Source organism: Primulina eburnea, chromosome 2 (assembly GCF_022965805.1).
Source record: "Primulina eburnea isolate SZY01 chromosome 2, ASM2296580v1, whole genome shotgun sequence".
In the NCBI taxonomy this organism is placed as follows: domain Eukaryota; kingdom Viridiplantae; phylum Streptophyta; class Magnoliopsida; order Lamiales; family Gesneriaceae; genus Primulina; species Primulina eburnea.
Window position 1 is genome coordinate 41,188,132 of NC_133102.1, and position 72,089 is coordinate 41,260,220.

The 72,089-nt window shown below is 34.9% G+C and overlaps 6 protein-coding genes across 8 annotated transcripts; 3 read left to right on the plus strand and 3 right to left on the minus strand.

Moving 5' to 3' along the window:
- The first annotated feature begins 4,670 nt into the window (after positions 1–4,670).
- LOC140823217 (uncharacterized) lies at positions 4,671–8,838 on the plus strand. Its single transcript, XM_073184427.1, has 2 exons — positions 4,671–4,834; positions 6,720–8,838. The coding sequence occupies exon 2, from the start codon at positions 6,743–6,745 to the stop codon at positions 8,696–8,698; it is 1,956 nt and encodes a 651-aa protein (XP_073040528.1). The 5' UTR covers positions 4,671–4,834; positions 6,720–6,742; the 3' UTR covers positions 8,699–8,838.
- Positions 8,839–9,189: 351 nt separating this feature from the next.
- On the minus strand, positions 9,190–12,483 carry LOC140823218 (4-diphosphocytidyl-2-C-methyl-D-erythritol kinase, chloroplastic/chromoplastic). Its single transcript, XM_073184428.1, has 11 exons — positions 12,069–12,483; positions 11,823–11,918; positions 11,647–11,715; positions 11,432–11,536; positions 11,289–11,345; positions 10,993–11,193; positions 10,684–10,776; positions 10,504–10,603; positions 10,013–10,112; positions 9,712–9,797; positions 9,190–9,447 (listed from the first exon to the last, which is right to left on the minus strand). Exons 1-11 carry the CDS (start codon positions 12,282–12,284, stop codon positions 9,347–9,349), a joined length of 1,224 nt encoding a protein of 407 aa, XP_073040529.1. The 5' UTR covers positions 12,285–12,483; the 3' UTR covers positions 9,190–9,346.
- Positions 12,484–15,736: 3,253 nt separating this feature from the next.
- On the plus strand, positions 15,737–37,421 carry LOC140823220 (uncharacterized). Its single transcript, XM_073184429.1, has 14 exons — positions 15,737–16,148; positions 17,066–17,106; positions 17,550–17,642; positions 17,836–17,910; positions 18,122–18,171; positions 18,381–18,470; positions 33,728–33,784; positions 34,240–34,309; positions 35,681–35,782; positions 35,867–35,919; positions 36,018–36,168; positions 36,284–36,368; positions 36,478–36,606; positions 36,717–37,421. The coding sequence occupies exons 1-14, from the start codon at positions 15,857–15,859 to the stop codon at positions 36,902–36,904; spliced, it is 1,476 nt and encodes a 491-aa protein (XP_073040530.1). The 5' UTR covers positions 15,737–15,856; the 3' UTR covers positions 36,905–37,421.
- LOC140823221 (probable E3 ubiquitin-protein ligase RHC1A) lies at positions 37,123–39,240 on the minus strand. Of its 2 annotated transcripts, none has more exons than XM_073184430.1 (2): positions 39,108–39,240; positions 37,123–38,473 (listed from the first exon to the last, which is right to left on the minus strand). In XM_073184430.1, exon 2 carries the CDS (start codon positions 38,407–38,409, stop codon positions 37,438–37,440), a length of 972 nt encoding a protein of 323 aa, XP_073040531.1. In that variant the 5' UTR covers positions 38,410–38,473; positions 39,108–39,240; the 3' UTR covers positions 37,123–37,437. The 2 variants fall into 2 exon arrangements, with proteins under 2 accessions (XP_073040531.1, XP_073040532.1); XM_073184431.1 differs by having other exon boundaries at positions 37,123–38,463; positions 39,108–39,197.
- A 1,453-nt stretch (positions 39,241–40,693) lies between these two features.
- LOC140823222 (protein argonaute 4-like) lies at positions 40,694–47,338 on the minus strand. Of its 2 annotated transcripts, none has more exons than XM_073184433.1 (24): positions 47,202–47,338; positions 46,726–46,769; positions 45,851–46,116; positions 45,565–45,770; positions 45,262–45,486; positions 45,059–45,195; positions 44,834–44,931; positions 44,663–44,760; positions 44,361–44,529; positions 44,166–44,282; positions 43,973–44,080; positions 43,805–43,867; positions 43,605–43,718; positions 43,355–43,520; positions 43,154–43,266; positions 42,929–43,066; positions 42,586–42,713; positions 42,277–42,342; positions 41,942–42,005; positions 41,715–41,826; positions 41,563–41,636; positions 41,360–41,454; positions 41,182–41,213; positions 40,694–41,095 (listed from the first exon to the last, which is right to left on the minus strand). In XM_073184433.1, the coding sequence occupies exons 3-24, from the start codon at positions 46,079–46,081 to the stop codon at positions 40,920–40,922; spliced, it is 2,730 nt and encodes a 909-aa protein (XP_073040534.1). In that variant the 5' UTR covers positions 46,082–46,116; positions 46,726–46,769; positions 47,202–47,338; the 3' UTR covers positions 40,694–40,919. The 2 variants fall into 2 exon arrangements, with proteins under 2 accessions (XP_073040534.1, XP_073040535.1); XM_073184434.1 differs by having other exon boundaries at positions 47,221–47,336.
- Positions 47,339–56,694: 9,356 nt separating this feature from the next.
- Positions 56,695–59,237, plus strand: LOC140823223 (calmodulin-7). Its single transcript, XM_073184435.1, has 2 exons — positions 56,695–56,844; positions 58,536–59,237. The coding sequence occupies exons 1-2, from the start codon at positions 56,769–56,771 to the stop codon at positions 58,907–58,909; spliced, it is 450 nt and encodes a 149-aa protein (XP_073040536.1). The 5' UTR covers positions 56,695–56,768; the 3' UTR covers positions 58,910–59,237.
- Positions 59,238–72,089: the final 12,852 nt, after the last annotated feature.

Genomic DNA, 72,089 nt, shown 5'->3' on the forward strand with positions numbered 1-72,089 from the left:
CTTATATGAAATAGAAAGTTGAGATATTTTTTCAAAGGAAAACGACACGGGAGATTGAGGCAAACTAATGACGACTATTTTCAATGGTATGAGCGCATAACTGTCCGGTTTTTATCTCCTACAGTGCATGGGGTTCGTTTTCGATCGTATTCATGTCATGATGTTGCTGAACAACATAATATCTGACAAAATTTTAGTACATCTTCTCTTTATTCTCAAAAGTCATCATTAGGGTGGGGGAATAACTTGGTTAGGCCATCAAGTGGATTTACCACTATTGGTCGATCAACTGATTTTTTAATATTATTGTATGACCTTTTGTTGGATATGAGACTACAAGGTCATTGGGACCATTAGATGTTTTCAGTAATACAAGAGCACCAGTTCCCTCGGGTATTTTCGATAACATATGCTCATCTGGTCCCTCGGGCCCTTTCGATAGCATAGTCTCATCTGGTCCATCTGGTCTTTTGGTAATACATGGCCATCTGGTCCATCATGTGCTTTCCATAATTTACGGCCATATGGACCAACAAGTATTTTCGGTAATACAGAGTCATCTGATCCATCAGGTGTTGACCAACATTTGTTTGCGACTATGATTATCAAACTCTAATTTGGTCAAATATCTAAAGTTTTACAAATCTTATTAATGTTGGTCTACAACAACTTGTTCATGATATGTGATCCGGGTGAATGTTATTTCACCTGTTATTTTTACAGGTTATTCAAATGAGCAAAATGTTATTAATCAATATATTAGATTGCGTAGAGGGAAGAGAAAACATAATCTACCTGAGTGTGGAACTGGAAACCATCTGTATCTGATGATAATTATTTTGGTTGAAATTTATAATTGAGATTTTTCTAATTGAAACATGAAGATATTTGTATCATAGTATCAATTAAATTATTATATATTGCACTAAAATTTGATAATTAAGATTTATATATTTTAGAATTACATAAATATTGATTTAATTTTTAAAAAGTCAAATAAAGACTTTTTAATATTAACAAGGGCATAACAGTCATGTTTGTGGATATCATAATCTCATTCAAGTGTTGCAGAAGCAAGGAAAGACCTTTTAGGCCGAAGAAGGTGTACATGAGCAGCGACTAGCCAAGATAGACGCCTCAGCGGGGCTTTCTACCCGCCCCAACGCGCCTGGCCGATCTAGGCGCTCCCCAACGGGTCGTTTTGCTCGCCCTAGCGTGCCCTTTAGTGAGAGCAGCGCACCCTAGCGGGCTTTTCAACCTACCCCAGTGCACAAAAACACCCAAATTTAATATTCATTAAATTAACTTTAATCGACATTAATACAAAATGCATATTCATTTCTAAGAATTTAACTTTTTAAAACATTTTTACATATGCATAGTTCATTGTTGTCTTTCTCTAACTATTGTCATATTCATCTTATTTCGTAATCGAGTTGTTATGTCCCTACCGACTATTCTTATTTCACGTCTAACCGGATTGTGGTGCAACTCAAACATGGGTGGATTCCAGTATCTTTCATCTACAAGAGGTTGAAATCTTCCCTCATACGTTGCTAGATACTCAGACATGTTGTGCCACGACTGCACAGGTGTTTTGGGATCTAACGAGTACCATTTAGCGGTGCAAATAGCGTGGGAACATAGGATGCCAAAAATTATCTATTTACCACATGAACAATCGTTGGTTGATAATTTCACTACTTGCATATATTGGCCACGACTTGGCCTTCCTCTAGTCACGACTGAAGCAGTTTGCTCCCGAATATCATATTTGGCAACACGATATTCACTGATTTTCTCGTCCATTCCCCATATTTCCGAGATGCATAATTTGACCATAGTTGATTTTTCTGAATCATACAACTACCTCTTGTCACGGCAATGAAGTATTGTACGCATGTCAAAAGGGTCAAATGTACTATTGAAGATATAGGAAGTCCACGAGCTCCCTTTAACACACTGTTTAAACACTCAGACATATTGGTTGTCATCATCCCACGATGCAAACCGCCATCATGGTCCATACTCCATATCTCTGTAGAAATTCCCGCCAAAGTACCTATGCGCCAAAATGTTCTTGTCTTGATTGATTCAATTGTTGCTTCAAACTTACAAATTTGATGTCGTGTGTCTACATCCTAGCATAAATCTTTCAAATAAACATATTTGAATTTATAATTAAAATTTGAGCAGGCATGTCTCAAACAAAAACAATGCACACCATAAGGAGATCGAAAAATAGGGTAGATCATCAGCTGCTCGCACAGTTCTCTTATATATGTCAGAAATTAAACACACACTATTTGCATCACAAATAATATATTGACCGATATTCTCCAAGAAACATTTCCAGGAATCAGATGTTTTTCATCTACAATGGCTAATGCTAGCGGTAGAACCTGATTATTTACATCCAGAGTGACAAACATTTTATACTTGTATTTTGTGTATAAATATGTATCATCGACACTAATAATTTTTCGACAGGGGCGAAACCCATCTATTTACGACCCGAATGCTCAAAAAACATAGTTCAATATCTTCATCGTTTCAGTGTTTCCACTTCAAAATTGTTCCTTGATTATATTTGGACATGGCACACATATATTTTGGAAGTAGTTGCACCGGATTCTTCCATGTACCATAAGCAATTTCCACTGCACGTTTCAAACTTTGACATACTTTCGTATATGAGATTTGATTTCCATATTTATCTTTAACATTTTCTATGATATACTTAATCTCGTACGAAAGATCACATCGTACAACTCCCAATAGCGTTTGTGCCACCATATCATTGTTCAAGTTGTTATGATCTATACCGACATTGATAAGCATATATGTGTGAGACCCATCATATTTTGTTATTTTCTAATAACTTGTTTTCTACTTAAAAGAAGCTCGAAGACACCGTCGATATATGACCATAGAAGAATCATTTTTTCACCTTAATGTCCACAAAAATGAGTGTGTTATCCACGACACGATACTCACGTCTTGCAACTCTAACAGAATAATCCTTCACAGATGCAATCAAATATTTCTTATCCTTAAAAAGCATATTAATGCATAATTCTCCTCTCTGCGGATTATAGTAGCTTGTTCGCATTCCAGAAGATACACCAATAGAATCATGAGGCTTTTCCCCGAAAAATTTATTAAAAAATGATGGCATTTCAGAAGTGCTAGAAAGAAATGGTACGAATTGCCTCTTACAACGTTTCACGAGGTGATTGACAAGATGATGTCCCCTCATCAAGGTTATCATGCATATTCACATTTTCGTCCACATTCACTTTTTCTTCAGAATCACTATGTGACATCTCCGGTTCAATATCACTCCTACACACATCATCATTAATGGCCATATCCGGACAACGAGCTCCCGTATCTAAGCCATATCCGATTCAGACAGGCCGTTCATATATTGATCACACGATCCAGTTATTGCTCAATCATTCAGTCACATGTGCAACATATGCTTTTGGCTCGTGTGAAGCCCCAGATGTAGAAGTATCGGGCTGGTTATTGAACCTTAAATCTAACATGTATGGAACATATGATTCATGTTCACTAAAACCAACATGATGATCATTTGGATTTGTTTTCACGTATGAATGCAACATATGCATATTGGGATATTGCATTATAAACTCTAAAGCGTCATCATCAACAAGATTCACTTGAATTTCATACCAAAATGATCTCTCCATAAATGAATATTTTGTCGACAACTTCATAGTAATGATTGCTAGCATTTTATACACAACTTAATCAAACTCCAACAATGTAATGGATCGTAATACTCGTGTCGGCCTAATATAAAGAATACTATATTCGATCGATCCATTTTCGACAATAACAAGACCACCAAAATATAAAAGCACATCGATAATAGTCTTTTAAAAGAATAAAATTTTCAGATATAAGAAAAAATTTATTAAACTGGTGGATATAGGGAAAATTTCATATATAGGAAAATTTTAAATAAAGTGACAGAAACATTTTGGATTGAAGAAGTGTAAAAAAGAAAGAAATAGTAGGCAAATAATTTTAGAAATTGTGAAAGTTTTGATAACGGGAACTGAGCAGTGGACGTTGCCCATGCTGCCAAAGTAGAAGCACCTGCTGCTGTGTCCAAAGAACACTGCAAAATAATGAATGTCCGCTCTTAACTTTGACGTTTTAAGTAGTCTCAACTCAAATTATTTTTTAAAAAATTAATAATAAAAAAACTCACGTATCCAATTTACAATTAAAATCGTAGTTACTCATGTATAAAATCATTCATATTTGATTTGATTGATTAAATTTCTATTTGTTTCTTAATATGCTCTATAAGAATGTTTAGAAAATTAATTTGAAAGTCTTTAATGTTAGATGTGCAATTTACTAACGGATTATTTTTACAGATTTTCTTTATCTAAATTTAGTATATGTTATTATTTCGTATCAGTATATATATATATTATTTATTTTATTTATTTATTTATATTTATATTTTTCGATAATTGGTTATTCAAAAAATATTAATAAATTATTATTTTTCTAAGTTCCAAATTTAATAAAAAGTAAAATTGATAAACCGGATGAAATGAAAGTGCAAAAAAAAAAACCCTAATCCGGTCTGTTGAGTTTCCTTTATCAGCCTCGCATTGCCTATCACTCTCCTCTTTCTTTCAATATCCTGCGCTACGCACATTTCGCTATATATATATATATATATATATATTATATCTGTCTCGTTGATTTTCGCCAAAACAAATCCTCCATTCTTTTACAACGATCGAGCACGCGTCGCTCGAATTTTTCATCGATCGATTCGTTTCAGGTGACGCCCCCACACTTAGCTATCTAATTTTGTGATCGATGGGGAATGGCTAGGGTTGGGAGGGACGTGTATTCATTTCGTGCTTTTTCCTCTTGCGCTCGGTTATTGATTGCTGTATGGTAATTTATTGATCAAGTAATTGAATATTGGATTGACTGATCTGCGTTGGCATTGCCTATTGATTTACGTGGATTGGCGTGCTTTTGTTTGGTTGTGATCAAATTAATGTGATGAATTTGCTGATGCATTGAATTTGATGTGTTTATCAGTGGGTGGTAGTTTTCTTTGTGGTGTTTGGTGAATTTTGGTGTGTTTCTGGCTTTTTAAGGAATTTCGATTTGAATTTTGATTTTTGTATTGGGTTCTATTTTCATTTTTGGTTTGGACCTCAACGCTGAATTAATAGTTGTGATCATTTATTAGATGTGAAGTAATACAGTGGTTTGATGCTCTTTCACAGCATGACTTGGGAGCATGGAGATTGTGGGAGTAGATTTATATTATTATTATGTGATAAATATTTTAGCCAAGATGAATGAGGTGGGGTTAAGAGAAAATTATGAATGCGGTTTTTAAGTATGATATGTAGTGAGTTGTAAACACAGCATAAAGTCAATGTTGAGTTATTTAACAAAAGGATGATTTGTTGGATCACGTTGACAAAGATAGCGCGAGTAATCTCTTTTGGAATTACTATGATCCAGTATTAGTAAAACACTGATTCCTTCTGTGCAACGGGTTAATGATCTCAAAAACCTTGATACAACAAATCTGGACGTATTATTAAAGCCATTTTCTATTATCCAGTTTAGATGTATTTGCATCCATGTGAGGTGGATATTATACGAACATTCTAGGATTCAAGTTTTGATTTTTTTCCTTCATGCTATGATAAGATACGGAGATAGATCACAATGATAGGTTTCTAATGAGTATTTTAATGTGAGATAACATTTGAAGTAAAACATTTTGGACTTGCATGTTATGCATGAAGCTACCAAAGTCATGGCTAGGGTATTGTTCAGGACAATTTGGAGAAAGCCTACAAAAGATTGTCGAGATGTTTTTTCAAGTTTGCATTGAAATCAAGAAATATGTGGATAGTCAAATTTTATATTTATTTTATAATATAGAAAAATTGTTTGTAGAAAATGCCCAGGTATCACACAAATTGATGAAATGTGTATAAATTATACTGGATTAATTAGGTATGTCCAAAGTTAAATGATTAACTTAAATTGTCAATCTGGCCTTTGCTTTCTTTTCCTCTTAGTTTCTTAAAATTCGTTGGAACACCAGACCAGGTGGAAGCATTTGGATGCATAATGAACCATAAAACTTTTTTACATAACAGAGTTTTGTTAGGCTAAATTAGGTTATTATGATTGCAAATTAAGCTTACTAACTTGGTTAATGCTGTATGGTGAAAGTTGAATTTTTTTTCTAAAGTAATAATAATTTTGTTGTTAGTAAAGATAAGTTTCAAAGCCCTCCTAGGCACAGCAAGGTGTATGGCACCTCTTTAATGGCAAGACACAAGCATCCGATAAGGCATGCACATGGCTTCACCCTTCTCATTTTCTATCTTCTTACCAGAACTCTAAATATAGGTCTTGGCTCTCGTTCTAATTATATCTTTTTTGTTTCACGTTTTTGCTGAAGTTATTCATAGGATATCAAATGTATGGAACATGCTAAAAATTATTTATTTACTTGGAGTTTTGGATGGATAATCTGTATTTTGCATGCTGAAAATTGATTTTAATTTTATGACACTTTTTGAAATATGCGTGATTTTTACAAAATATGTAATGTGAGTGCTGAGATTATAATCTTGTCTGTTGATGGCTCACGGCTGATGCAACACTTGTCTCTATTGTGGCAGAATTAGAACTCGAAGTTGAGATCATGTCTCCAGCATCGAAATCCAAGTCTAAAGACAAAAAGGCTGGGAAGGAACCTCCGAAGGGTTCTTCTAAGCCTTCGGGCCATGTTAACACCAGTGGCGGGATATCTGCAACTAGATACAATCCTCTTTTGGGAGCATTCCAAACATTTGAGACAACACCAGGGACTTCTTCCAGTCCGTTTCATGTGAATGGTCGTTTCCGAAACATAGATGAAATGGATGATCATATTGGGAATTCATTTGGGACCGGCACCGAGTATGATTCTGTTTCCAATAATGGCAGCTGGTCCGGTGAGTCAGAAGACCATAAAGAAAAAGCACCTCAACCTGTACCTCGTCAGGAGTCGGTACCTGGAGGTGAAAATGACAAAAGAGAAAAAATACGGCAGAAGAATGAAAAAAAACATCAGCGTCAGAAGGAGAGACGAGCTCAAGAACTGCATGAGCGTTGCAGTGGCTATCTTATGTCGAGAAAACTAGAAGCACTTGCTCATCAGCTTGTTGCCATGGGTTTCTCTCAAGAACGAGCAACAATGGCTCTTATACTTAATGAAGGTAGAGTAGAGGAATCTGTAGCTTGGCTTTTTGAAGGAGGTGATGAAGACAAGCACAGAGAACATAATTTGGACGGTGGGGGTAATTTGAAAATTGACATATCCGAAGAGCTTGCTCGTATTTCGGACATGGAAATAAGGTACAAGGCGTCCAAGCAGGAGATTGAAAGAGCTGTAGTTTCCTCTGAGGGTGACCTTGATATGGCCGAAGAAACATTAAAAACGCAGAAGCAAGAGCCTCCAGCTACTCCTCCCCAGCCTGAAGCAATGGGTGATCCCCCTACTACAGCCAACGGTAAGATACCAATGACTCTTATACAGAATGCAGTCAGAGCGCAAGTGAGACCAACTTCATCTGGCATACAACAAAGGGATGAAAAGGATTTCAACTATACCAAAGTTGCAGTAGGAGCAGGCTCGTCAGTCGATCCTGGAAAAAGCACTCAGCCATTGAAAAAAATACCACCAAACTTGGAGTGGGCTAAACCGCAGCAGATTGTTGTCCCATCAGATAAAATGTGGGCTACTGCAGGATCTAATCCTTCTGTCTCCTATTCATTAGCATCATCATTACAGTCTTCTCCTCCTCTAGCCAAGACAGAAACCCATTATATGGCTGTTGGAAACGAGTTAAAGAGTTTGCAGCTTGGATCAGTGAGAGAGCCAGTCATTGTGATGCAACGACCCCAGTCCGTTAATCTGAAGCAGCCTCCTATCTCCAATGTTAACTCATCTCCTCCGAGTACAGCTATGGGTCGGTATCCTAAGAGTGTCGAAACAGGGAAGGCTATTGGGTTAGTGCCACCTGTTGCTGTCACCAGAAGTCTGAGCTCCAACGATGGTAGTTCAAATATGTACAACCCACTCCATTACCAATCTCAGCAGCAATTTATACCGGGCCGCAGTAGCTCAATAGATTCTCAAGGGATTACAAGGGGCAATGGCTCGTGGAGTAGAGGAGGGGCATCACCAACAATTGTTCCTGCCTCGTCCCTCGGACTCTTCTCTGGGCTTGGCATCAATGGCTCGTCTGGATCTTCATCCTCAGTGGACTGGACAACCGGAAACTCCATACCACAGTTTGATTACTCTAACATAGACTGGAGTTTGGATCGCGGGTTATTATCGTCTTCAAGGCCCAATGGATTACGGACTGCTCCAAACTATGCCATTCAAAACAATGCTCCTCGTAAATATGATTCATTTCCTTATAGTGCGGGTCTCAATTCTGCAACTAGACCAGTCCTACCCAATGAGAATGGTGCATCACATCCGGGGTTGCAGGAGAGGGTATCTTCCTCTGAACAAAACAATGGCGGCTCTCGGGAGTGGGCATCTCCTTTTGAAGAGAAAGATATTTTTAGTTTACCCCGACAGTTTGTTTCTTCCCCTTCTCATTGAGTTGAATGTCGAGGAGTTTGATGAATAAAGAAGAAAGAAAGAAAGACTAAAAACGTGTTCAATGTGGTGTTTATGTGCATTTCATCTCGTTGATGTTGCCTAATAGTCAATCCTAGTGGAAAAAAAGCGTTTTAAGTTCACTTATTTTGCTTCTATGTTTCCCCCCCAAAATTGCAACTTCCAAGTGCATATCTCGTTATAATCATCCACATTTTTTTACATGATAAGAAAATCAAATTTTTAATATAAATATTAATTGATAACATAAAATTTTCATTCTAACAGCTCACGTGGTCAAATATTGCATATAGCGATCATTTTTTCGTTTCGACCGGGAACGAAACTAGCTTTCGGCAATTGCTGGTAATTAAGAATAGTTGTGGTCGTCGCCACAAGTTGAAAGTCTCCATTTATTTTTTTCTATAATATATAAGTCTGTTACATCTTTAAGTTATAACTTGATCAAGAACAGTTATTTTCTGCTGTTATCATTCAATAATAAGTGTGTATATTATGTAAAAGACCAAATTGATTACAACAGGCAGCCTTCATAAACTGAAGCTTTATATCCCCCCTCTGAGACAGAAAATGAAATACTAGAAATCTAAAACAAGGTATACATCAATAATGTCACAATTTTCCTCGATTTTATTCAATGGACCGAGGAGACAGCGTTGGTGGGGGACAAGCATTGGTATAAAACGTTTCTGTGTACCACTGATTGGTCGATCGGGTGATGAAGCTGGCTTCTGCATTCATGGCATAGTTGTCAAAGTAAAAAAAAACATAAAATACTCATAAGAACATCAATGCCACAAGAATTCATATATTTTCGAGTCAAAGTCATGATTCACACTACGAAACGAAAGATCCATGTAGAGGATTCCAGGTAGTTTATGTTGTTTAGAAGTCTTTAGTTGTTCAAGTTTCCATGTGAAAAGTTGACTTTGAATTTGCCAACTTGATATGATTCGGGTGGTGTTTAGTATTTGATAAATGGACTAACAAATTACCTGATAAGAAGACATCCTTATACTCCTCGTCATCAAACACAAACTGAGGAGGGTCCGGAGAACCAACCCCCACAATAGTACTTCCACTGCATAACAATATGAAAATTTTAGTTGCCTACTTGTTTTCTCAAAATCTTGTAATGTCAGTACAAAATCCAATAATTTTGCCCTTCCAAACGTGGCAAAACAAATCGGATAACGCAAGTATCAAGCGGTAGCTTATTGACTAGTACTGTGAAAACTTTGCATCTAAAGCTAGGGACCTTGAATTTTCAGATGCCAATAGGTAACTGAAATATACCTCCCAGACATAAAAACTGCATCATACTGTCCTCGACCAGCTGTGATTATGCGCTGTTTTAATCTTTTTAGTGATGGAAGTACTTCAAAAGCCGGAGGTTCTGCAGCGATCGCACCACCAGATGTCAAACACCAACAAAACATGAAGTATAATACCCAATTTTAGGATGAAGCTCGTCCAAAACGTTTTAAATGATGTTGGGCATTACGGACACTTTTAAAACTATTATTAATTATTAGTAGAAAAAAGGAGTCGAAACCAGTGGCAAAATCAAAAATTTATTCAGAGGATGTTTCATTTATCTGGATTTGCAAAACACATTTTTTTAATGAAACTAATCACCTGATATTTTAAAATAATGCATTTGAGGGGACAACTGAATCTACTCGCTTTCCAAGAGGTTGTAATTCACATTGGAGCTTAACTAAACATGGGATGGCAAAACTTGAGAAAAAATAAGATGGAGATGTAAAAAGTTCTTGAATTCATACCAAGATCATTAACACAAACGTCCTGAGAAATCCCATTCCTCGAAATCTTCTCTAGCAAGGTCAAAGGATCGATCTTGCTGGTTTGATCAAGCCGGAGGTGCTGAGAAACAGACATGGTCGTAAGATTCGGACGGTAATAATGTTTCAATTTAATCTTAACTATCACGTCAACTTTAATACCTTGTAAACTTCAGCAGTTGAGCATGCCTCTTGCGGTTTAATGAGAACCATTGGAATGTCCAAAGGGATAGGTGGAGGAATATCTTCAACCACCTGGATGAGTGGGAAAATAGAAATAACTGATAGCTCTTACCCGGCATAAAAATAATAATGAAAAAAAAATATCTTGAAATGCAAACAAGGACATATTTATTAGCGAGATTGATATAAATTGACAATAATAATAGCCTACAGGAAAATGTACAGAAGTATATAGAAAAAGGCGAAAGATAAGAACTCATGGTGCTCATGTTCGTGCTCGAGACATACCTCACCTCTACCAGTACAATATGCAGCTCCATGCGAGAAAAAGAAAGGGATATCTGAGCCAATCTCACCAGACCACTCTTGTAGCTCCTTTTCAGTGGCAACCAGACCGCTAAACTGATTCGCTGCCCACAAAGCAGTAGCAGCATTGCTGCTGCCACCTCCAAGCCCTGCCCCGGTGGGCACCTTCTTATCAAGATGAATCTAGCAATAAGAATAAAAAACAAGCTTAAGCCCAGTCTATTTCATGACAACAATAATGCCCAACTAGATTTCATCTATAAAAAGTTGAAACTTACCCAAAAGTAATTGTTGCTCCCCGTCTTTTTCCTAAACAGATTAAGTGCCTTTATTATCTGCAAAATGGAGCAAAATCATAAATTTCCATGACTGAAATCATCCTAAAAAATGGATATAAAGAAAGAAAAAGGCCTTATTTTACCAAATTTCTATCATCAAGTGGAACTCCAGAAACATTGGTTGTCAACCGATCCTTCGACTTTGAAGGGGACAAAGAAAACTTTATTTTATCTCCTAGGCTGATTACCTGAACAACAGAAGGACTATCCCATGTCAGCATTATGAAAACGGGTAAACTTGCCATTAAACAAGAATTCCAAGCATGAATATTACAAGGACTAAAAAACAGGTACATACATGAAAAAGGGATGCCAAATCATGATAGCCGTCGGCCCTCTTACCGGTCATTCTTAAGAAAACATTAATCTGCAATCCGAATACAAAATATTTAACAAAGTTGAATAAATACCATGAAGAAGACAATCAATCCTTTGAGCTTTAAGATGACCACATATTTAAATAAATTTACTTACTTTACATGGAGAAAAAAGAGTGAGCCTTGTCATCCCAGCCTCCTTATCCACTTCATCTGCTAACTTATTCAACTTATCCTCAAGATCATACGACAACTAATAATCAAAATGAAAATTCCAGACACAATCAATCTTTTAAAAATATCGCCAATAATTTCTGTAAACATAATTTGCCCCCAAAATGCTAAAAGATCATGAAATCTAACAGTTGCTCCTTCACCATAAACAGGGGAAAGAAAACAATACCTCTACTTGTCTTATGTCATTTCTTGAATCAGAAACCATGGCTTTGATTAACGGGAACATCGAAACCCGATACTGCCTACAGAAATACGGTGTCCCATTTGGCTTGCACGAAGAAGGCGTAGAAAAAAGTCCTTTCTTGCAAGAATTGAACTGGGTTTTTCCATAGCAGGGAGCAGCATAGAGCTGGTGACTGCAGAGGGAGTGGAAGGAAGCCATCGAATCGAACGCTGGTGGCCTAGTCTGCTCTGCTGCTGTATTACTTTGAATTCTTGAGCCGAATTACCTTAAATTAATGAAATGAAAATTGGATCAAATTTGACCGCAGAAATGTGTTGAAAGTCCCGTTTTAAGAAAGAAATAACCCATTTTCCTGTGAATGCAGACATCACGAGGGGGGACGAATGACAATCTGCTTCATTTTTTAGAGATTATTTGAATGCGCTTTAGCTTTATTTTAGAGAGAAAAGATTGATTAATTTGTCATATAGTTTTGCGGGTAATTTAATAAAAATTTGTATAATTTTAGAGGAAAATAGATTATATGAAAATATGAAGCTCTTGGTTATATAATTATTGTTGTGCAAGTCTTGAAAGGAAAAACATGTGAGAATCGGTTCTTTCATGGATCTTGATGTTCTTTCTTGTCCTTGAGTGAAATGGCAAATAAGAAAAATAATCTCACTTGATATATTTAATTATTATAATTAAGAAAAATTGTAATTTTGGCGATGTAAGTTTGTCTACTTATTATTTGAATCTTTTATATTATCACATTTTAGTTTTTTGTCATTTTTCACTGAAATACATACGTGACAATACTTATATCGATACGTATTGTTTCAAATCGGAGAAATGATTAAATTTGCACATAAAATAAATATGAAATTTAGACGATACAAATTATCAAAATCATAAAAACAAATTAATATACAAAAAATTTGTATTTTTGTTTCCATATAATTTATGTGTTATTGGACTACTTAAAACATTGGACTCAATCTACTTGTGTTGCATTTGGTTGGCTTTGATGTCAATAATAATTAAATTCAATAAAATGTTTTTGGTGCAATTCGTATATAGAATAAACTTTGGATGCAATTTATATATTGATTCTTTATTCTATTTCAATCATATATTAAATTATTTATCTTACGTAAATCAAATTATTTAATTAAAATTAAAATATTATCATTTATATCTTGTTGTTATATATATTCATTAATTATTTAAAAAAATTATAATTTATAATATTATCTCAAATTTAATCAGTCAAACCAAATATATTGTTATTTATTCAATATTATTCCGCATCCTACTCAAAATATTTTACTATTTCATAATATTATTTTCTATACACGATAATCGACCCAATAAAACGAACCGTTAGATTCATCGAGTATATTCATATGTTGCAAATCTTTGATATCGTTGGGATTCGATCAAGAAACGAATATAAAATAAATATGAATGTTCGTAAAACAAACTTTAAAACATTATAAGAACATAATCAACAACATTAGACATATTATGTCTGAGTATCAAAATAAAGCATAGTAAATCGATAATAAATTAAACAAATTTCTCCTTGAATTGACGAACACTATGTTCTAAACAAAGTTTGTATGTTGAAACCTGATAAACCAAAATATATGCAAACAAAATACCAATAATCAATTTTTTCTTAATGTAAAATAAAATAGTAATACAACTAGCAACATAAATATAAACTTACAAAATAAGTTTATAACAAAATAATGAAACAAACAAATCGAAGTCGGTAACGAACACAATTTTCTTAAAACAGATTTGTCTCTTCTACAAAGTACTTGAAGATCAACATTTATGGATATCTGCTTCCCAGGATACAAATGTTGAATCGATAGAAAATTAAGCACAAACTCGTTACTTTGGCAAACTCAAATCATACATTCACTTTATTACCAAGACTTAAACGAGGGCCAAATGAAAAGCTGGCAATATAAAATGCAAGAGAATTATAGAATGTTTTTGTAAGAAATATATATGGATCGAAGAGATGAACACACTATTTATAGCCTCCAAAATGCACACCAAAAAACATTTAATATTAATACTCAATTAATCTTACAATTAACTTAAGAATACAAAGAGTCAAAAGTCTCGAATTAACTAAGAATTTGAAGATTCAAAAGACACACATACATTCATAAATCATAATTTTCATTCAAACTTTAAATATAATTCAATATTTAACAATCCCCAACGTGAATGAAAAATGATACAAATCTATGTAATAAAGTTTTACAGTTGAATCATGTGTAGGATAGGTAGGTGTTACCCTTTGAACTTTATCTTGTGAAATATATTTGCTTTATTAGCTGACCAGTAGATATGATGCTCTTAAACTGTTCTGTCGTTTATGTAAATTAAGATTAGGGATGACAACTTTCCCCACGGGTTTGAGGCCCCGCGGAGAAAACCCGAAACGGGGATGAGGATCCCCGATTTTTTCGAGTTTGGGTTCGGGTTCGGGGATTTAAAAAAATCCCCGATATAATTCGGGTTGGATATGAGATTACTATCATCATCCCCGAAATCCCCGAACCCACCCCGAAAATAATATCAATAATAAAATAATAGTATTATTAATATTAATAATATAATAATAATATTATTTTTTAAATTATTAATAATCTTATTATTATTAATATTGATATTAATATTAATATTATCTCTAATAATAATATATAATAATAACTTTTGGTTTTGAGAAAATCTCTGAATTCGTCATCGTCTTGCCATATTAATATTTTTGAAACAGGGATGGGAAGTTGATACACGAAAATTCGGGTTTGGGGATTCCCCGAACCCGAAAAAGCGGGGATCGGGTGGGGGGGGGGGGGTAGGGGGTGGGGATGGAATTCGGGGATGGAGATGGTAATGGCAAACCCGCCTCCGCCCCAACCTATTGCCATCCCTAATTAAGATATGTTTCATACAAAAATCTCAATGATATAATTTTGTTCTCATGATTGTGTTCGTTTTGGCCATGAACACGCCTGGTTCTGTGAGAAGGTCTAAAATTGAGTCGTGCAATTCTTTCAAAGTTGTCTGACTTGATTCTTTATTGAGAACAATTGTCATTGTTACCGGTAAGAATCATAAAAAACTCTTATATTTATCCTCCACGTTCATTGTTTCACCATAAGAATAGACAAGACATAACCCTTACAATGATCCACCAAGTCAGTGTAATTAGGTTGTCCCATTGAACCTATCATAGGTTAGGTTTTCCTTCGCACCAACTTATTCAGTAGGCTTAAGTCTTATGCCCCTCAATGATTTTGCAACTATCTCTGTATTTAACCCTTCGGTTAGAAGATCCTCTAGTTTATTCTTTGACTTTGCATAGTCAACGGAGATAACATGAGTTTGAAGAGGTGCGTGTATATATTATGGTTTTGTTTCATATCCCTTATAGATTAGTCTTACATTTTCTCTAACGACGATTTTATAGCAGAAACAGTATTACCCGTTAAGAAAAGTAAATAAACACTTATTTTTCAGTTTAAAAAAAAAAGAGAAAAATACTGAGAAAAAGAAGAAAAAAAAGGAAATTCTCAAAAAGGAAAAAAGAAAAATATAAGTAAAGGAAATTTAAATTGAAAATACTTTGTACGTAAATTTGTAGGCAGACAAGTCGTCCATCATCCTCAATCCTTGAAAGAAGCCGCACCAAGAAATTGGAAAAATGAAAAATAAAAGGCCATAAAATAAATTAAAAACAATTCCAACAGCTGCAGATTTTGATGATGGCCTTTTCTTTTTCTTCATATTCCACGACCCTTTATGGAAATCCCACCTTTTTTAGCGAAATCAAGAACCCGAAGGTGGGATGTTCGAGAAGAAAGACTGAGTTACTGTTATGCAGACAGCTTTTTAGACTTGGTGGTTCTTCATTGAGGACATCATTCAAATGCTTCTCTCGGGGACAAGAAAAGCAGCAGATGGTTCAAGAATCGGAAGCAGAAGATGAACAAGTTTCTGAATTTGAGGGACTGTTTTCTAATCTTAATCAAGCCACATTGAGGAGGGAGCCCGGTATTATTTATATACTTGTAAAGTGCCACTTCATGTTTTAACTTGGATACTTTGGATTATTGAGAGGGTGTTGTAAATGTTATCCCATATTTTCAAAGTTCCATAAAGAACACAAAATGATACAAATTTGCAACAGTTGTTGTCTAATTGGCAGCCAACAATTAAAAGATATTGTTGTAATTGGAGATTTGTAAAAATATAATCATGGTCTTGTAGATTTTCACGTTCAACTATATCTTGGAATTTCCAATTATTTTCCATATCTGAAATGGAAAATTCATATATCTTGCAATCTCTATTGAAATTTTCGCGAATTAACAATAATGACGCATTCGAAATTGATATTTTACGCCTTAATTGTAATACTTGAAACAACGAAACTTGAATACAAGAGTACTGTAAGATGAAAGTTAGCATAGTGAGTCAGTGTTGAGAAGATAATATTTCGCTCTTGGTTTCAAGTCTTGAAAGTTAATTTAAATAGAGATCGTAAAAGCTTGTGGGATTGCACATTGCTTACATTTGATGGAGACGAACTTTTGTTTATCTCTATTATCATTAAAATTTACAATAACTTATCTTGACAATTTGAATACACTAGTTGATACTTTGGGGACGAGGAGGTGACTTGCGTCGCAATTTGAGACAATATTTATACTCTTGTGGATTTATCTGATTCAATTGGCCACACACCATTTCTAGTTTGTAAAACCCCCACTTTTCTTGTTTTTTTCTTCATACTGTCTTCGTTACATGTGCCACAAGAGGCTAATGCTTAAGTTAGTTTGTTAAATGACAAGATTTTCAACCAGATGATATCCTTCTCTACAACTCGTTTATTTCATGTTATTTGTTTGTTGGATTTATCTGGCACCACTCATACAGTCAATTGATTAGCTTTATATCATATTTTTCAGGAAGCTTAAGTAGCGCTATTTTTCTTGTTGCTGGAACCACTGTACGTATATACGCCCCCCCTACTTTCTTGTGTATCAGCATTTGTCTGTTGCAAAAGTTTCTCGATGTTCTTTGGTGCTATATGGCCCCTTGAAGATACTAAAACTCCGCATATCTTAATTTTGATATGCAATATGCTCAAACTTGTATGCCACTACGTGACAAAAGGTTTCTTTTTCCATGCTTGTTTGCTGTTTTAACGACTACTCTTTTACTTATGTTTCACCAAATCATGCAACTCCTCACTAGTATTTTCCAGAGTGGTTTCAGTGTTTCCCCTCTGATGAACTTCTTTCAAATATTATCTTGTTCGGTTATTTATTTCCATACTCGCTGGATGAGAAGCATGAATACTACCTAACTAAAGCTTAAGCTTGAGATACTTCCTGACTTAAAAGGCCCCATTTCATGAAATATTTAATCAGTGAGTGTCCGTCAAAACAGGTGGGTGCAGGGATACTTGCCATTCCTGCAGTGACACGAGATTCTGGGTTTCTGGCGTCAGCAGTAACCTGTATCCTTTGCTGGATATTTATGGTAATTACTTTCTTGTGCTGATTTTATTATTTGTTTACCCTCTTTAGAGACAAATGACTTTACCATAACAAGGATTTTTGGGATCACATTTTTCAGTCAGAAATGATCAAAATCACATTTCTTCAGTCGCAAAATCATGGAGACTTGTATATTTTATTAGCTGTGCATAACCATGATTGCCATTCAACTGTAGGTTGTGACTGGACTGCTCATTGCCGAAGTAAATGTAAACACAATGCGTGAACTTGGGTCTGGTGGTGTGTCATTGGTAATAAACTTCAGTTTCTTGCATGTGAATGCTTTCTGATATGATGAATATCTTTATAACATTTTCATCCTGATGAAAGACAACAGTCTTAACTTGAAATTGTTGATGTCGACCACAGTTTCTTCGTGTTGACAAGCTCACCGGCGTTGCAAAATGAAAGTTTTAAAATATATTTTTATATAATATTAATGTATGAACTAATGTTTTTCAGGTATCAATGACCATGAGAACCCTTGGAAACACCGGAGTCCAGGTTGCCTGGTAGGATTGATTCAATCATACGATGATATCTTTTCTTAACATTGGTTGCAATTCCAAATGATTTTTGGGCTTAAGTAGTTTCAATAAATAAAATTGACTTGAAACTCAGAACTTTAGTTGGCCATCATGTCCATTTTTTTTACTTTTCCATCCATTTTTTTACAAATATTGAGTGAGAAATCTGATAATATATTGTTTTATTGCTGCAGCTGGTCATATATTTTCATTCACTATGCCCTTCTTGTTGCCTATATTGCTCGTTCTTCAGATATTTTGACAAACTTCCTCGGCATTCCATTGTATGGACTAGATTCTTCCTATATATTTTGAAAGCATTTTCTACGCTTCTTCAATCAAATTGTGAATGTCCATGTCATTGAAATCATGGATTGTGTTAAGTTTATGGAACTTTTACATAACGACTCTCTTTTTCCAAGTTCGGACGATGTACAATGTGCTGATTATTTCTTAACCAATCTTGACTTGTTATACATCTTCTTTGATGTCTATTTGCTGGTTGAAATGTTGACATTTTTCTACATGCATGTGTAGGTTTTAAGAATATAAATCTCTTATCATTTATTGAAGGTATAGCCGCGGCTATATAGTACAAGAGAGAGAAAGAAACCGAAATATAAACCTAGCATGAAACTAGGATCGCCTAAAAACCAACTAGATAAGATGACAACTAATAGATCAAGAAACAAATGACTAATCAATGAAAAAAACAGAAAATCCCTAATAATTCTAACACTCCCCCTCAAGTTGGTGCATAGATGTCAAGCATGCCCAACTTGCTTACAAGGCCCTCGAACACAGGTTTGAACAAGCCCTTTGTGAAGATATCAGCCACCTGTGCTGAGGATGGAACAAATGGTGTGCATATCAGGCCTTGATCCAGTTTCTCCTTTATGAAGTGCCTGTCCACTTCAATATGTTTGGTTCGGTCATGCTGAACTGGATTGTGAGCAATACTATTCGCTGCCTTATTGTCACAGTATAATTTGATCGGTAATGTAAACTCAAGCCTCAAATCTTTCATAACGCGTTGAGCCCACAAAACTTCAGTTATCCCATTAGCCATTGCCCTAAACTCAGCCTCTGCACTACTACGAGCTACCACATTCTGCTTTTCACTCCTCCATGTGACTAGATTTCCCCATAGAAACGTGCAGTAGCCCGATGTAGACTTCCTATCTGTCACAGAACCAGCCCAATCAGCATCGGTATATATCTCAACATTTCTGCTGCCGCTCTTCTTAAAACAAAGTCCTTTGCCAGGGCATCCTTTCAGGTACCTTAATATCCTATTTGCTGCTTCAAGGTGATCTCTAGATGGCGCGTGCATAAACTGACTGACAAGACTGACCGCAAAAGCTATGTCGGGTCGAGTATGAGAGAGGTAAATCGGTTTGCCAACTAACCTCTGATACTGATGCACATCTGCTGGAGATTTGCAGCACATCTCGCCTAGTTTCTTGTTTGCATCAATAGGAGTATCTACTGGTTTGCACCCACTCATACCAGTTTCCTCCAGGAGATCGAGTATATACTTGCGCTGAGAAACAACAAGTCCCTTCTCAGACCGTGCGAATTCCATAGCCAGAAAGTACTTTAGTCCTCCTAGGTCTTTGATCTCGAATTCTTTGGATAGTCTAGTTTTTAGTGAACTCATTTCCTCTCTGTCATCACCTGTGAGAATAATATCATCCACATAGACAATTAAAATTGAGACTCTTGAACCTGAGAACTTCATGAACATCGTATGATCGGATTGAGCTTGTAGGTATCCTTGATCCAGAACAAAACTTGTGAATCTGCCAAACCATGCCCTTGGGGACTGTTTAAGTCCATATAGGGCCTTTTGTAGTTTGCATACCTTGGTCCCGAAGTTAGTTTCAAAGCCGGGAGGGGGATCCATGAACACTTCCTCGTCTAGGTTACCATTTAGGAAGGCATTCTTCACATCAAGCTGCTGTAAAGGCCAGTCCAGATTGACTGCAATTGACAACAAGATCTGAACTGTATTCATCATAGCAACTGGAGCAAATGTCTCTGAATAATCAATACCGTAGGTCTGAGTGAACCCCTTTGCAACCAACCGAGCCTTGTACCTCTCAAGGCTTCCATCGGCATTGAACTTGGGTGTAAAGACCCACTTGTATCCCACGGTTGTTTTTCCTTTAGGTAGGCTCTCCATTGCCCACGTCTGATTCTTCTCAAGGGCACCAATCTCCTCATAAACAGCTTTCTTCCACTCAGGACTTTCTAGGGCTTCTTGTATATTTTTTGGTATGTGAACAGAGAAACATTTGCAGAAAAGGTTGAGAATTTTGGGGACAATCTATTGTAGGTAACGAAGTTAGATACAGGGTATTTAGCACAAGACCTTTTTTCTTTTCTAAGGGCAATTGGGAGATCAAGGGAGTTTGAGACCTTACCTTCAGGAGATGGCTCTTGGTCAGATGCTTGAGAATGAAGAGGTACGTTGTCTCCAACTTCTTGATGTGGAAATCTTCTCTGGTAGACTTGCTCGTAGAATTTCCCTTTTTGATTACTAAGCGGAGAACTATGAGAATTATTTTGACAATTAGGTCCAATGTCATTATCATGCGGTTTAGCCATGTCAGGAGTCGATGGAGAAATATTCGATTCTGAATTTTCAAAGAGATTTATAGGGTTTTGTTGAGTGTTATGTTCAGAAAAAGAGTCATTACTCAGGATGTTTTCATTATTTTGGTTTGAAATAGTAAAAGGAAACAGCTCCGAATCTTCAATACCTCTGAACTCCCCCTAAAGATGAGTCTCAAAATATGATCTATCTTCAAAAAACTCTACATCGAAAGAGGTGTACATATTTTTTAACATGGATCAAAACACTTATAACCCTTTTGAGTAGAGCCATACCCTACAAACACACATTTTTTTGCCTTAGGATCTAACTTACTCATGTTTCTATCCATGTTTCTAACAAAAACAGTACAACCAAACGTGCGCAAGGTGAAGGGATTTGAAAACAATTTAGAGTTGGGAAAGTGTTCCTTAAGTTTAGCAAGAGGAGTCTGAAAATGTAACACCTTAGAAGGCAACCTATTCATTAAATATTCTGCAGTCAAGACAGCTTCTCCCCACAAGTATTTAGGAACCTTATTAGTGAATAGGAGTGCACGAGTTATTTCCAAAATGTGCCTATTTTTTCTCTCAGCCACACCATTCTGTTGCGGACTATCAGTGCATGAACTTTGTTGAACAATACCCTTTCTCTTTAAAAAATTGACTTAAAATTTTCTTAAAATACTCTCCTCCATTGTCATTTCTTAACATTTGCACATTTGTTTGAAACTGAGTATTAATCATATGGTTGAAGTGCTTAAAGACAGTTTCCACTTCTGATTTTTCTTTCAATAAAAACACCCAACATGCACGAGTATGATCATCTATGAACGTTACAAACCATCTTTTACCATTCCAGCTAGTGACACGAGAAGGACCCCAAACATCACTATGGATTAGTGAGAAGGGTCTGCTCGGTTGATAGTGTCTTGGAGGATAAAATGATCTATGATGTTTTGCCAAGGCACAAATTTCACATTTAAATATAGAGGGATTTTTATTCAAAAATAACTTGGGAAACAAATGTTGCATATAATGGAAACTAGGATGTCCTAAACGGAAATGCCATAAATAAATCTCATTATTCGGATCAGTAAATTTAGTTTTCAACCCGGAAAATGCTTGAGCAAGTTTACCAGAGTCGGTCGCACCATCAAGAATATAGAGACCACCGTGTTCTCTAGCATTGCCAATCATCTTCCCCGAGGTCACATCCTGAAAGTCACAATGAGAATCATTAAATTTAGCTTGGCATTTTAGGTCACGGGTTAGTTTACTTATCGAGCTAAGGCTACATGACAATTTAGGGACATGAAGAACATTTAGCAGGGTTATGGTGGGTGACAGTTTAATGTCTCCCATTCCTGCAATAGAAGTGAAGGAGCCATCGGCAATTCTAACTTTCCTATTTCCCGCACATGGTTTATAGGTAGAAAAAAATGTAGAGAACCCGGTCATATGGTCAGTTGCACCTGAATCTATGATCCAGGTCAGGCTGTGAACACAAGAGAGACATACCAGGAACTTTACCATTTTGAGCAAGGGTACAATTGGACAATGTTGGGTTCGATGGTTGAATTAACCTGAGAAGCTGATCTATCTGGTCCTTCGTGAACGAAAAATGTCCAGAGTTGGTTGATGTCCCTTGTGTTGGTTCAGAAGTAGTTTGCAGGGCTCTCTCAGGACGCTTCTTCCAGTCAGCAGGCTTTCCATGAAGTTTCCAACATGTCTCACGAGTATGCCATACCTTTTTGCAATGATCACACCATGGCTTCTTCTTCTTGTCGAGGTTACATCCTGGATCAGTACCACGGGACACAAGAGCAGATGTATCATTCGCAGACCCTCCATTAGTCTCATGTATCACCTGGTTATTCATAACCTTTTTTCTGTTTTTTTCTTGACGAATCTCAGAGAAGACTTCTCTGAGTGATGGAAGAGGTCTTCGGCCAAGTATTCTCCCCTTGACTTCATCCAAGTCTTAACTTATTCCAGCCAAGAATACATAGACACGATCATTCTCTTCCCTCTTCTTCTGTCTCGCAAAGTCCTCCTTGCTTTCCCACACATCATCATAATGTTGGTCTAGCTCCTGCCATAGGGCCACCATCTCGTTGTAGTAGATTGTAACCTCCCTATCATTTTGCTTCAAGTTCCATAGCTTTGTTTTTAACTCAAAAATCTGGGAAGAATTCTCAGAGTCAAAATAGGTCTCTCTGACTGAGTCCCATATCTCATTCGCAGTCTTCATAAACATGTGGGGTTTGGCAATGGAGGGTTCCATTGAATTGAGAAGCCATGCCATGACCAGAGAGTTCTCCGACCTCCATGTTTTGAAGGTTGGCTCTGTTTCTGCCGGTCTTGATGTTTCTCCAGTCAGATATCCTAGTTTTCCTCGTCAATCAACTGCCAACTTCACTGATTGAGACCACTCCAGAAAATTCTGGCCATTCAACCGATGGACAGTAATTTGAATCGAATTAGACGTCATGTCGTGTATAGGGATAGGAGTAGTATTTCCCGAGGTTACCTCTGTCTCATATGTTAATCCGAATGATCCAAAGGTTACACCTTTATTGCCAGCATTTGCGGCCATGAACGAGAATGAAAAGAGGCTCTGATACCATGTAGGTTTTAAGAATATAAATCTCTTATCATTTATTGAAGGGATAGCCGCGGCTATATAGTACAAGAGAGAGAAAGAAACCGAAATATAAATCTAGCATGAAACTAGGATCGCCTAACAACCAACTAGATAATATGACAACTAATAGATCAAGAAACAAATGACTAATCAATGAAAAAAACAGAAAATCCCTAATAATTCTAACGGCATGCTGTAATGGTCTTAGTTTTTAAAGGTCAACAAATAAGTTCAAAGCTTTTGTCAACCTACGGCAATCAAATGGGAGTGGCTTTAAGTGAGTTTTTCTCTGACATCAGTCGAAAAGGGCAAACCCCGAAATTTGTTGGTAAGGGGTGAAATGAGCTCAAGGAAGGCGATATGATGTATTTTGTTGGATCTGGTTTTCTACACGCTCAAACGCAGCGGAAGTTTTAAAATTTTTATTTATTTTGACTTTTAACAAAAACATTCATAGGATGTTTAGAAAATTATACCTTTGTGAATTTAAATCACTGGACTCCAACTAATACGGTATAAACGGATTAGCTCTTGTTGATTCCTTACGAACTTTCTTCGATGAAATCCTCCTATCAAGTCCACGACTAGATTGTATGTTCTTCTTCCAAATTGCACTAGTAAATATGGAAGAGATTTTGTGTAGAAGAGGAAGAATTGAGAGACGGCTCAAATTTTCTTTTTCAAAACAAATGGCCGAAATTTTTTTTTCTTTGAAAGCGGTGTTCTCGTGAGTTGTGGTAGTGGTAAGCTAGGGTTTTACTTTGCATTTATTATTTATAAGTAAATAATAGCCTAATTACATAATTAACATTAATGGGTTTGATTTAATTAATTGGGCTAGTCCAACTAGTTTAATTAATTTAATCAAAGTCCATTAAAACTTTAATTATTTATTATGTTGGACTTGTACTCCTACAAGCCCATTAAACTTACTACCCACCATATTTAATTTATTAATTAATAAACTCAACTTTTGAGCTTAATAAATTAAATACCTTGAATTTTTATCGCCTCCAAAATTTAATATTTAATAAACCCAACATTTGAGTTTAATAAAATAAATTCTCAAATTTTATAAATTCAACTCCTTGAATTTAATCTCTCAAAATTTAATTATCACAAATTCAACTATTTGAATTTACTATATAATATAAATTCAACTTCTTGAATTTATTCTCTCAACGGGAACAAACAATCCAGTACTTGTGTGACCCTCAATGGTTCAGGGATACAGCTAGCCGTGGGTTCACAACTCTTTGTGATTCAGGACATAATCCTTTATTCGGGCTTACCCTAGTTAGCCCCATTCTTTTCATCAATACCTTGATCAAGAATGTCAGAACTCATTTCTGATTTCACCCATCGGATCATGGTAAGAGCGTCTAGTAGCATCGCTCCATGATCCCTTAGGTATCATTGATAGTGCCTGCAAGAACCAGTCGATTATGATTAACGTACAGTACAGTCCCTTCATTTCATATATCCCGATCGAATCTGCAACCATTGGTTCATCGAGGGTTGCATATTAATTCGATGATAATGTGATAACTATAATAGTGACATCGCGTGTACTATTGGAGAACTCCTTCTCGAACGTACATCTCATACTCTGGCCAGAGATTCCATGCACTATTATTTCATCAAATCACATAGGATATCCACACCCGCAGGTGAGCGGTGAATCCCCGACTACAATGCACTGGCTCTTATATGTGTTGCAACTATACCCAACCTCGTCACCTGATGACTCTTCTGGAGCCGGTAAACGAGTCAAAGCACAGCCCTAGCATATATAGCCTCAGTGTTGTCCCAGGTCGTAAGGACTAATGGTGTACAATCATAACCACGGACTTATCCTCTCGATGAATGATAACCACTTGGAAAGTCCGAGGAGGGTTTGGTATAATCATCATATGACTACCCATCTGCATGTTTGGACATCTCTATGCCCTTACCAAGAAACGCAGTACACAACATCACAGATGCTAGTTTCGAGCTCAAGCGACATTTATCCATGTTTTAGGCGGCTGAATCGACTAGGAACGAATTTAGATCATCCAGTGTTTACAAACGAGTTTCAACATCGCATTAAGATTCATTTGTATTAAAGTATAATCAAGATCTTTATCTATGTTTGATAACATGAGTATACAGATAAAGAAATAACAAACAATGAAATAATGAATTATATTAAAGTAAAGATTGTTCTTTACAACTGAGTCAATAAAATCCCTAGCCAACAGTTGGCTTGCAGGGCATCTACTCTAACAATCTCCCACTTGCCCTAGAGCCAACTACCCATAAACTTTAGTCCCTTTGCTTCGCGATGCTTCTCAAACAATGGTACTGGCAAGGGCTTTGTAAGTGGATCAACAACATTATCTGCAGAGGGGACTCTTTCGACTGATATGTCTCCCCTTCCCACAATCTCCCGTATGATATGGAACTTCCTCAGTACATGTTTGGATCGCTGATGAGACTTTGGTTCCTTTGCTTGCACAACGACACCAGTGTTGTCGCAGTACACCGGGACTGGAACAACTCCATTAGGAATAACGCCCAACTCTTGGACAAAATTCCTCATCCAAACTGTCTTTTTGGTTGCAGCAGATGCAGCAATGTACTTAGATTCAGTGGTGAAATCCGCAACGGTGTCTTGCTTGGAACTTTCCAAGATACAGCCGCACCATTAAGCATGATTACAAAACCAGAGGTCGATTTCGAATCATCTACATCACATTGGTAGCTAGAATCAGTGTAGCCTTCCAATTTTAATTCTCCACCCCCATAGACCATGAACAAGTTCTTAGTCCTTCTCAAGTACTTAAGAATGTCTTTCACGGCCTTCCAATGCATTGGACCAGGGTTCGCCTGATATCTGCTTGTAACACTCAAAGCGTAAACAACATCAGAACGAGTCGATATCATACCATACATAATACTACCAATAGCTGACGCATATGGAATACGTGTCATCATCTCTATCTCTTCATCAGTTTTGGGACACATAGCTTTAGATAGAGTAATACCATGACACATTGGTAAGTATCCTCTCTTGGACTCTACCATAGAGAATCGTTTTATAATGGTATCGATATAGGTGGCTTGGATGAGTCCGAGCATTCTCTTTGATCTATCTCTATAGATTTGTATTCCCAATACGTAGGATGCTTCACCCATGTCTTTCATGGAGAATTTACTGGCTAACCATACTTTAGTTGATTGCAGTAATCCTACATCATTCCCAATGAACAGGATATCATCAACATAAAGTACTAGGAATGTCACTACAGTCCCAATAACTTTCTTGTACACACACGGTTCCTCAGGATTCTTAGCAAAACCAAACTCTTTGATAGTGCTATCAAATCTGAGGTTCCAACTCCTTGATGCCTGCTTGAGGCCATATATTGATCTCTGAAGTTTGCATACCTTATGCTCACTTCCTACTGATGTGTATCCCTCATGTCGAGACATATAAATTTCTTCTTTGATGTCTCCATTGAGGAACGCAGTCTTTACATCCATTTGTCATATCTCATAGTCATATCATGCTGCTATGGCTAGTAGTATTCTAATGGATTTAAACATAGCAACTGGTGAAAAAGTTTCCTCATAGTCAATTCCTTGTCTTTGAGTATAACCTTTTGCAACCAGTCTTGCTTTGAAGGTCACTACCTTCCCATCCGCCCCAAGCTTTCTTTTGTAGATCCATTTGCATCCTATGGGAACGATTCCCTCAGGTGGATCCACTAATGTCCAGACTTGGTTTGAATACATAGAGTCCATTTCTGATTGCATGTCTTCAAGCCATTTGGTTGAATCAGTATCAGATATTGCTTCTTTGAAATTCATTGGATCACATCCAACACAAGACTCATCATGGCCTTGTTCATGAAGAAGCGTATATCTTGCAGGTAGTCTAATAACCGTATCAGATCTTATAGAAGCTTGTACTTCAACTACTGGTTCTTGGGAAATGGGTTCAACTTCTATAGTTGAGGGAGTATCTTGAATTTCTTCAAGTTCTATCATCTTGCCTTTTCTATCTAATAGAAATTCCCTTTCCAAAAAGGTGACATTTCTTGAAACAAATACTTTTGCTTCATTGGGATGATAAAAATAATATCCAACAGAATTCTTTGGATATCTTATAAAGTAGCGCAAAGTAGATCTACTATCCAATTTGTCTCCCACTGTCTGTTTCACGTAAGCAGGACATTCCCATATTCTCATGTAAGAATATTTGGGAGTTTTTCCCATCCATATCTCATATGGTATTTTATCTACTGCTTTTGTATGGACATTATTCAACAACATTGCCGCAGTTTCAAGCGCAAAGCCCCAAAACGATATAGGCAATTGAGTGAATCCCATCATAGATCGAACCATGTCCATCAAGGTTCGATTTCGACGTTCAGAAACACCATTCAATTGTGGTGTTGTTGGTGGAGTCCACTGTGAGAGAATCCCATTCTCTTTTAGATAACCCAAAAATTCAGTATTTAAGTATTCTCCACCTCGATCAGATCGAAGTGCCTTAATACTTCTTTCTAGCTGATTTTCTACTTCATATCTGAATTCTTTGAACTTTTCAAATGCTTCAGATTTGTGTTTCATCAAATAAACCTACAAATACCTCGAATGGTCATCAGTAAAGGTAATGAAGTAGGAATGCCCAAATTTTGTGCTAACACTTAGCGGGCCACAAACGTCTGTGTGGATCAAATCCAGTAGACCATGTGCACGTTTCACGTTTCCATTGAATGGAGTTTTAGTCATTTTTCTTTTAGACATGACTCACAAGTTGGTAGAGAATTTATGTCTGACAAGTCAAACATGCATTCTCCCACTAGCTTGTGCATCTTTCTTTGGGAAATATGACATAGTCTAGCGTGCCATATTTGTGCCGGATTTGGATCTTCTATTTTTCTTTTGTTTGTTGTTTTTGTATGCGCTTGGACATTGTTTAACGGAATATCTTTTAATTTTAAGTTATAGAAATCGTTTGTTAATTCTCCAGTTCCAATCAAACATTCATTCTTGTATAAATTGCAAACACCTTTAGCAAAAACACAAGAATAACCATCCCTATTAAGCATAGAAATAGAAATAGTGTTTTTAACCAATTCAAGAACAAATAAAACGTCTCTCAAAAACAACTTAACATTATTGTCCAAAATTAAAGTAACGTCTCCAATGGCAGTGGCAGCAACTCTTGCTCCATTTCCTAGTTTTAGAAAGGTATCACCCTCTCTAAGCCTCCTGTTTCTTCCCATCACCTGCAAATCATTGCATAGATGAGAACCACATCCGGTATCCAATACCCAAGAAGAGGAATTAATAGAAACATTAACTTCAATATAAAACATACCATGGCCAGAACGCTTCTAGGCAAGATACTCTTCGCAATTACGCCTCCAATGTCCAGGCTTGTTGCAGTGGAAACAGATTTGTTCTGACTTGTCAGGCTTTGTGGGACCCGGATTCGCTTTCTTGTATGGCTTTTTGTTGGGCTTGTTCTTCTTTGGAGGGGCATAACGCTTTTTGCCTTTATTTGGGGCTCCCTTTTTCGTACCATACGAAGAACCCACTAGAAGAACATGCTTTTCCTTTTTAATTGTAGCCTCATAATTAGTAAGTATATTGACCAACTCTTCAAGGGTGACCTCAAGCTTGTTCATATTAAAGTTAACCACAAATCCATCGAACGAGGTAGGCAAAGACAGCAAGAGAATATCAGTCAAGAGCTCACTAGGAATAACCACGTCGAGTCCCACCAACTTCTCAATGAGCCCAATCATCCTAACACCATGCTTATGGACCGAAGTCCCCTCTCGCAAGCGTGTAGTCATGAGTTCTTTAACAGTCGCATGTCTTTCTGAACGAGTTTGTACAACATACAATTCTTTCAGATGAAGGTGAATGTCAGCAGCATTCACCGCCTCCTCGAACCTCATCTGAAGTTCATTCGACATAGAAGCCAACATGTAGCTCTTAGCTTGGAGATCATGATCCCAATGTTTCTCAAGCTTAGCTAATTCAGTCCTCCTGATATCAAGAGCCGCCTCCTTAAGTGGCTTCTTATCAAGCACATACGCAATCTTTTCGGAGTTCAGAACAATCTTTAAGTTTCGAAACCAGTCATGATAGTTAGGGCCAGTCAATTTGTTTTGATCGAGAATGATCGAAAGCGGGTTACGAGTAGACATCGTAAATATACTGAAAATGAAAACAGATAAAGGTTACTGATAATTTTAAAATAATTCTAAGATATAAAATATGTATTTCATTTTATAAATTACCACCTACTATTTTGACATTTCCACCACCCTCTGATGAAATAGGAAAATCGTATTTCCTTAGTAGACACATAGAGTCCAATTAGCCAATTATAATCCCGAATAATATCAGCCAATTATAATTTCTAAAAGGTAGAGTCCAATTATATCCCTATGCAACCTCCGCGTGTTTTGCCTCACGTTTAATAAGGACCCAATAATATGACGCCGTTTATTTTCACGTGTCAAACCAACCCATCAATATTGAATTGTAGTGGACGGTCGCCATGAGTTCCCCAATAATATGAGCCGAAGTCATGGGAGTTCCACTCAATTCACATCATATGTCCGGTGGAAGTCATAGCTTTCCAGCGTACAGGCCTCCCCAATAAGATGAGTCAGACACTGTCCGCGGGTAGCGATCAACATGCAACCACGGTTGATGGAAGGCAAGGAAAAATTAAACTCTTTTAATTTTTACTTTTTCGGTTTAATATAAATTTTGAATCTTATTCAAACTGAGGGATTTAATTTTAAAATTGTCTCATCATTTTAATTTAAAAATCGCGTGTCACGAGATTGTATGTTTGCCGGATTCATGCAACTATATTATATTATAATATACATACACGCATACTACTATATATCACATATATCATAATATGACATTTAACAATAAATAAGGATGATCGATCGCCAACAATATTAGATCTATGTGAGCCATACATGGATCCAGGTCCAAAACCTAGGTGAATGTAGGGATGCATATGCAATTATTACAAGAGCTTTCAATATTTTACATGTCTTCGTCTCGTTCATCGGGCCCACCATCTTCCAGTCTTGATCTCCCACTATTTCTAATAATTACATATAAATAGACATGGCTCATAAGGGATACATCTCATGGAGTGAGAACGGGCCCACTTTAATAATATCAAATATTAAAAAAAACGAATAAAACAGTAAAATATCCTAACATACACCTAACACATTGGTCAAGTCTCTCGATCATCTTTCATGTATTTAATATCAAATATTAACATCAATTTAATTAATTGATAAATCATATATCTAATAATTATATCACTAACCACCACAATTATTAAAGAATTTAATAAATTAAATAAACAATTAAATCAATAATAATTGATTTCTTATAAAAACTCATTTTTACCATTAATAATTAAAATCATATTCTAATTATTTATTTTACAAGAAAATTATTAATTTTCTAAAAATTAATTTTCAAAAAGAAAAATCGAATCAATTTAAAAAATATGAATTTTACCCAAAATTTTTAAAAATCAGAAAATTGCACCATGGACCCAAACAATTCAAGCCCACCAATCAGCACGCTTCCCGAGAGGATCCCGGGCAGTCGTCCGCGCTGCCCGAACGTTTCGCAGGCTGCGTGCGGACGTTTCGCACGCTGCGTGCGCACGCTGTGCGTTTCTGCACGCGCACGCTGCCCGGAACAGTTCCGGGCAGATCGCGAATTTTTTTTTTCCGAAATTTTTTTTTTATGGTGCATCAATTTTTCTAAAAATTTTCTTGTGTGGTTAGAAACAAATTATTCAATATAATTTAAAATCATACGAATCAGAAAGCCTGGCTCTGATACCACTGTTAGATCTGGTTTTCTACACGCTCAAACGCAGCGGAAGTTTTAAAATTTTTATTTATTTTGACAATCAAATTATGTTTTGCTTTGGGCGCTCGTATGATTTTAACAAAAATATTCATAGGATGTTTAGAAAATTATACCTTTGTGAATTTAAATCACTGGACTCCAACTAATACGGTATAAACGGATTAGCTCTTGTTGATTCCTTACGAGCTTTCTTCGATGAAATCCTCCTATCAAGTCCACGACTAGATTGTATGTTCTTCTTCCAAATTGCACTAGTAAATATGGAAGAGATTTTGTGTAGAAGAGGAATAATTGAGAGACGACTCAATTTTTCTTTTTCAAAACAAATGGCCGAAATTTTTTTTTTCTTTGAAAGGGGTGTTCTCGTGAGTTGTGGTAGTGGTAGGCTAGGGTTTTACTTTGCATTTATTATTTATAAGTAAATAATAGCCTAATTACATAATTAACATTAATGGGTTTGATTTAATTAATTGGGCTAGTCCAACTAGTTTAATTAATTTAATCAAAGTCCATTAAAACTTTAATTATTTATTATGTTGGACTTGTACTCCTAAAAGCCCATTAAACTTACTACCCACCATATTTAATTTATTAATTAATAAACTCAACTTTTGAGCTTAATAAATTAAATACCTTGAATTTTTATCGCCTCCAAAATTTAATATTTAATAAACCCAACATTTGAGTTTAATAAAATAAATTCTCAAATTTTATAAATTCAACTCCTTGAATTTAATCTCTCAAAATTTAATTATCACAAATTCAACTATTTGAATTTACTATATAATATAAATTCAAGAAGTTGAATTTATTCTCTCAACGGGAACAAACAATCCAGTACTTGTGTGACCCTCAATGGTTCAGGGATACAGCTAGCCGTGGGTTCACAACTCTTTGTGATTCAGGACATAATCCTTTATTCGGGCTTACCCTAGTTAGCCCCATTCTTTTCATCAATACCTTGATCAAGAATGTCAGAACTCATTTCTGATTTCACCCATCGGATCATGGTAAGAGCGTCTAGTAGCATCGCCCCATGATCCTCTAGGTATCACTGATAGTGCCTGCAAGAACCAGTCGATTATGATTAACGTACAGTACAGTCCCTTCTTCTCATATATCCCGATCGAATCTGCAACCATTGGTTCATCGAGGGTTGCATATTAATTCGATCATAATGTGATAACTATAACAATGGCATCGCGTGTACTGTTGGAGAACTCCTTCTCCAACGTACATCTCATACTCTGGCCAGAGATTCCATGCACTATTATTCATCAGACCACATAGGATATCCACACCCGCAGGTGAGCGGTGAATCCCCGATTACAATGCACTGGCTCCTATATGTGTCGCAACTATACCCAACTTCGCCACCTGATGACTCTTCTGGAGCCGGTAAACGAGTCAAAGCACAGCCCTAGCATATAGAGCCTCAGTGTTGTCCCAGGTCGTAAGGACTAATGGTATACAATCATAACCACAGACTTATCCTCTCGATGAATGATAACCACTTGGAAAGTCCGAGGAGGGTTGTTCGGAATAATCATCATATGACTACCCATCTGCATGTTTGGACATCTCTATGCCCTTACCAAGAAACGCAGTACACAACATCACAGATGCTAGTCTCGAGCTCAAGCAACTTTTATCCATGTTTTAGGCGGCTGAATCGACTAGGAACGAATTTAGATCATACAGTATTTACAAACGAGTTTCAACATCGAATTACGATTCATTTGTATTAAAGTATAATCAAGGTCTTTATCTATGTTTGATAACATAGGTATACAGATAAAGAAATAACAAACCATGAAATAATGAATATATTAAAATAAAGATTGTTCTTTACAACCGAGTCAATAAAATCCCTAGCCAACAGTTGACTTGCAGGACATCTACTCTATGAGTATTTGGGTGATATGTAGCATTTTCGAGATTGCTTATCTCCTAAGAATTGGAAAATACAAGAACAAGAAGTATGGCAAAGAATGAAGAATTGAATCATAGAGGAGAGTAGTTCTTTTTCTATTTATACATTCTACCTATAATATCTCCGAAACTACTTGCAACTACTTCCCAATCCGGCCTGTAATTCCAACCGTTTGTTTTTGGAGTAGTTTTTTTTTCTCCTGCCAGGGGCGAAGCATGGATTATTGTAAAAAATTCACATGATACTTTTTCAGGCGGGGGATGTTATCTCCTACTCAGTGTACTGTTGCATCGATAACCTTATAATTGTCGATATTATGCAAATCATAGCGGATTTTAACCAATTGGGGTGTGATTTTTTGTTTGTTTTCTTTTTCAAATTTATCACTAGAAATTTCATATGTCAAATGTTGACAGCCAGCATTTTGATTGCAGATGGGAAAGTGCAACTTTGTTTTCACTGCTTTTTGGAGGCCTGTGCTACTTTGGAAAGTTGGATCTATCTCTCCCTTCCTCCTCCTCTCTCTATCCTGTTTTCCATTTTAGTTTTAATTTACATGGTTAATTTTTCTACCACACCTTGTTACCATAAATCAATGATTATGCATTTGGGGTACGTATGTATAAAGTTGGAGGATTTTTTTTCTAGCTGTTTTTTTCTTTCCTTGCCATTTATTGCATGTGCACTAACACACAAGGTACCTTTTCAATTATATCTTCTTTCTGTAAAGAGCTTTATCAATGGTGTGATATTATGTGTTAGCTGGAAATTTTTCAAATGGCATCGAAAATCTTGGTTTGATGAAAATTTGTTTTGCATAAGTTTCTGCGTTCTTCATAAGTTTCCAGGCTACTTCTTTTGTTAAATAATTATTCTTAAACATCTACTTCATATTCTTTCTGTTTCTCAAGGACTTTGAAGTAAAGAAATACTTTCTTCTTTGCAGCCAGAGGATTATTGGGTCCGTAAATGGTGTTCTAGTCTTGGGCATCATTGCATCTTTTGCTGCTCTTGTGGTAATTTTCATCAATAGCCTTTTTTTATTCCTTATTATAAATTCATTTGATACAAGTACAAAATTTATTCTGCTGCAAGTGCAAATTTCTTCTACTTCAAAAGGACATCTAATGGGTACAAACGTCCTTACGAAAGAACTCGAGAATATGATCTTGAAACTATGGATTTGCATGAACAAATATGCTGACAGCCACCACTGTAAAGTTACTTGAAACACGGGCACTAATTCAGCTCAATGTTTGTTCAGACTTCAGAATACAAAAAAGAACATTTAAATGATGTAGTTCAGGTTGCGTTTGGATCGAAGGATTTAAATTTGAGGCATTTATATTATGTAGTTCATGTTGCATTTAGATGGAAGGATTTAGATTATATTTTAAGAGGAATTTGAAGGGTGGATTTGAAATGATTTTACATTGTGATGCATTTGAAATTCACTTCAATGCCTCAAAAAATAACTAGATGAGATTTAAATCCATTACCGAGTGGTTTTTGTCTAATAAACCAATAGATTTGAAATATCTAGCTTCAAATTCATCCATACAATCTCAAAGTAATCAGAGTAAGGATTCAAGTTTCCTTCGAAATTTCAGCTAACCATAAGAAACTAGTCATATTATAGCCGTGGAAAACTAGCAAGGATGCCGCATATGTATCGATGTTTTCTGCCTAGAAACTTCTCTGAGCTACTCTCGAGAAACTAGACCAAAGCTCGACCCAAGCGCGGTTTTGACTGAGTTCGAAGAGAGCTAAAGTAGCTTGCATAATAAACACTACAGGAAAATTCAAGCTATGAAAGTCTTGAGCTCCAGGAAAGTAATTTTTTTTTATTTCTTAAAAATATTAATAGATTTACTATTTGCTCGTGATGTTAATATAAATTACATGCTTCATCATTTTCTGTAAATAAACTTTTTATGCTCGAGCAACTTGATAGTTACCAAGTCTATGATGAGTTCGAAAAGTACTACCATATCAAGCTCGAGCAAGGTGATGTTGGAGCTCAACTCGGCTGGAATGCACCTCTATTTCAGCCTTATATTTTTACTCCACAATTTCACATTCACGAAGATTTTTATTGTGCAATTCTTGTTTCATTTTTCTTGTTTATTTCTCTTCTGCTGTAATATAATACATAGAGTTGGGTGTTCGAGTATCGTTCCAAATCATGAAACTTGCGAACATGACTTGATCGTATTGTAATATGTGGAGTGTTTGGCTTACAGATATTCAAACTAGATGGTTTACAGATATTCTAATATAATTCTTGTACTAGGCTTACAGATATTCAAACTTCTTACGTAGCCAAAACTGTTAGTTTCTGGTAGCTAGATGGTTTTTGTTATTACAGCTGAAGATTGTGTCCTTAGGCAGTCGCCAGTGGAGACTTGCATTGGGATGCCCTTTTGAAATCCAACTTTGAAGCTGTCCCTCGCAGCATACCTATCATCGCACTTTCTTTTGTGTACCAGGTAGCAAACCGCGCTTTCGCTAAACTCGTCAAGGATATTCTCTACATTCGATCCGCGATTCTAATATAACTTCACCTGTTGCAGAATGTAGTTCCAGTTCTTTGTACAAATCTAGAAGGAAACCTGTCAAAAGTCCGGTAATAATACCACAACCATGGAAAATCTCGACGACATTTTCTCTTCTTTCCTTTTCTTTTTGCCGAGAGGCTGCTCCACTAATTCTGTTGATATACAGGACTGCCATTGTTTCGGGCACAGGTATTCCACTAGCTCTGTTTCTGGTCTGGAATGCTGTCATTCTTGGTACCATCGCAAACCCCGAAATAGGCTCAGATACATTGGTTGATCCGTTGCAACAACTGCGGTCTACAAATGGAGTTGTTGGGGTATGCAACTCATTTTATATAGGGATTATTAAATGTGCTTCACCATCATTTCTTCTATAGCTGCTGCTGCGCCATGAATTGCCTTTTTTTAACCTTTTTGTGTGCACTTTTTCAGCCAATAGTCGATGTGTTCTCTTTTCTTGCAATTGCAACTTCTTACATTGGATTTGTTCTTGGCCTGGCAGACTTTCTTGCTGACTGTTAGTTATTATGCTCCCTATTTTAACCTCTTCGTTTTCCAATTATCTAAATTTGAATTCAAGGGGATTCGAATTGAACTGCATAGGGTTCTCTTGTCTTTGTTTACAGTGCTTAAACGCCCGTCTGGGCGCAACGAGCCCCTACAGTATATGCTCATCCTGATCCCACCATTGATAATGGCACTATTGGACCCTGAAATATTCTTCAAAGCATTGGATTTTGCCGGAACATATGGAGGTATTGCTTCTAACTGTACTCAAATTTGGCAGATTATTCAAGTTCGGAGAACACTTTAGTCAGTGCATTGACGGATCCCTGTAGTACGACGATCGTTTTGTTTTGTCTAGTTCTGGTGCTTTTCGGGATTCTTCCAGCTGCAATGTCATGGGTGGATAGGGGGTCGGCGCTGGCGAAATCTTCAAGAATTCCAGTGCTGGTTCCTGGAGGAAAATTTACCCTTTCATTTGTAATTGGGGCAGCTGGCCTAGTCATTCTTACAGAACTTTTAGATGACTTGGGATTTTCGTGGCAGTAGAACGTCGAATTCGAATCCCATTGAATGAATTTAATTGAATTTCGCCAATGGAAGTGTATTTATATTAAATTGAGATGCGTTCAAAAGGGTTGTTAATTAATTGAAAAGAATACAATGAGGTCACAGGCTCAAACTTAGAAATATAAAAATGTATTGTGTGGTGATCGAACCAATTCATAATTTTAGAAAAATGAACGCGAAACCTGAAATTTCCAGTGTAAAGGACAATTTGGACGAATAATATTACATGGAACAGCACCATTACATGCAGTAAATTACCACTTCGATCATTATACAATAAAACAAAAGAGATTTGTTTACCCAAATCAAAGCCACGCAAACAGAAATATTCAGGCCAAGACATTCTGTGATCATATTTTTCACAGATACCGCAAGTTCACAGCAAGACGGCATGTCAGAAAATAGCTTCCAGTTCACCATGACCAAGATTAAGAGCCAGAAACAGAAGCCAAACCTTTCAAAGCACACAATACATCGCAATGAGTAAAGAAAGAAATGTCTGTAAACTTACCTTAATAGTCAAAAGGCCATCGCATCCAGTTATGCTCCTCGGCGCTATTTCCCCTTCCTCTAGTTTCGGGGTAATGATGAACATTTTGATTATTTTGATTTTGATTTTGATTATTTGATGAGTTAGAAGACCACAAAAACGAAAAAGGATTCCATCGCCCTTGATTCTGAGAGTTGTTGTCCCTTCTACTGCTGCTAGGATCATTGCTGCCTGGGTTCCTAGTTCTCCGATTATTAGAACCAGCACTCGCAGTACCTAGTGATGGCAGCTCAACACGGCAGACAGGGCATGAATTATGTTCAATCAGCCATGGAACAATGCAATCCGAATGGTAGATATGATCACATGGCATCTGCCTTGCTTCTGTGCCTAACTCAAACTTATCTTTACACACTGGGCAGTGCACATCTGTATTAAGATGCCTACGAGTAATCTTGATGGTGGGCATAGCATCAATCGCGGAACGCGGTGCAGGAGGAGGACCCCGCCTATCATTTAGACTTAGCTGTTCTATCAGTTCCTGCAAACCATGTCCCATGAAGAAATCGCCAAAATCAGCTCGTCTTTGCCCCATTCCAGGTCCATTGTTGAAAAAGAAACTAAATGGATCGTGATTAGTAGCACCAAATGGAGTTTGGCCCCGCACTATTAACACTGAACCATGTGGCCCGTGACCAATACCAATTCCTCGTTCCGGTACCACGGCTGGTCGTGTTCTGACATCGTGATTGGAGTCTCTTCCTGCCATTCTCTGCCTCATAATCGCTTCAAATGCTTCCATGATATCAAGTCTAGGATCACGGAAAGGTCCCATGAATCCAAAACCAGAATCACTGCTTGAATGAGAACCGACAACCTCTTGTAGCTCTTGTATGAACCCTCCGTTGCAGTATGGGCAAACCAAATTGCGACCATGTGGTCGAATTGGCTGCGTGCATTGATAGCACCAGTGAGTGTTTCCACCACTTGACATGTTTTCTAACAAATGAGTAGCTAACAAACAGACCTAGATGTTAATTCCAAGCACCTGAAGCATCCTGCATCGAAACCCATAAGTACACATAACAAAGGATAGACAAAAATCCAAAATGGATCCACAAGCCAGAGAACAAGAAAAAAGAAGCATAAATTTCAGAAAAATTCTTGCAACTCAAAGTAGCTAACAACCTCGAAATATGAATCTGAGTTACATGATTATCATAGATTTCTTTCTAAAAACAAAATCTTTCTGCAACTTTGCAATCAGGGAAAAAGTAAAATAATCAATATAAACATAAATTGTTAGCACAAATTCACGAGAACGATTCTACAACACATGAATATACAAATTCTATTGAAATTTTAATTTGTATAATATGATTAAGGTAGACAATATCACCCACAATCAATCGATCCAGAGTTGGGGGAACTCGGGCAAAAAAGTCATCTATACTAGATTTTTTTTACCACAAATCCTAATTAAAATTATATCTTTTACTGAATTATAAATTTAATCACATTAAATTCGACAACACGGTCCAAAATTACACAAAAATTAGCAGATAAACAGATTTGCCGATCAATCCGCACTTAAAAACAGAAGAATTCCCAAGTTATTCTGAAATCAACACATCTTATAAGCAAAATAACAGGAAATCATTCATAAGATAAACAACTTCGAGCGTGAATTACCAGATAGCGTCGTTCAGGTGAAGGTCGACTGGACAGAAATGAGAGATAATTGGGGTTCTGGAAATTACAGTAGATTTTTATGCCTGCGCGTCGGTGTGCGCCACGCGCTAGGGTCTATTTACACTTTTATCCCTTGTAGGGATTTTCCATTCAATGCTGATGCTGGTGAAAAATTAATTGCAAATATTGCATTTAATTTTTTTACTTTATATTAAAAAAATTATTTTTTGTAAATAAATATATGAAATAGTGTGAAAAATTCATTTCGATAATTTATGGAAGTAGGAAAATATAAATAATTTGATAGTGTATTACTTTAGTTAAATAAATAATTTACTGTTGTCGTCATTTTTATTGAAAATTAATTAGACATTTTGTCCACACAAATTTAGATATCAAATTTTATTAAATTTAAATTTTCTCGTGCACATAATAGACATAATAATCAACATATTAATGAAATATAGCTTTTGAATGAATTTATTATAGGGATTTTTGCATTAATCTCTATATTTATTATATTTGACATTTACCTCATTTATCGAGTACAAAAATTATATTTTAGAATGGAGATAAGAACCAAATTGATTAAATATAAATGATGTAAATGCAAAAAAACACTCATTTATAATACATAACTAAACTTGTGATGCAGAAATATAAAAGAGATCTTCTAATGAACAAAATCTCTCTGTATACACTACTTTTCTAGTGCATTGGTTTCGATTCTATCAAATGCTCTGATATCATTTGATATGATTGGTTGAAATATTTAAAAAATACTGAATAAATATTTTTGAAAATTTCCTTTTATAAAAATAATTCATTTTGGTTAGAAACTGAACTTGATATTCTCGATTGTTAATGTCAAATTTGCAAATGAAATATGCGCGGAAAGAAGCTAAACTGACATATTAGACAGTTTAAATGATGGGTTGTCTATGTAAATTTAATGATAAACTGAAAGTAAAATGTACGCAAGATTATTTTTGGATGTTCGGATAATTCATGCTCCTACGTCACACTTTCTTTCTTTTGATATTTATAAATAATTTGCAAAAACTCATTTCAGCTTAGACTTAACGCTACAAAAACTGAAACTCCTACTCAATTGAACGAAGAAACAATATACATTTTGTTCTAGAATACAATGAAATGAAATCTCCTAACACTTAATGATCTTTAATGATCATAAAAAAGTTTTTAAAGCGTGCTTGTATGTATGATCAGTTTTGTAAGCTTGAAACGAATGTTTGTCTGCACGACGTTTTTTTTATAGGCTCGTAACTTCTGCTCAAGTGATATGCATCTCTATTTATAAACTTCAAACTACAACGATCACGAACATCAAAAAAGAATGGTTCAAAGTAAGGATAGTTGTTGCTACGTCTTTTGTCCAGGTCTCATTATTTGACATCCTTACAAAATACAGTGCAGTTGAATCTGACTATGAAAAGTTGATATTAATATTTAGCAAGTTAATATGAATATCTACATTGGAAAGTGGATTAACATATTATTTTGAAAGCAAGCTCTTCATAATTGCTTTTAACGATCCATATGACCACCAATCATCTAAAGAGCGCTTAAAACAAAGAAGTTGATCCAATGTAATAACTGAAACAAAACGAGGTCCACAGTGATCCAAAACCATACATAGGAGGAGCGAGAGCAAACCACGGGTCACAGTATATGCTGAAATTGAAAATACTAGTACTACCGGGTTAAACAGTTGACAAAAGCCACACTGATTCTAAACAAAACTAAGTAAATAGATACCGTTACTAGATAGATAGACAAGGATTCTACTTCTCAAACAAAAAACATAGAGTTTCGGACTTTCTCCTCCAACTTGGGCATCTGGGGAACAGCCGGCCCTCCACCGGGCGCTGTCCCATTGTGGCTAGAAGATGTCTCAGACGCGTCTTCGAACTTCATCCATTGGCCTAACTGTGAAGCGGCCAAGTGAGCGTAGCAAATGGGAGCAACTGAAGATACAATCAGGCCCGTTTAGGCAATGAAAACAACAAAAATATATTCAAGAAACAAGAAGTTTGTACGAGTGGGTAATTACCAATGGATATAGCAGTAGTGCTTCGTTGGTACCTGAAATGAAGCGCACGACAAATTTTTAATGAAAATTTCTATACTTTTAAGGCTCCTTTTTTTTTGGATGGTGGGTGGGTTTTTTTGTTTGTTGGGGGGGGGGGGGGGTCGAGTAAGATGTCGGGAGTTGATGCCGTGAGACTTACACATAAGAAAGGGAATGAACCAGCTCCTGGAGATCATCAGGTGAGAAACCAACCTCATCCAACAACACATGATAGTGAGTTGGGCGTGTAGTCCCCTAAAAATAATCACAAAACATATTATATCAACAGTAATGGCTAAAATCGAGGTTCTATAATCAACAAAACAAGCATCTCAAGGTGGTAAAGAAGAGAAAATTGCGTACAATCATTCCAGCCTGTGCACACAAGTAGAAGTCATAGTTCCTAGGATGACAAACTTTATTATCTATTACCGTACCTGCAAAACTTGAACAAAAATATTAGTCCCATTAAAACGGCTCTACTTCCCTACACTCGTGAATTGTGACTAAATTACCAGGCTGCACGTTATCTGGCGAATTTGGCTGAAAAAATTTGGTGTGGTGGTTCTTCTGAGCTACAATTACCACAAACTTTGGTGACCACTTCTCATCAAGGAACTTACACGCCTACAAATTTAGGGGAGACGCTTTAGACCCCGACTAAAGCATCTATGTATTGAGATGAAATTTAAAAAAATAATGGTATTTAGACTCAGAAACAGTATGATGTTGCTGTAGAGACCTCAATAATTTGGTTGAGTTCAATATTCAGGACTTGATTGAACTGAGATTCACTGACACCATCTCTGAAAATTCAGCCCGAAATGAACGATCAAGAATTAGAAAAGGTTACAAGCAACAGCATGCAAAAAATTATGGAATTATTCCAACAGATTTGTAACACAATTAGCAGATCAATCATGAAATGCAAGGTGAAAATCGACAGGAAGAACGATGGAAAAAAATTATAGAGATGAGAAAATTCACTGGCAAAATTGAGACTGTACTACGTGTTGTCTTTTACACAATTGTGAAAGGCCTTTTAGCAGAAGCCAGAAGACTATTTTCAAACATCACCTGAAAATAATAATCTGATCAGGCTTTCTCTTCCCCGAACTTGTATAGAAATCCAAAAGAACTTCCCTGCATTTGGTGGAGAAAATCAAGATCATGTTGCAACTTTACTTGAAATTACTGAACTTCATCCAAACAAGAATTATATTATACAACAGAATAAGCTTGTATGCGTTTTCAACTGTCAAAAGGAAAAAATGGTTCAATATATAACACAATAGAAAAACACAGCTGATATATACAATCCATACCCAACAACAGCACATGTAGACATAGACTAAATGATGAGGATCTAAAGCAAAAGGCTGTCACCTGATTATGCCATCATCAGAGTCAGACACACGTTTAAAAAGAGAATCTATCATTTCGAGCCTTGGTGATTGTGTGCGAACACAAGCTCTATAGCGAGAAATCAGGGGCCACTGCCTCGAGCTAACCACCTGATATAATGTATGATGATAAAAGACGTGAATAGTAGCCATATCGATAGCCGACAGCAAACAAATCTTCTTGTTTCAATTTTTTAAGGGGAGAACATGGAGAAACTACAGTTAAAACATTAATTTGGCATTTAACAACGGGAGATAATGTTGATATGACAAAGGTGGAAAAATCGATAAGCAAAAGAATAATTTTAGAGTTGAAAGCAACTAACCGCCGCAATTGAAGGGACATCAGACTGGCCAGGTGAGCCATGAGATACGTCCATCCCAAGAATTAGTGTAGGAACCTTAGACACCAGTGGAATCGTAGAGGACTGCTCACCAGCTAGCATTGAATTTAATCCACCAAGCTACAACAAAAAAAGAGCATCAGGTAGAAATTATATGGAACTGTAAAATCACATTGTATAATGCTACTGTTTGCTGAAGCGTCTAACCTTGGCATTTATTTTCAACATGACATTAGTTAGATACTGGTCGTTGACTCTTGTGGGAGAGAGGCATTGAGTAACAACACCAAATTCCGAAAGATTCTTTCGTTTCCAGGGACCTTGAAAGTTGCAACATGAGTTCCGTGCACAGGCCATAGTTCTAGATTTATCCCAGTTATATAGAACATCTATGAGAATCAAACATACCGTAGACGTCACAGTTTTTCCGCTCCGGAAGTAGACAAAGAAGGAATTTAGGAGGGCCTGGAAGCTTCCCCTGAATTTCCTCAAACATTTTCTCCACCCTTACATGAGGTGGAGCTCTTCTAAACTGAGGATTTTCCTCAAAGACATCGAAGGGAGGTTCCACGCTCTGACATAGAAAACGAATAAATAATATTTGACTGAACACAAACGAAAACAACAGCAAGCATAACAAGAGATAAACAAAACTTACTATTCCTTTCATTTCTCCAACTTTCATCAAATCTCTGACTAAGGCACGTACGTCACACCGAGCAGAGAAGTTTACAACAGCCCATTGTTCTATCTTACTTGCTTCAACAAGTTTCTGTTCAACCCATACAAATGAGTAAAAATCAAAGATCTAGGATGAGCAGAGGATCTTATCTTCAAAATAATCAATTAGTCATCAACCTTATTATTGAAATTCCATCTTCCATTACGAGCATATAAATCTTCTCCATTACCAACTTTCAACTGCCATTAGATAAACATCAAGATCAGTATAATTGAATGAAAACTCAGAATGATATGTAAACAAAATAAATAAATAACATAACTAATATTCACACAATAACATACCTTAGGGGTTGGAAGAACACGGCCATCGACCTGTGTAAAGTTACTGTTGATGGAAACGCCACAAGAACGAAGCATAGGTTCAGCATCGTAATTATTGATTTTCAATGCCTGCAACCACAACCGAGTAACAGCTAAGTACAGGATACATAAACATGCTAAAAAACCTCTACAAAAGAGAAGTAGAGAAGCATACATTTCTCAGAACTGACATTCTCTCTTGAGGTTTCTGCCGTGATTTCTCCACCAAAGAAGCTCTTTGAAAGGTGGAAAGAGCCTTTGTATAGCGTTGCAACGACACCAAGGAGCATAACTAATAAATCCAAATAATAAATCAATAAATAATTGTTCCGTAGTTTTCAAATAGTTTGATGCCCAATCCTCGGTTCACCTCAACAGGGAAGAAGGTTGGACGTTTTGGTTTTCCCACATTGATGCAAGGTAAATCGGCAGAATATCGCAAGTCCATGTTCCTCTGGTTGACAAAGTAATCATAAACTGTCACTTCTACTGTTTCACATTCACCATCACCATGCTTGCCTTTCTGCTTTAACGTGAATCTACAAAAGGTTATCAAAAGTAGACCGAATAAGATGCACACAAAAGTTGGAAACATGATTGTACAACAGTATCACATGCTTGGGCGAGTTACAAAGAGTAGGTAAACAAAATATAAATAAAAAGGAAGTATACGTTTGGTCTTTGCAAGGCTTCTCGCTCAATCCAGTAATCTTGAACTCTTGGTTAGTAGGACTCGCCCGAATTCTCAAATTCTTAAGCACGCGTTTGGCCTGAAAACATGGATTATAGACCATATTGTTCGCAAATCAAGGAGAGAGTTCAGTAAAGATGATCTCCACTTACCTTTACCCAGTCAATTGAGTAGGGATCTTTTACATTTTGGTTTGCAATCAAAAAGTCTACAACGGGACCAGGTCGGACAATCATAGTTGTTGAAACATCTGAAAGCAAAGAAAGTTGGTGTTCTGTAAGTAACATCAATTGCAGCAAAAAAAAGTCATATGGGTCTGAGTGTCTGACCATCAAAAAGAAGAATGGAAGAACAAAAGGTGGTGTCAAAATTATTACCGATGTTCAATGATAATCCACTCTGAGTTGCCCGGAAGCTGGAGTGGAACCCTCGGCAACCAAGAACGCCACCTCCCACATCAGTAAAATTATTTGTATCATTATGAAAGAATGACTGGCGGACCAGCAGGCAACCTCTGATATTGAGCAAATTGTGAGGTGCAAATTATGTCACCGATCTAAATAGACAATGCATGACTTACTGTTTTGCAGCATGTTGCCTTAAAATGATGTCCAGCACTCTTAAAGCTTCCTGTGAGTTTTCAGACTCCTGGCCACGCAAGGCATTTGCAATGGCCTGGATTGGAATTTTAGCAGCAAAACTTATTTCGACTTTCATTGTTTTAGAATGGTAGGGCCGGCGCATCCTTTTCCTATCACTTTCATTAGGACTGTCATGCCTTCCTGGGCTAGCATTTCCATTGTTCCTATAGACAAACAACCCAATCACAAACCAACACAGCCTTTAACCAGTAAGGCAGTAATTGATTTAAAATTCTACGCACCGATTTGATGTTGCGTCCTCGAGGACAACAGTAAACTCAAGTTTGTTGCGAGGCAGAGGGCCCACAGTGAATAACGTTTTCTCTCCATCGTAAGCAAATTGTTTGCCAGCCAACTCAGAATCATAGGTCTCCTGGACTCGATCAAGCACTTTCCTACCAATCCCCTTGCCTTCAACAGGACGACCATCTTCGTAAAAAAGGGCAACCTACAAAATAGAATGTAAAAAAGGACTGTTCGGGACCCAGGTAAAAGACGAGAAGTAACCAATTGGGTAAGAATACATACACTGTAATGGAAGAAGTACCCATCGGGACTGTTCACCTTCACTTGGAAGTGATTAGTGAGGACAGGGACTTTATTTCCCCTTGATCCCATACCTCGTCTGGCCATTGGAACAAGTAGAGCCTTTTTAACTTGTTCGGATTCAGCTTTCAGTGGAATAACATTTGGCGGAACAGGTGGAGGAGGAGGCAGCTCTTCTGAAGCACCATTACCAGTTTTTTCAGATGCATCCATCAGTGATTTGGCAATAACTTAATACTTAAGTGTCTCTGTAAATAACCATAGGAAAAGGTGAACACCAACACATATCAGCCCATTAAAAGCAGTTAAGTAACATCAATAATCAGGAAAAAAGTATTCTCAAAGCGAGAAATCTAGGAACACGACGTTTACAAAAGCCATTGAATAGGCAATATGTTAAAATGTATGAAAAGCTTTCAGATGTTAATCTCAGGCATAAATGGAAAAAAAAAACAAAATTATAATCGAGAAAGAAGATGGAAATACAGCCAAAAACCATATGATTATAGCAACTTCCAACAGATAGGACTTTGAAGGTAAGTAATTGAACCAAATCTACAAAAGCAGAAACATCTGCAACTATTAAACCAATTTAGGAAATACAGTTAATAGAACACAAATTTAACCCAGGTGAAAGAAACAACGGAACATAAATGTGACATCTTCCAACAGCCCAACCCTCACCCAGCCATAAAATGGAAATGCACGTAGATATATAAATATATATATATAGACACACACACACAGGCCCGCAAGGAGTCATGCATGTCGAGGGTACTCAATAAACGACACAAAAAGCCAACCCTTACTAAACACAGACACGTCAAGGGTAAACTGTAACACAGTGTAGCTTTCACCTTAAAACTTCGCCGTAGAAGGAACCGCTACAGACCTTGAAACACTGTAAAACCCATCAAAAAAAGAGAGCAAGAAGTTAAAATAAATTTATTTTAACGGAAGAACTAGATTTACCATTCTCGCGACAAAAACCAAAGAAAGAAAGGAAGAAACAGAAACACCGGTCGTTTTCAGCAAATTCACGGAACGACCCGAACAAGATAATACCCGTAAAAAACAAAAACAGTTTGCATAACAAAAACTTCTCATACACAACTCACACACCGTCGACAAAAATCAAGAGCATATTTTAAAAAAAAAAAAAACTGCGAGCGACTGATTAAAACATATCCCACAAAAAATTGTAAGACTTTAAAAAAAAAACCCCAGAAAACAGTAATAAGGTTTCAAGAAAAGGATTGTCTCACAAACCCCACCGACCCACTACAAGAAATCAAGAACACAAGAACCGAAAGCGATAAACGAATGGAATTACAGAGTTAGCGAAGCAAAACCCTAAATTCGGTACGATTTCAACGCCGTGAAATCAGAGAGAATCCCAAGAGTTGAGAGAGAGAGATGGCAGAGTTAATAGAGTGACGCAGACTGAGAAAGGGGTTAAAAAAAGGTGTGACGTACCTAGCCTTCGTGGGTTATGGGCTTGTGGATTTTTTTACACGGGCTTTGTTATAATTAATTTTCCATCTAAATTTATATATATATATATATATATTATATATATTATCAATTATCAAATATAGAGAGAATTTCCAAAACAAAAATATTTACTTCTTAAAATATCCTTTTTATTTTGTTTAGTAAAATTTACCATAAAAAGTTACAAGACACCCATAATTCTCCATATCATGTATTCTAACTTTATGAAATTGCTAAATTTTCAAAATACTCCTCTATCATCATCTTAATTTTAAACTCTTTATTTATAAAATTATAAGATAAAGCATATTTAATCTTAGGTCTTTTGTAAGACAGTCTCACGAATTTTTAATCGCGAAACAGGTCAATTTTACACATATTTACAATAAAAAATATCTTTAATCGCGAAACAGATCAATTTTATACATATTTATGATAAAAAATATTATTTTTTCATAGGTAAGATATAATTTACTCATTACATTGTCTTGCATAAATTTTTGTGTTAAATAGTGAGGCAATGCGCATTGTTTGTTGCAAAACTTTAAAAGTTATCAATGCTTACATTTATGGTCGGACGAAAAGTGGGAGGTTTTTCCATATTCATTTGTTGTGACTGAAGAAAAATAGGAAAAAAAAATCATAATTATTAACTCTGCTTGTTTGTGTTTCGCACTGATAAGAATATCATTGGGCAAAAAATATTTGAATTGGATAAGATTATGTCTCATTCAGGATAGAGATATCATGTTCAAGTCCATAACCCAAATATAATTGACAAAAATTTATGTGAGACGATCTCATATGTCGTATTTTGTGAGACAGGTCATCCATGAAAAAGTATTACTTTTTATGCTACGAGTATTATTTTTTATTGCGAATATCGGTAGGGTTCATACGTCTCATAAATAAAGATTCGTGTGATCCTCTCACAAAAGACCTACTCAACATAATTTTTATTTTATATTTGTTTAACTTGTGTTTTGGTGGTACATAAAAAATCATTGGAAGCGATTAATATGTTTAATAAATATATGTAAGAATAAAAGAATGTAGAATACGAATTAAATATAGACAACTTGATTATGAGTGTGTTTGATGCAGCTTAAAAAAATAGTTAAATAAGTACAATAATTTTATTAAAAATTAGTAGTTGTTTTCACGTTTAATAATAAATGTCGAAAAAATCTTTTATTTTAATTTTTAAATATAAGTGGAATCACAAACCCAAAAGCCATACATTCTGGCTTATAATAAATAAGAAAAAAAAAAACCTTGAACGCCATAATTTTTTTGGAGCTATGCATATGGACTAGTGAAAATTAAGCTAGTTTTTGGGTAGGGTAGACATAAGTCCTTGATCTAAACATTGTATTAGAGAACAGACTCACAGTTATATGTTAGAATGTCACATTAATCATCAACTAAATGTCTTGTAAATTCATCGTTCCGAATGTTCATTCTTAATTGTGATAAAATGTGTTAGATATTTCATGTCGGTTGAATTAAATTATTAAAAGTTGTATATATTGACTTAAACAATCATAATCTCTTAAACTTAGTTTTTGAAATTGAGTTAGATTCAAATTCATTATATAAAAAAAATTATTGCTTTATTCTATTGATTTTTCAACTAAACATACTCTACCTAGTCGAGAAAAAAAAAAATACATATTTGGGGAAAAGTAATAAACTTATTTGAGTTTTGTAAGTTTAAAAATTCAAAAAAAGAGAGAAGAAAATAATGAGCGGATATAATTGAATAATAATTAAAGAGTGGATAATGTCTTGTTTCCTGGAGACAGTGGACTCGAGCCCCCAGGCCACTTACACGAATTTCTTCATTCTATACGCTGCCTCGGTTGTCACGTTATTCGAGTTGCCCCCAGATTTCTTTATATTGCATATTTCCCCCCATCCCTTCTATTTCCGAAAACGACACTTCGAGCCTAACGTTTCCTTAATTCCTGTTTTAACCCGACATCTTGCTCGGAAAATGACAATCATATCCCTGGAGGAGGTGTCTGGCTAGCCTGCATGGTTGGAATGGTAACTTAAAATATTGTATGAATAAAATTTAAAAAAAAACAATAGCAAGTAAATTTAAAGGTATTTCGGTCAATTTACGTGAAGAAAAAGGCAACCAGAACTTTATAAAACAGAGTTTTTTGGGAGTTTGTAGACACTGAAAAATAGATTATTAGTTGTTTTACATCTAATTATAAGCGTTCATAATTTATTTGATAAAAAAATTATAAATACTTTTTCAGCTAATTTAAAAAAAAAAGTTACCCAGACGAATCTTATTTTTATATTTCATTCCTATGAAATATCGTTATATATCTTCTTAAATATTCATTTTATCATCACTTCTTAAATCTTCATTTATCACTTTGTTTTTTTAACAAATTTAAAATACGGTTTTGTTATATCTTTTTGTTATGATATAAAAAATATATAAAAAATTAATATTTTTTTTGTGACACAAACTTGTGTGAGACATTCTCACGGATCGTATTTTGTGAGATATATCTCTTGTTTGGGTCATCAATGAAAAAATATTATTTTGTATGCTAAGGCATAGTTTGGTACACATGATAGGATAAACATGTGATATATAATATAAGGATAAGTTAAGGATAAATAAGATGTAGGATATTATATTTAATGTTTGGTATGATTTTAATAAGAGTAATTAAATTTATATATTAGATTGTAATGACAAAATTAACCTTATCATAATAAATTTTATAATTTCAAAGTTGTTGCTTGAGTTCATATTTTTTATCTGTTCATGTGTCGATAGTACTTGCATGATTTATTTATTTTTACCTAATTTTATATATTATATAATATGATAATTGAGCCCTTCATTTTTTGAGTCAAGTCAAATAGCAATTTTAAAATTAATTTAGTGATAATAATAATTTTATTGAGATTTATAAAAATTATTTATATAATTATCTCGAATTCATTTATATAATTATCGTATTATATAATATATAAAAATAAATAAAATATTTATTTGATTACCTACTAGCATAGATTTATAAAAAAAATCATTTATAAATTGAGGGTAATTAAGTCATTTGTAGTATATTTTATCATTAAAATTAAAATTATCACACCTTCTATTAAATAGGATATTTTATCATTCTAAAAAATTATTTATCAAGGGCCCATGATATTATCATGAGCTTTTTAAAAACGTACCAAACATGGGATAAGGAGGATTATTTATCAATCCCTCTCTTATCACATGTACCAAACTATGCCTAAGAGTATTATTTTTTATTGTGAATATCGGTAAGATTGACATGTCTCACTGATAAAAATTTGTGATACCATCTCACAAGAGACCTACTCTTTATTTAGACACATATTAACAACAATGTTAAATACTTTTCTCAAAAGAACTTCAATTTTTCTAAATACATTTATTTTTTATTGTTAAATTATAAATCTTATATATATAATTAAATTACTAGGCTGTAAAGTAATAATTTTTCATGGATGATCCAAATAAGAGATATGTGCCACAAATTATGACCTGTGATTAATGAGGTTTTATGCCTGTTTTTTAGATTACAACGGTGCAAATTTCCTGCTAGGCATGTTACCAAATTTGAAAATACGAGTGACAATTATAAAATGATAAATAACATAGATAATAAAATTATTGGTCATAAATTAAGGTTATGTTTACTTAGTGAGATGTGATTTTATGTAGATAAATTATTCTAAGATTATGAAATAATTTTATAGATATAAAATAATGATGGATAATAATAACATGTTTACTTTAATTGATAAATTTTATCATTGAAATTATGTTTAAGGGCAATTGAAATTATGTCAATGATAAAATTGATCGATTGAAGAATATAAATTATTGATAATTCATATGTAAGTTATTTTTATCTATCAAAATTATTCTGTATAAATATTATTTATTTTTAAAAATTGAGTAAATTTTTTACATGAATAGTAAATAACGTCTTCAATTTTTTTTTGTTTTTTTTATCAAGTTTTATAATTTTTTACATGGGTTTTTTCATATAGTATTATTTGAAACGATAATTTCTATCAGTTGGAAAAATAATTAGTTTAAAAATATTATTAATCACACATTTTAGTTGTAAATAATAAAAAATTTAATTTAAATTAAATAAGTATGGAAGGTTTTTAAAAATCAGTACAGACCACACAAAAAAAAAAAAAACAAGTAAACATGATATTTATAGGAGAGTGAGTCTCATATGAGACCGTCTCACGGATCTTAATCTGTGAGACGGGTCAATCCTACCCATATTCACAATAAAAAGTAATACTCTAAGCATAAAAAATTATACTTTTTCATGGATAGTCCAAATAAGAGATCCGTCTCACGAATATGACCCGTGAGACCGTCTCACACAAATTTTTGCCTTTATAGGATTAACGGTACAATCATATCTTTATCGCAACAAGTAAACACAAATTAAATATATTGCTTAGCGGTTAAACACTGGAATCAACGTTGCCGAACTAAAATGGATCTGACCTGTTTGGCTGTTTTCAAACAACTCAATCCAATCCAAAATTAATACTAGAGGTGGTTCAATCCAAATGGATTTAACTGGTTCACGATCGAATTAGATTAAACCGGACCAAATCTAATTTTGGATTGATCTGGCTAGACCTGCCACACACCAGGTTTGGTCCAGGTCTTGAAAATTTCGGCCCTTAACCGACCGGTCGTGGATGGTTATGGTTCGAGTCTGGTTCGACCCTTTTCTTTTATTTTTCTGAAAAATAAACAATTACAGAACCAAAAAAAACTAAGAAATGACAAAAACTTGTGTGAGACGGTCTCACGGGTCGTATTTTGTGAGACGTATCCCTTATTTGAGTCATCCATGAAAAATTATTATTTTTTATGCTAAGAGTATTACTTTTTATTGTGAATATCGGTAAAGTTGACTCGTCTCACAGATAAAGATTCATGATACCGTCTCACAAAAGACCTACTCAAAAAAATACTTGCACAACTGAACTTATAAAAACTTTGTCAATTATTTCATTATCTCAATAAAAAAAATCTATGACATTTACTCAATAGAAAGTCTATTGTATTTTTTCAGTAAAAATTCTATTACATTTCTACTTTCAACATCTTATATAAAAAATATATTACATTTTATTTTGTTCCATTACATTCACTCGCATTTCTTCTCGTCGTTGTTCTCGATGTTCCCATCACGTTGGTCTTCTTTATCACTTTTAATATGTTGTGTTCGGCTAAGGGCTTTTGACTAATCATTGAGAAAACATCGGGCTTCCAAATTTTTTGGCCTTAAGCTAAAACGTCTCTCATCCAATTTATTTTGATCAATATTAAAAGCTTGTTCCCTTACAACCATTGAGACGGGGCAAACTATAATTTCTTTTGCTATTATAGGTAAAATTGGAGATATTTATGTTTTTTGATACTACTATCGCAAAATATCGAAAGTTTCCTCATCTCATGTATCACTAAAATAAAAACGTAGTTGTAAAATAATTCTCAAATTCTTTATTGGAACTTGAGGATTTTCGTAGATGTTTCGTATGTTCTCTTGAAAAAAAGTTGTGTTTTAATAGATTTAGAAGTAATATTACCAGTGGATTGTGTTTCATGTATAACTATTTGTCTACCATTGTTATATTCATTATAAATATCATATAAATGAGTTTTAATATCAAACAAAATTAATGAGATATTAGGAACAATTTCCTCAACAAGGTCTAAAGATTCATAATATAATATTAATATTTCTTATAAACCATCTAATTTAAGTATAAGATCTAAAACCAAAGCACATAAAAAAGTTTCAGGAATTTGTAAAAAATATTTTTCCCATTTTCTTTCATGTCATAAATACATGGATTAAAACATCACGAATTAGATTTATTATGTTCACTAAAAATACGTTTAAAATAGCATAATAAACATCGTATAATTAATCACTAGCATCATTAAAAAAATTAAATTTCACAAATATTAGTGCATATATTTAACTGATTTGAAAACAAAAAAATATCACGAGTTTGGATGTATTGATGAAAAGTATACATAAGAAATCTTTATATTCAAAAGAAAATAACAACAATTATATGTTGAATTCTAACGAATTGGAATATCCCGTACAAACCATTTAGGCCTCGTACCAATTATTTTGCAAAATCTGGCCTATTGTTTCATAAATTGGGGGTGTGTACATAAATAATGAATTGTGCTTCTAAATGGATTAATATTATGAGGATAATTTTTTTAATTCATCTCGAACACAAAAATTTTAAATATGATATGTGCACCTAATATAAAAAAAAAATTATCATCTAATGATGATTTACATATTTCAATGAATTTCTTGAGAAGTTACTATATTATTCTAAAATAATAAATATAAGTTGAGAATTGTTTTGTGCGCGTGTGTTTTGTTAAAACATCTATATGTAAGCAATATTTTTTGAATGTTCTAAAAATTATTAGCTATTGACATGTAATGCATGTATGTAAACAACCTTGTCAATGATCACTTCAAATATAAGAACACAATGAAACTTTAATATTTAGCCTAGAAAATCTTTAATTGATATATTTTTTTATCAAATACTAATTTTTAAGTGTGCATTTGAGATTATTTCGTTAGATACGAACAATAGAAAATTTTGCAATTGTAAAAAGCCAAATTTCAAAAGATGATTTATCAGTACTACAACTAAAAGAAATTTGTTCAACTACATAAAATTTAGTTTTTTTTTTCTAAATTTAGATTCATCAAATTTAAAAAGTTGAGAATTATTAGCCGATTGAGAATGCTGAAATTTGAGTTTGAGAACGATGAATACAAATTTTTACTGGATGATTTTTCTCCACGTGCTGCGTCAAAGTTTTATAATTAGTTCCTTGTTGAAATTTGTAAGTTTTCGAACAATATTTGCATTCGACTTGCATATCACATGAGGAAAGCGTCGTCTTTCAAAATGTTTGGTGAAGATATCGAACGTTTGGTGAAGCACCACTCTACTTTTATTTTTAGGTGCCATCAGATTGCTCATACTTTCTTAACTTTTATGATGACGTGTTTGTTGAGTCTCTTATCCACGATCTTGATGTTCTTTATTAAAAAAATGAAGATAACAGCCATCAACATTGAATGAAGAAAATCGCGATGCTTGAACTCGGGTGGCATGATGTTCTTTCCGTTTCTTTTGTCACCCCTACAACTTGATCCGGCTGAGGCCATTTGTACAAATATGAAATTGAAGTAACTGTGAAAATAAATCAACAAGTTATACCAATAATCGAGACTTAATATTTTGATAATAAAAAATTAGATATAAATAGAAAATTGTGTGAAACATATGCAAAAAGGTGGGCTATTATAGAAAAAAATTCGGAAAAATAAAAAAAAATGTGCAATGGTCGACCCGCTTGTCCGGATCTGGGTTGGTCCGGGTCTAGCTTGACCATGCGGGTTGAACATTCTACACGTGACCGTTGATGTCAAACGATTTTTTTAAAAAGGAAAAAGAATAGTCAACCCGTTGGGTCGACATCGATCACACAACCGTGATCGTAGATCTTCAATGGTCATTTGATCAACTGATCTTGTTATTTCAATATATATATATATATATATATATATATATATATATATATATATATATATATATATATATATATATATATATATATATATATATATTAACCCGTCTAACCCGACGGGTTGATCAAATTGTATATATGTTAAGTGAAAGATCAAGAACCGTCTAACCAGACGGGTTGGACCAATGGATTTTACACTCGTAAGTCATAACCGGACCATTTTATTACAGTTTTGAGTCAAATCCGTTGACCAGATTAATCAATGGGTCAATTTTGAACTGATTTTAATCCGAGTTTGAACCGGCCCTTGGCCAGGTTAGATCCGCCCAAGAATCATCCCTATGTCTAGCCAATTCGGTACTCTTAGACTGCGTTTGGTCGGAGGATAAAATTACCTAATGATTAAGAAATAAATGATAAAGAAAATTGTTGAAGTATAAATATAATATATAATGATAAAATAATATTATGTTTGATATTATTGTTAAGACTGAGATAATTTAGAATCTTTTGATGAATTGACTAAATTGCCCTTCCATTATTACGACAGTCAACTGTAGGGGCGGTCGTCGGCTGGCGACGGTGATGGTCGGCCGTGGGGGTGTTCGGCGGTTGTCAACCTTGGGGATTGTCGGCGGAGGCGGCGGTGGTCGGCCGATGATGGTTGGTGGTGGGGTGCGTCGGTGTTGAGAAGTGGTGGTGAGCTTGTATATAGAACAAGGGTGAAAAGTAGGATGAATTAAGAGTTTGATAAATAATCATAGGGGAGATGAGTGATTATTTTATCCTAGTTAATATAACCTAATCATTTATAGGAGAGATCGACTTGGTTAAATTAAAATTCTATCAAACATGAGATTAGGTGGGTTAAAATAATACAAACCCACCTAATCAAGAGTACCAAACTTAACCTTACATGCTACGTGTATATTTAATCGTAGGCCTTAGACAATAGTTTTGACTTTTAAATTTATTATTATTTTAAAAAACGCTTCTTACTTTCTTAATCTATGTAAAAGTCTACATTAACCTATTATTTATATTAATATATATGTCTCTTACTAAAGAAGATGGATCAGTTTAATAGACCATAAAGTACGAAAGACACTCGATGAAAATTATAATTTATATATTTGGAGTCTCTCTCTTCTTTAGCAATATACATATATATATTTATATAATTTATAAAAATAGATAGTACATATATTGTTCCTTTCTTTTTATCAGCTTGATAGATTTGGAACCTTACACGAGAGGCGGTAGAGTACTTTTACGATCTCATGGCAAAAATGATGCGTAAAAGTTGCTAATTCGATTTTCTATTAGAGTAGAGTTTTGTTTTTCGATTTAGTGTAAGATATCAGCGATCGTTTTTCTTACTTAAATGAATTGATGTTCTATTTGTGTCACCAATTGTACCACATAAATAAGCCATTTTACTTGACTTATATGTGACAAGATCTTGAATTTATATAATGGAGGTAAAAACTCACGTGAGACGGTCTCACATGTCGTATTTTGCGAGACAAATATATTATTTGGGTCATCCATGAAAAAATATTACTTTTTATTGTTAAATAGAATTGACGGTCTCATACATAAAAATTCGTGAGATCGTCTCACAAAAGACATACTCTTGTATATATAATGTTAATGATGTTTATATTTTTATTTTATGTTATTTATAATCTATTTTATATATAAAATATATATCCACGATTCGACGAAAGTAAATTTCTTGAACACATCCTGCAAAAAGCTCAAGGGGCAACAATGGCGGACCAGCTGACAGACGACCAGATCTCCGAATTCAAGGAAGCCTTCTCTCTGTTCGACAAAGATGGCGACGGTCAGTATTCCACTGATTTTATTATTTCCCCATTTCTCGATCTATATCATTGAGTAGATCTGGTATCTTTTCGCAACTAGTAGTCTAGATTTATTTTTCGTGTTATTCGTTATTCTGTGACTTAAATATAGATCGATCGATGTATTTCTGCGGGTATTGAGTTTATTTATTCGGTTGCTTATATGTGTGTTTGTACAGCATTTTTGTTATGAACGATTGCTTAGATTGTAATAAGATCAAACGTTCCGCAAGATGTTATCGTCTTCACTGTGTTTGATATTGTGTAGCTGATTATGAATTTAGAAGACTGGAATTTGCTGGACTTTCTTTATCCAGTCCTGGTGTTTGGACTGGTGATAGAAACATATGAAGTACTTCAGATATGATTATATAGTTGGCACACATGATTTTACAGCTATTTGCATGTATCGCTCCGCTTGTAAATTCTGTAACTAGAGTCTGGTGTTTGATCGTTTCGGCTAGGAAAAATGGAGTACCATTAGGAATTTGCTGATGTAATTGTAATATATACTATTTTATCTAGTTTTGAGCATTTGATTTGAGATGATTGATGAAGCTGGTGACTTTCCTGATAATGTTTCTATTTTTGTTCTTGTTATTTTCTGCGAAGTCAAAGGCGAAAAGGGTCGGAGATTTTAAATTGGATATTTGGAAACTTTCTAGATAACTATTTAAATTTTGATGTTCTTCTAGTAACGGTCTAGGAATTTTAAATTATGATCGCTGTTGGGTGCAATAATTGTCCTTGCTGGAAAGAACAATCGAACAACGGTGCTTGAGTTACTATGTTGTTTAAAAGATTTGAGTTGCATCATTACCACTAGATATAACTCTCAGTCTTATAATTGGTATCAGAGCCAATGTCACGTGTTCGATTCTCATTGTTTGCAATTATTAGGAAAAAGGTTATTGAGTGCAATTATTATCCATTGCTGAAAGAGCGATCGAATTGTGATGTTTGAGCTGTTATGTAATTTAACATATTTGAGTGGCACAATTAAGACCAGCTATATCTTTTGGTAAAACGGCAAGCGCTCGATCTTACACTGACACAGCTATGAGAAGCTCAGAGTATTGTAGAGCTTTGGCACGAGGTGCAAGGTGAGGCACGCGCCTTTGTTGAATGAAAATAAGATTCCTTAAGGCATAATAAGTGATGCACTCTAAATTTTTAAAAAATTTCTATCATCTACGACTAATTGTTTACCTTACAAACAATCGATGCAAAAATATAAGTACTTAGAAATGAAAGTGAATAATATTATCTCCCGTTTCACCTTCACTTCATCATTCCCAACTTTTGAGATGTGATTATGTGAACCTTTTGCATGCCAAGGTGGTTCATATGCAAAACAAACACTTCAAAGGGTGCTGAGCCTTGAACCTGGATGCACGTTGTTGGGGATTTAAATAATTATGTTTTTCCTCATCAATTTTCTATAATTGTCAATGTTTCTCCAAATGTCATGCAAGTTTATTTTCCTCGATCTTGCTGTGGCATCTAGGTATCTCAAATACTTATATCACACAACAAGCATTGTGGAGTTTTTGACATTTTATAGTTGTTGATGTGTGTTTCTTTTTTCAATAATCTAATAATTCCCATCTTATGCACTCTACAGCCGTCTTTCTAACATGCCTGATTTGTCTACCATGTGTAAATCTGATAGGTTGTATCACTACCAAGGAGCTCGGTACTGTGATGCGCTCTTTAGGACAGAACCCAACAGAGGCTGAACTTCAGGATATGATCAACGAGGTTGATGCTGATGGTAATGGAACAATTGACTTTCCTGAGTTCCTCAACCTGATGGCTCGGAAAATGAAGGACACCGATTCCGAGGAGGAGCTGAAGGAAGCTTTCCGGGTTTTCGACAAGGACCAGAATGGCTTCATTTCTGCTGCAGAACTACGACACGTTATGACCAATCTTGGTGAGAAGCTCACTGATGAGGAGGTCGATGAGATGATCCGTGAAGCGGATGTGGATGGTGATGGGCAGATCAACTATGAGGAGTTTGTCAAGGTTATGATGGCCAAGTGAGATCTAAACAAGTTGAAACTTTATTATTGTCCAGATATAATCATATTGACGAAAAGGGAACCCCGGGGAGGTTAATTTGATGACTTCTGTTTTTCTCGTTAGTTTATGATCTGGTATTGTTAGCTCGAGTGGGTGCTTGCTTTGGTGTCATGTTTGTATTGTTTTAGTCGCTCATTTGTTTTCATATGCTTGTTTGCACCGTTCCTGTGTTTATTATTTTGCGTCCTGACTTTGGGTACTTCATGCCAACATTGATAGCATCAATGCAAAACAGTAAAAAACTTTACCTTGGTTTTTTCAATAATACCATCTGTCTTGATTCTTTGTACTTGATGCATATGATGTGTTCATAAATTTGATTTCTCTGTAGAGAGGGACAGGATCAGGGAATTATTAGTATGACAGACACAATGGTGCGATTACCAAATTGTAATAAAATCTTGGATATTTTGGAAACTCATAAATGAGGCAGAATTTCTGGCATTTGTACATCTGAAGAGCTGTATTCGAGTCACCGTTCTTAGTGTCCTACGTTAGAAACGTTATTGTCTTCTATTTTACAAGCTCGAACTCGAAAATATAACAACCACGAGGGTTACTAATGAAGAATGGTGCTTAGGGTAGATCACCTTTAATGATACTCGTGATTTCATGGAGGTCAGATTGTGTTTGGATAAAAAGATTTGTGTTTGTTGGAGGATTTCAAATTAAATATGGATTTAAGATGATAACATTGGAAGGTAGATTTGAAATTGAAGCAAAAAAAAAAAAACTTGGCAACATAGGATATTTGAAATCAATCGTATGAATTTTGAGCCAAATAGATACAATAAATTTGATATGTAGATTTGATTCAAATCCACTCAAATGCAACCTAAAGGACGATGTCATATTATTTTGTCAGTCGAGTTTTGAGTCCTTCGTGTTAAATTAATTTCAAAATTACATAAATTTGGAAGGTTTTGGCACTTGAAAATTTTCAACTTCGGATTGGATTGAACTGAAATTGAATCATAGAATCAAGCGAAATTGAAAAACCAGATCGTACAAGTTTTGCACTAAATTGTATTGTTCTCCAGCTTTTCTTATACATACATGTACATGAACTTTGTATCGATAATATAGATTTGGTTTGACTTTTTTGTGTTACTAAAGAATTAATAATGATTGCTATAATGGATTTTATATTTCATATTGGGTTGTTGAGTTGGGCTACAGAGCATCTAAAAACTGAAATATATAATAGCCAGTGGTTGCGATATTTACTCTGATCAAACGATAACTGTGCTGAACTACAACTTTTGGTATAACGAAAAACTCTTTTTTGAATCATATTTTTATCTACAAATAATTTGAAAGCCATGCAAAACTAAAAACAAATAGGGAATTCATTAAAAGGGTACTTTGATAAGCAATACTTGCATTTTCCAAAAATCACAAACAAAATTCAGTCACTTTTGTTAAGATTTATGGAGACTTAGTTCTAAATATAGACTCTTTTATTAGTTCTCACTCACCTGATAGCTTATAAATCTGAGCATCCAAGTGATTCCAATTTTGGATGCTCAAATTAGCCAAATCGATTTATCCAATATTATTAACTATAACACACATAATATGCATATTCTACAGACATTAAGGTAGTTTGGAGAATATTTAGGCATGCAGTTTCCATCGTCTTGCATAGTATAAAGCGAAAATTAATTATATGATCATTCTTCGGGTATCCACTCCGGCGGGAACTCGTTGAGGTCAAAATCCAGTATTCGGGGCTGTTTTTCAGTCTCCTGTCCTCCTCCATGGCTAGCCTGTCCTTTACAATGCCGCTTGTGACCACCAAGAGCTTGACCTTGGGAGAAGATTTTGTTGCAAAGCTCGCATTGGTGGACTTGGTTGGTTTTTCGGGGTCGTCGAGTGGATCCATTCTTTTCCTCCGTGAAGCTAATATCCTCAGCTTTGTCATTATTGTGGTGAGCTTTGTGTCCACCTAATGCTTGGTAGCTCTTGAAAGACCTGTTACATATGTTACAAACATGCTCATTCAGATTTTCAGTTAGATTATCAATGTTATTTATCTTTCCTATTGCTGTTTCTGCCCCTGGATCTGTAAGATCATCGTTTTCTGACTCTCCAGGCTCCACGATCTTGCTTCCTGATAAGGAAGAATGCCCATTTCCAGAGCTCGAGCCGGGTGACGACTCAGACATCTTTCTTTTCTTCATTGGAAGCTTTTGTTTTCCAGGTTGGCCGGCTTCATCTCCAGTCTTGGAAGCCTCCTCATCCTGGGAAAAGCCTGGAATCTTCACCCGAGCTCTTGTGTTTCTCACTCTCTTGCCTGTTGTCGACCATCCACGGGAAAATAGATCGGAATCAACATCCCCATGGTCCTCATGATCTTGTTGGTTCAGTTCGTGCACCCTGGATTCCTCCACTGCAGGAATTGGATCACCCGACCCTCCCTGATTCCCATCAGAGTTGTCTTCCATCTGCCTATGCAAAGATTTATCAGAAACAAGTTCTTGACCAGAAACAGGTAAAATAAGTTGTTTTTCTTGAATGTGGATTTCGGGATTTGAACTCTGCAACTCCATTTATGGATGAGCGGTGCTGTAAATTTCTTTACAATGTACTTTGCAGAGGATAATACAATTTCAAGGATTACACACAGAGTCAAGATGATGTGAATCCTGGAATGGTTACATTAAGCTAATGCTGATAATTAAAACAAAATCGAAACTGATTTTCAAGAGATGTCATCTTTAATACCCCACATTCATTTATGACTTAATGCAAGTTTATTATTATTATTTCTACTGTGGAGAGTAAATAGCAAAGAAAGCTTCGGTTTCTTGACTTATATTGAGCACATTTACTTTGCTATTTGGTTAGTCATGTCATTTTTCACACACAAAATCTTTTACTAATAGTGTAATTTGATTTGTGTAATTTTTGGTGAGATTACGTACCTATCCACACAACTTTTAATCCTCTTATACAAATTAATGAGAAGGAAAAAAATGAAGTAATTTACATGTTTTGACTTGACTATTAAGTAACTCGAGTAAATATGGGAAAAAAAAATTAAAGAAAATAAAAAGAAAGCAAAAAGTGATAAAAAAAAGTTTAAGGTTATAGAGTTGCATGAAATCAGTTCCTAGGCACCATCACACTATCATGTGAAAATGGATTAGCAAAAGAGTGGAGTCTAATTAATTGGGATTTTGACTCCCAAAAGTTTAAAAATTGTGTTGTAGATTGTTGTGAAGACAACCTCCTTTTAAGTTTACTTTATAAAATTGCTCCATTATGAAATTTAGAGTGACCAAACATACATGCATATTATATAATATATTCATGGTCATTATTGTTAACCATGCATAGGTTAAAGTTAATTATAAGTAAAAAAAAACATGAATTTAGTGTTAGTTTATATGTTCATGGCGATGTGGTTTTTACCAGTATTTTTTGTAGGACGAAAATCGTTAAATTCGTTGATAAAATTCTATATTGAGTTATAGATAAAATCATTGATACTTAAGTTAGTAAGTAAAAAAAATCATGAAGTACATGTTAATTTATGTTTCACAGCTACGTGTTTTTATCAGTATTTTTATAGGATTAAACTTTTAAATTTGTTGATAAAATTCTATACTAAATAATAGATCAAGTCATTGATTATTAAGTTAGTTAGTGAGAAATCAGGAAATACAAGTTATTTTATATGCTCGCGGCGGCGTGGTTTTACTAGTGTTTTTACTAGGATGAAAACCACTAAATTCGTTGACAAAATTATATATTGAATAATAGATAAAGTTGTTAATAGTAGAGTTAATTAGTGAAAAATCATGAAGTATATGTTATTTTAAATGCTCGCGGCGATGTTGTTTTACCAACGTTTTTATAAGGATGAAAAACGTTAAACTTGTTGATAAGATTCTATATTGAATAATTGGTAAAGTCGTTTACAATTAAGTTAATAAGTAAAAATTATGAAGTAAGTGTTATTTTATATGTTCGCGGTAGCTTGATTTTACATAATTTTTACAAGGATGAAACTGTTAAATTTGTTGATAAAATTCTATATTTAATAATAGATAAAGTCGTTGATAGTTAAGTTAATAAAAAAAATTCACGAAGTACATTCTATCTATATCTCCGCGGTGGCGTGTTGCTACAAATATCTTTATTATATGAAAACCGTTAAAATCGTCGATAAAATTCTATATTGAATAACAAAAGATAACGTCGTTGATAATTAAGTTAATAAGTAGATTCATGAAGTACATGTTATTTTATATGTTCGTGGCGGCGTAGTTTTATCAGTATTTTTTACTAGAATGAAAAGCGTTAAATTCGTTGATAAAATTCTATATTGAATAATATATAAAGTAGTTGATAGTTAAGTTAATTAGTGAAAAATCAGGAAGTACAAGTTATTTTATATGCTCGCGGCGGCGTGGTTTTACCAGTATTTTTACTAGGATGAAAGCCACTAAATTCGTTGACAAAATTATATATTGAATAATAGATAAAGTTGTTGATAGTAGAGTTAATTAGTGAAAAATCACGGAGTATATGTTATTTTATATGCTCGCGGCGATGTTGTTTTACCGGTGTTTTTATAAGGATGAAAAACGTTAAATTTGTTGATAAGATTCTATGTTGAATAATTGATAAAGTCGTTTACAATTAAGTTAATAAGTAAAAAATATGAAGTACATGTTATTTTATATGTTCGCGGTAGCTTGATTTTACCATAATTTTTTACAAGGATGAAAACCGTTAAATTTGTTGATAAAATTCTATATTTAATAATAGATAAAGTCGTTGATAGTTAAGTTAATAAATAAAAAATCACGAAGTACATTCTATGTATATCTCCGCGGTGACGTGTTGCTACAAATATCTTTATTATACGAAAACCGTTAAAATCGTTGATAAAATTCTATATTGAATAACACAAAAGATAATGTAGTTGATAATTAAGTTAATAAGTAAATTCATCAAGTACATGTTATTTTATATGTTCGTGGCGGCGTAGTTTTATCAGTATTTTTACAATGATGAAAACCGTTAAATTCGTTGATAAAATTCTATACTAAATAATAGATCAAGTCGTTGATTATTGAGTTAACTAGTGAAAAATCAGGAAGTACAAGTTATTTTATGTGCTCGCGGCGGCGTGGTTTTACCAGTATTTTTACTAGGATGAAAACCACTAAATTCGTTGACAAAATTATATATTGAATAATAGATAAAGTTGTTGATAGTAGAGTTAATTAGTGAAAAATCACGAAATATATGTTATTTTATACGCGTCGATGTTTTACCGGTATTTTTACAAGGATGAAAACGTTAAATTTGTTGATAAGATTCTATATTGAATAATTGATAAAGTCGTTTACAATTAAGTTAATAAATAAAAAATATGAAGTACATGTTATTTTATATGTTGCGGTAGCTTGATTTTACCATAATTTTTTACAAGGATGAAAACCGTTAAATTTGTTGATAAAATTCTATATTTAATAATAGATAAAGTCGTCGATAGTTAAGTTAATAAATAAAAAAATCACGAATTCATTCTATCTATATCTCCGCGGTGGCGTGTTGCTACAAATATCTTTATTATATGAAACCGTTAGAATCGTCGATAAAATTCTATATTGAATAACAAAAGATAATGTCGTTGATAATTAAGTTAATAAGTAAATTCATGAAATACATTTTATTTATATGTTCGTGGCGGCGTAGTTTTATCAGTATTTTTACGAGGATGAAAACCATTGAATTCGTTGATAAAATTCTATATTGAATAATATATAAAGTAGTTGATAGTTAAGTTAAAAAGTACAAAATCATGAAGTACATGTTATTTATATGTCGCGGCAACTTGATTTTAACGATATTTTTACTAAGATAAAAACCGTTAAATTCGTTTATAAATTTATATATTGAATAATAGATAAAGTCGTTAATAGTTAAATTAAATAAAAATCATGAAGTATATGTTATAATTTTATACACAATTTCTTTTGTAGATGGTCTCACAGGTCAATTTTGTGAGACATATATCCTATTTGGGTCACCCATTAAAAATATTATGTTTTATGTCAAACATATTACTTATTATTGTAAATATGGGCCGGGTTGACCCGTCTTACAAGAAGTCTACTATATTTTATATGTTCGCAATAACAATGATGATCTTCTGTCTGCAGCTTGAGCTTTGATACTATTCCGAGTGGTCTGCCTTGACTAGTGGCTAGAAACTTGTAAATACATAAGAAATACTGTTGAATAATGAAACAACTCGATACTATTATTTTTCATTTACCAAAACTTAGGGTAACAAAATTATTCCAACAATTTCCTTATTTTTTATGATGACAAAGCAAATTGCAGGACTAAATACAATTATTACAGATCAAAAGATTAAGGTAGATAATACATGAAATTATAATTGTTATTCATTCAGGTAATGAAGAACATCGATATAGTTGCATGAAATTTAAAAGCCTATTACAACTACAAAATCTATATACCTATAAAAGTGTGGATAAATGGCATTGTTTTCCAATTGTACAATGAAAAAATTAACCTTCTATACACACTTCAAGAATAGAATGTAACTCATATATTATTTTTATCAAATAACTAATCTTTATACTACATTTAAATGTTTTATCCTTTTAATTTTCTCTCTAAAATTTTTTCCAATGATTTTATTGTAATTTTGTAATTATACTTTTTGTGCAGTTTTTAATTAAGTAATAAATTATAGTATTACAAAAAGATATATGAAAAATTTATAGCTATATGTGCAATAGTAGAATAACTAACATATTTTATAGGTTTTTTAACAAAGAATTGAAAGTAAAGAGTTTAATTTTGATTTTAAAAGATAATATGATTTCAAAAAAATATGGAAAAAAACATCTATAACGAATATATATGTTATAGGCATAATTATTTTATTAAATTGTATAACTAAAAAATTACATATATTACTTGTAAAATCAATCATCAATCAAAACTTTGAATATGTAATTCATGAAAAGAGATTTCATGATCAATAAAAAGACTCTAAGTTATTTTCTACCGTAAAAACAATACATGATATAATAAATATAATTATAATGATCATTGATTAGCATTTGTCAAAGTATCAGAATTTTTACATATGATATTTAATATCTTTATTTAATTATTTTGAAATCAAACTAGTTAATTCAATAGATACAAAAATAACATTTTTTTTATGAAAGTTTATTTCTTTTGTTATTGTTGTTCCTAAAATATAATTCAAGAAGCCCACCTGGAAGCCCACAAGCAAAAATCCAATTGATGAAAGCCCAAGAAAATTGCAGTTGGCCCAGGAGAAGAACTATGTGACCAATCAAGGCCACTACCCAACATGGAAGATCGTGGAGTGATCGTATAATGCGGTTGAAACTTCCATGTGGAGCGTGACAAAAACAGCAAGAAGGATCAGAGATAGGCCGGACAAAATCAATCCAACAAATTTACAGCAAAAACTCTGCAGAATTCTATCATTCACTCATTTTCCATTTTCAGCAGTATATTTTCTCATTTCTTCAATTTTATTGTAGAATGTTGATCAAAATTCATAACAGCATATTTAAGTTTGATCTTGTCCATGAATTATCTCTATAATTTCTTTATTTTCCTTAGTTTATACGTTTAGCTTTGAAGCCATATCGAAGGAACTATAACTAACGGTCGAATCGAGACTCGCAACGCTTGTTCAATGAAGTCGGATCATTCACCTTTGGCACGAACACGTGCCTGGCACACCCCACAATTTTTGTGATAAACAAGTTGGCACGTCCAGTGGGACCCAATGCCTCCAAAGCGTACTGAGAAACATGAAGGAATTCCTCCATCACAGGGAAATGGCCATCATTCACAGGAGGAAGAGACCGATGCTGATGGAAGATCAGTGGAACGACTGGTACACAAGTTCGAATAAGAGGCTGTGAAGGAAAGAATTTCATTTTTAGGTGGTGAGGGACTTCCAGCAAACATTATGTTGTCCATGGAATAAACATCCGTGGGGATTTCAACGAAATGACAAAAGCCTTTACTGCTGTTATGATGGAATTTATAGCAGAAATAAGGGATGTATGAGTCATTCAAAGAGAAGAAAAAATTTGGGAGGAAGGCTACTGAAGATAATGATGAAGAAGATGATGACTTGTTATCTGAGGAACACAGTGAACCAGTCAAGGGGGCTACCTTCAAAGTGGGGCAGATTCTGGTTTCGTTTGAGTGTGCCACCGGCTCTTTAATGTTGCCAGAGTAATTCAAACGCAAAAAGGTGTTTGAATCCGATGCATTCACTGGAAATCAAAGTGGCACAGAATCCATTCAAACTGATATTTTGAATGAAAGCGTTGGTGTTCTTGTGGATGAAGAGAAAATAGTGTTGATGAAGCGACCTACCAGTGAGATGACTAAATATATCAAACCACTCTATATTATAGCACATGTTAATGGGAAGCCGTTGTCTAGGGTACTGATAGACAATGGGTCAGCTGTGAATATTCTACCCTACAGAATCCTTCAAAAGTTGGGAAAGAATGTGGAGGACTTGATTCCTACCGAAGTCTCTGTGGCGGCTTTTACCGAGGAATCTACAAAAAATTTGGGAGTGTTGCCAACGAATGTTACTGTAGGATCTCGATCTTCGCTGTCAGCCTTTTTCGTAGTTAATTCTAGTGCTAGCTTCCATGCTTTGTTAGGGAAGGATTGGATTCACACCAATCATTGTGTACCATTATCCATGCACCAGCTACTGTTGATGTGGAAAGGGGATGAGATGGAAGTGGTACAGGCTGATTCACAGCCGTATCAATCTAATTCCAACACAGTGGAGGCTAGATATTATGATGGAGCCTTTGGTCCTATTAAAATTCGTGCTACAAGATGAATGGACAGCAAGGGGCAGTCTACATGGACACTAAAAAAGTGAGAGAAGCAGTTGAAAAAATTCTCAAATCCACCGCCATGGTCTCTCCCAGACCCATGGTCCGACCTATTATTGAGGAGGTCGATGAGTAAGTTCACTAAAGAAGAGATGGAAGTGGCTGCAACTTCCGAATGGAAAGCCACATTGCAGCATCTGGTGAGTGATGTACAATCGTAGGAATTATGGGACACTGACGGAACTGAAATAATATTTGAAGATGAATGTGATAACAGTGAAGAAGAAGAGTTACAAATGGAGGATCGACATTTGAAGACTCAAGATCCCTTGGAAGAAGCAAACTTGGGGACCATGGAATGCCCTAGAACACTTATATCAGTATGTTGTTAGAGGAAGATGAAATGAAACAAAATGAGTTGGAGCCAGAGCTTTATACAGAGGCAATGATCATGGAACTTGAAAATTTGGATGAGTTGAGAATGCAAACGTATAATGCTTTGATGCTTCAGAAATCCAAGGTGGCTAGAAGTTACAATAAACGCGTGAATAAGAAAATATTTGAGGAGGGAGACGTGGTGGAAGGTGGTTCTACCCCTCGGATCCAAAGACAGGGAATTCAGCAAATGGTCGCCCAATTGGGAAGGGCCATTCAAAGTTCATCGAGTTTTAGTTGGAAACGCATATTGGTTGGCAAGTCTGAATGGAGAGCCACATAGAAGGTGCATTAATGGCAAGTATTTGAAGCATTATTATCCCAATAGTTGGGTAGGGATGTCGAAGACAAAGGGTTAATGAAGCTGGATGCGAAGGAATTTTGTACAGAGTAGGCTAGATGACCACTTTGTTTGAATCTGTCATATTAATTTGTAAGAAGTTCATGTAAATATGAGAGGAATATGCTTTTAAGTCATTCCTTGCTGAACTTGTTTGTAAATAATGATGGAGCATTTGTAAATAAATAAAAATACTGGCTCGTGGAGTTCGCTGTAGTTAATTTGGGTAAAGTGCTCATTGTGTTAGTTGGCCAAATCGGTGACAAAGTGAAGTTCATTTAGTGCATATCTCGAAACTTCAGTGAGCATCATTCGAAAAATGTTGTTGGTTGGTGACAAATGTTGACTAGTGGTGTTTGTGTCAATATTGAAGAAAAACAAGCTTTTTGCCGTTTGTTTAATTTTAAAATTTTTGGCAGAGTTTCTTTTATAAATGTGATATGCCAAAATTGTAAACACCTGCAAATATATCCCAAGCAACATATACAAGAACAACAATGTATTTTACCAAAAAAGTTTGGCATTCAAGCCACTTTTCCAACTCTACACATAAAAAACGATACTTGCCAAATCATGGTAAACAAGTGTAAAAACGTCCACCTACTGTCCCTAGCCTACGTATTTTATTTCCTCTCAATGTATTTGACACTCCATACATATATGTTCAGCCGCTGGCAGAGATATTCATCAAATATTGATAATTTCTTTTGGATTGTCCAGCAGCACTACCATGAGGATTTTTCATCTCCATTGATCTTTAAGTTACTTTCTTGCATTGGCCTTTGAGATAAGTTCTCGATTTCTCCAACTATGTTCCTGCGAAATAAATGGGATTACATGAGAAATAATGGTTGTTGATCAACAAACTATGCTTTGTGTGTGTTATATGTTGTCATTGATGTGGCACGTGTCACTTCTTTGTAAGATTGAATGAATCTTGCCATTTTGAATTTATGGCTTGCCAAAATTCCAGAAAATGGGATCTCATCTTCAATGAATTTTGTGGAGCATCACAATTCCTTGTGCTGGTGCATTTCTTGTAAGCATATGGAAGATTACATAAGTTACACAAGCTATAAACAAAGCTTTGAATATGCACACCAAGGGAGCCACTCTGTTGAGGTGCGAGCAATGGGTGTTGAAAGGTGTTGCTCATCAAAAAATTCATTCAGCCATATGCACAAACACCTTGAGTGCAGCATGAAATGTGGCAAATTCTACAATGTTTTTGTGATAGAAGATTGGGAAAAATGGTGCAACATACCTACCTTGAGAAGGTGTGCTTGATGTAAAGGAGATTGAGGATGACAATTTTCAGAAACTTGGATTATATTACAAAGGCGATGTAATCGACGGTTTCTTCGGGAAGATCGGTGGTCGCCGCAGGAGATTTGGCGGAATGAAATGAGAAAGAAAGAGACAAGGAAGAGGTTCATGGAAAGCACACTGAGATCTAAACTGTTGGAGGAAGAACATGTGTTCTAGCTGTCAATTCTTCTTCGAATCCATAGAACCATTCCTTTCAACTATATGTTTGTACGTGAGCTTTGAATATCTAAAAGACCGAACAAAGCAAAAACATAGCCAACTTGGTCAAATTGGTCAAAGTAGCCAGATAGCCAAAATGGGCCAAATTGGCCATTGGCCCAAATTGGCTATGGGCAATTGTTGTGCCTAAAATATAATCCAAGAAGCCCACTTGGAAGCCCACAAGAAAAAAATCCAATTGATGAAAGCCCAAGAAAATTGCAGTTGGCCCAGGAGAAGAACTATGCGACCAGTCAAGGCCACTGCCCAACATGGAAGATCATGGAGTGAACGTAGAGTGCGGTTGAAACTTCTATGTGGAGCGTGACAAAAACAGCAGGAAGGATCAGAGATAGGCCGGACAAAATCAATCCAACAAATCTACAACAAAAACTCTGCATAATTCTAACATTAATTGTTCGCTCATTTTCCATTTTCAGCAATATATTTTCTCATTTATTCAATTTTATTGTAGAATGTTGATCAAAATTCATAACAGCATATTTAAGTTTGATGTTGTCCATGAATTATCTCTACAATTTCTTTATTTTCCTCAATTTATACGTTTAGCTTTGAAGCCATATCGAAGGAACTATAACTAACGGTCGAATCGAGACTCGCAACGCTTGGTAAACGAAGTCGGATAATTCACCTTTGACAAGAACACGTGCCTGGCACGCCCCGCAATTTTCGTGATAAACAGTTATATTTCAAATTTTAATGGTGGAAATCATACCAATAGTTTAAAATCTATATTTAATAATTATTATATGAGTTTATTTGATATTTAACATATAATCTTATTTGAATGTGCATTTCTTTACACATGTTGATTTATTTATTATTTTAAAACTTTTTTAACAAGAACTTAATAGTCATCAATGTTAGTCTACGAAAGATCGATATATAGAATTTATTATCTATGATATAAAACTGTAAAAATAAAAAGTAAAAAACTGATAAAATCCATAATTTGGTTGATTTTTAAGTTATTATGTTTTACACGTGGTGTTTGAATATATAATTTTTTAAAAATTTGTTTTAATTCATTTTGTTCTATATATTATGTTCATTACAATTTATTATATAACATAAAATCAACTGCTTAAATTTAAATTTGGGAAACAATTTTGAAAGTAAGTTATATAAGTTCTTATAAATCGTCTAATATGATAAGAAATTAAACTTATATAAATAACAAAATGATTCAAATTGTTTTTTAGAAAATCAATTTTTTAATAATTTTTTATAATATAATTGATATTACGTGCGGACGTGTATTATGCTAGTAAATTAAAAAACCTATATGCGAGGATTTGAACTACCACCGCCACTGCTTCTACCTTCTTTCCTTCTTCTGGCGTTTTCTTCTTGCCTTCTTCTTTCATCATCTCTCTTACATTCTTCGTACTTAAACTTCTCAGCCCTTCTATTTTGTTCTTCCAGCTTTTTGTATTCGAATTTATCTCTTTTTGGCATCACCACACTACATGTACTCAAGGATTTCTTGCAGCTGGCTACGTACCAAGGGTTTTTTGAATGTGATCAAGCCGCGGGTCCATATGGTTTTTAACTTGGATAATCTGGAAAGACAATTCAGCATTCATGTTGGTGGCTTGGATCTTCATTTTGAGCTGGTCAAAACCAAGATTGCTGTAAAGTTTCCCAATGAAACCGGTGTCCTTCAGAGTCAGTGAGTTGAAGTGGTCAAATGCCATAGTACGTGCAAAATGCTTGATTTCTAAGTTAATAATGGATTTAGAAACATCCTGCAACTGAGTCAAAATGGCTATAACAAAGAGTCTTCATCAGATTTTTCATCAGGCTCAGAGAGTTGAAGTCTTGGGATGTGGATGTGCTAGATTTTAACATATCGAGAAGGTTGAGATAGTTCTTGAGATAGTTGGCAATAGTAGTGGAGGCTGAACAA

Excerpts from the sequence above, each read along its gene's own strand:
- LOC140823221 (XM_073184430.1), bottom strand. The coding sequence starts at position 38,409 with ATGTCAAGTGGTGGAAACACTCACTGGTGCTATCAATGCACGCAGCCA.
- LOC140823222 (XM_073184433.1), bottom strand. The coding sequence starts at position 46,081 with ATGGATGCATCTGAAAAAACTGGTAATGGTGCTTCAGAAGAGCTGCCT. Across the intron at positions 43,521-43,604 it reads TTGGAGAAATGAAAGGAATA|AGCGTGGAACCTCCCTTCGA; the intron begins GTAAGTTTTGTT and ends TTTCTATGTCAG. Across the intron at positions 43,067-43,153 it reads TGTTGAAAATAAATGCCAAG|CTTGGTGGATTAAATTCAAT; the intron begins GTTAGACGCTTC and ends TTTTTGTTGTAG.
- LOC140823217 (XM_073184427.1), top strand. The coding sequence starts at position 6,743 with ATGTCTCCAGCATCGAAATCCAAGTCTAAAGACAAAAAGGCTGGGAAG.
- LOC140823218 (XM_073184428.1), bottom strand. The coding sequence starts at position 12,284 with ATGGCTTCCTTCCACTCCCTCTGCAGTCACCAGCTCTATGCTGCTCCC. Across the intron at positions 11,537-11,646 it reads ATTTGGCATCCCTTTTTCAT|GTAATCAGCCTAGGAGATAA; the intron begins GTATGTACCTGT and ends TCTGTTGTTCAG. Across the intron at positions 11,346-11,431 it reads CACTTGATGATAGAAATTTG|ATAATAAAGGCACTTAATCT; the intron begins GTAAAATAAGGC and ends TCCATTTTGCAG.
- LOC140823220 (XM_073184429.1), top strand. The coding sequence starts at position 15,857 with ATGATGGCCTTTTCTTTTTCTTCATATTCCACGACCCTTTATGGAAAT. Across the intron at positions 17,107-17,549 it reads TTCTTGTTGCTGGAACCACT|GTGGGTGCAGGGATACTTGC; the intron begins GTACGTATATAC and ends CCGTCAAAACAG. Across the intron at positions 17,911-18,121 it reads GGTCTGGTGGTGTGTCATTG|GTATCAATGACCATGAGAAC; the intron begins GTAATAAACTTC and ends AATGTTTTTCAG.
- LOC140823223 (XM_073184435.1), top strand. The coding sequence starts at position 56,769 with ATGGCGGACCAGCTGACAGACGACCAGATCTCCGAATTCAAGGAAGCC. Across the intron at positions 56,845-58,535 it reads GTTCGACAAAGATGGCGACG|GTTGTATCACTACCAAGGAG; the intron begins GTCAGTATTCCA and ends TAAATCTGATAG.